This window comes from Apium graveolens, chromosome 7 (genome assembly GCF_009905375.1).
Source record: "Apium graveolens cultivar Ventura chromosome 7, ASM990537v1, whole genome shotgun sequence".
NCBI classification, from domain to species: domain Eukaryota; kingdom Viridiplantae; phylum Streptophyta; class Magnoliopsida; order Apiales; family Apiaceae; genus Apium; species Apium graveolens.
The window spans coordinates 233,570,653-233,642,741 of record NC_133653.1 but is presented as its reverse complement, the minus strand read 5'-3'; the positions used below and the strand labels follow the sequence as shown (position 1 = coordinate 233,642,741).

Below are 72,089 nucleotides of genomic sequence, written 5' to 3'. Positions count from 1 at the left end.
TGAACAAGAGGCAGTATAGTCTCGCGGAACTGCTGATAGAACTTCAGGCAGCTGAAGGATTATTTCGGCAGAGTGTTCAAGTGAATGTGGCTGAGAAAGGTTCTTCCTCTAAGCCGAAAGGTATTAAGAAGAAGAAAAAGGCTCAGACACAGAAAGCTGTGAAGGCAGTGGGAGTTCTGGGTGGTGTGAAAAAGCCTAAGGGAAAGTGCTTCAGATGCAAACAGTAAGGTCACTGGAAACAGGATTGTCCTCTTTCTAAGAAGACAAACAATACTGGTATGTCTCTTTCTCTAGTTACAGAAACATTTATAGCGGCTATATCTACGAGCACTTGGTGTGCAGATACAAGAGCCACTGATCATGTTTGTAATTCTATGCAGGGGTTCCAGCTATCCAGAATGCTTAGAGATGGTGAGATATACGTGTTCATGGGAGATGCTACGAAAGTAGCAGTAGTTGCAGTAGGAGTTATTCATTTATCTTTTGGTTCTGATAGGATTTTGGTTTTGAACAATTGTCTTTATGTACCTTCTTTTAGAAGGAATTTAATTTCGGTTTCTAAACTTGCTTTGGATGGTTATAATGTTTGTTTGGATCGTAATGTTTCTATTATGATGAATAAACGAATTATATGTTCTGGTACATTGTAAGACAATTTGTATATAATTAATCCTAGTCAACCTGCACTGCAACTGCAATTTAGGGAATTGAACAACACATCTTCTAACTCTACTAAAAGAAAGGAACCTTCTAGTTTGAGCCAAACATATCTTTGGCACTTGAGATTATGTCATATTAACTTGAGGAGGATTCAAAGACTGGTAGTAGACGGGCCTTTAAGCTCATTGGCAGTGGAGCCATTTCCAGTTTGTGAATCCTGCTTGGAAGGTAAAATGACTAATAGGCCTTTCAAGGCAAAGGGGAATAGAGCCAAACAAGTGTTAGAATTGGTTCACTCTGATTTATGTGGACCCATGAATATCCAAGCAAGAGGTGTTTATGAATATTTCGTAACTTTCATTGATGATTATTCTAGATATGGGTACGTTTATTTGTTGCGCCGTAAGTCTGAGTGCTTTGATAAGTTTAAAGAGTACAAAGCTAAAACGGAGAAGCGACTTAATAAAAGTATCAAGTCACTACGATCAGATCGTGGCGGCGAATACTTGCTTGGAGAATTTAGGGAATATTTATCAGAAAATGGGATAGAATCCCAGTTAACTGCACCAGGCACACCCCAGCAGAACGGTGTAGCAGAGAGAAGGAACCGGACTCTTTTAGAGAGTGTTAGATCGATGATGAGTTATTCGGATTTACCCAAGTCATTTTGGGGACATGCCTTAGAGACAGCAGCTTATCTTTTGAACTTAGTACCTTCTAAGTCGGTTCCTAAAACCCCCTTAGAATTATGGACCGGGGATAAACCGAGTCTAAGACATATTCGAATATGGGGTTGTCCAGCACATGTGCTGAACAAGAACGCGACTAAGTTAGAATCTCGTACAGAAGTAAAGTTGTTTGTAGGCTACCCCATGGGAACGAAAGGATATTTATTTTATAGTCCGAAGAATCGGGATGTCATTGTTAGCACCAATGCAAGATTCTTGGAGGAGGACTATATAATGAATCACAAACCCATGAGTAGTGTCGTTTTAGAGGAACTAGTGGGAGGGACAAATAATACCCATGAAGCTGTAGTACAAGTAGAACAACCACAACATAATCTACAACCTGTCACTAATACCGCACCAGTGCCTCGTCGTAGTGGGAGGGTTGTTCAACAGCCTGATAGATTCATGTTTTGGGAGAGTCTTCAGACTTGGTCCCTGGTGAACATGATGATGATCCCCGTACATACGAAGAGGCAGTACAAGACAAAGATGCAGATCTTTGGCAAAAGGCGATGGAATCTGAGATAGAATCAATGTATTCTAATCAGGTCTGGGAGCTCGTGAAACCACCCAAAGGTATAAAACCTATTGGATGTAAGTGGATCTACAAGAAAAAGAGGGGATTAGATAAAAAGGTGAAAGCCTGGAAAGCAAGACTTGTTGCGAAAGGGTATACTCAGAAAGAAGGTATCGATTATGAGGAAACCTTTTCACCGGTAGTCATGTTTAAGTCAATCCGTATTCTTTTATCTATAGCAGCTCATCTCGATTATATGATTTGGCAAATGGATGTCAAGACAGCTTTTCTTAATGGAAGTCTTGAAGAAACCATCTATATGCAGCAACCAAAAGGATTCATTAAGGAAGGCCAAGAGCATCTGGTATGTAAGCTTAATAGGTCTATTTATGGACTTAAACAAGCTTCTAGAGAATGGAGTATTCGTTTTGATCAGGCAGTCCAGTCATATGGATTTGATCAAAGTCCAAGCGAATCGTGCGTGTATAAGAGAAGTGAAGGTAATGCAGTGGTTTTTCTAGTACTATATGTAGATGATATTTTACTCATTGGAAATAATGTTGAGATGTTGTCATCAGTAAAGGCATGGTTGTTCAAACAATTTGACATGAAGGACTTAGGTGAAGCGGCATACATCCTTGGGATCAAAGTTATAAGGGATCGCAAGAAAAGGATGTTGGTTTTACCTCAAGAGCCCTAAATTGATGAAGTATTAGCTCGTTTTAACATGCAGAACTCCAAGAAAGGTTTTTTACCTTTTAAGCATGGAGTTGCTCTATCTAAGAAGCAGTGTCCTTCGACACCTAAGGATATAGAGAGCATGAAAGCAGTTCCTTATGCTTCAGCATGTTGAAGCTTAATGTATGCTATGTTATGTACGAGGCCTGACATCTGCTTTGCTGTAGGCATGGTTAGTAGATATCAGTCGAACCCAGGTCAGTAATATTGGAGTGCAGTAAAAACTATACTCAAGTACCTGAGAAGGACTAAGGAGTATATGTTAATTTACAAGGCCTCAGATCTATTTCCTTTGGGATATACTGATTCAGATTTCCAATCAGATAGGGATAAGAGGAAATCAACCTCGGGATATGTTTTTACTTTGGGAGGTGGAGCCGTTATATGGAGGAGTGTAAAGCAGAAATACATTGCAGACTCCACCATAGAGGCCGAGTATGTGGCGGCCTCTGAGGCTGCCAAGGAGGCTGTATGGTTCAGGAACTTCCTTTTGGACTTAGATGTGGTACCTAATTTGCCTAGGAGCTTGACGGTGTATTATGATAACACTGGTGCTGTGGCAAATTCAAAGGAACCGCGAGACCACAAAGCAGCAAAACATATTGAACGTAAGTATCATCTCATACGAGGAATTGTAAAGCGAGGGGATATAGTTGTGGCTCACATATCATCAGAAGACAACCGGGCAGATCCTTTCACAAAGAGCTTGCTAACCAAGGTTTTTGACAAGCATGTGGAAGCAATAGGAGTCAGATGGATGGACACATAGATTTTTATGTAATAGTGGATTAAATAAATACTGATGTACACATAGAATATTTTGAGTATAAGTGGGAGATTGTTAGTGTATACTAAAAATATTTATTTGAAGTATATACATTTATTTCTGGCCAGTTTATTTGAGAATCATTTGAATGTTTACATGTTGTCCAATATTATATATTGTGAACAATCTAGTATCAAATGGGATACAGAATATTAGATTGTTAAATACGGTTATATAATATAATAAGGTTCACAGCACAAGTGGTATTGGACAATCCACTGGTATGGCTGTAGTATTATTTAGATTAGTTTATATTGACTAATAAATAATACTAGTATATTTTGTGTATATTGAACTGGTTCAAATTTAGAATTGTTCCCTTAATACTGATTAAGAAGGAGAACTAAGATTCTATGTTATTATTAATGCTTAGGTTCTTAATCCGGAAATAGTAATTGACACGTGTATATTATTTACATGTTTTGATCTATATATGAAGTAATTCTTTTGAATTATGTCATTATATTTTGGGTGATGGAATTATATACATGGTGGATATTATTTATTGAAGGAATCCATGTCCTGATAATATTCGGGTTAATGATGTCCCCTTGAAAGCTCAAAAAGATTTAATTATGTGAAACCCTGAAGGTGGAATTTATTCTGGCATAATTAAATAAAGGTTGAGTGGATGATCAAGGATAAAAGATATTAATTAAATAAATTATCAGTAATTTATTTAATTAATGGACATGTGATATTTTAAACATGGGGAATTTAATAAGCAAATAATATTGGAACCGAATTAATTAAATTGCGGTATTAGGAAAGGTAGTGCAAATATTAATTCTTTAGTGGATTGAATTAATATTTAATTACATTGGGCTAGGCTCAAGATGTAATTAGAAGGCCCAACCTAATTATCCATGCTCCCTATTGTAGCCTATATATATTCTTATTCTCTTCTTGCTTGGAGATGTGTGAAAACATATTGTAGCCACCAAGGAGCAAGAAGGGGGGATAACTTGAGAAGACGGAGGCCACACTTCGCTCAAGGGAATTTGGGAATACAATAGAAGAGCGTGGAATCAATCGTTAACAAGGTGATTTTCTTTTCGTAATCTTTATCGTAAAACGTAGTAACACCCGAAGTTCGTGGTTCCCAACACCTTCTTCATGCATATCTCTTCTTACATTTGTCTCGATCTTCTCTTTCTTTAATCAGCCGCCTTCCTTATCTGAACATTTTCTTTAAGTCCTGATATTATCTTCTGATAAATATCTCATGAACCTTAAGTACTGATGACTTAAGTTCTGACTTCAGTATAAGTGCTGATTTCAGTTAAGTACTGATTTGTCATGTTTAAGTAAGATCTGAAAACTAAACATAAATCATATTAGTCATGACATTATCAAATATATCTAACAATCTCCCCCAACTTGTAAATTAGCATAATATACAAGTTTAAAAAATATTTAATGATGTCAAAAACATTAAGTACAAATGCTTGAGAATTTGACTAGATAACTACAACTTACAGTCCTTAAAGCTTTACCAACTTTAACTTCTGATAACAACTTCAGTTTGTATTCATATCAGAATTTGAGCAGTTGTAGATCTTTACTTGACTTCACTTTCTGATCTCTCTGATGTCAGGAGTTGTTCTGAGATAGTTCTTTAACAAACATCTCCCAGCATATCTGAGTTCATCAATCATCCTCATTTTAGCATCTTTAAGCTCTGCAGAATCTTCACCAGTTTGGAAGATAGCAGCCCTGAGATCATTAATTCTAGCTTTCCTTATGTCCTGATCCAGTCTGATCAAATATGCCTTGTCAGACTCCAGATTGAATTCTACAGCCTTATAACCCAGAAAGGTAGTTATAATCTTAGCAGAGTTAGGCTTCATCTCAACAATATCACCCTTGTGATCTCTGTACTTTGGAAGATATGTGCTGTCAGACTTTACAGAATAAAGCCTTTTCTGTCTCTGAATTTGAGTCTTCAAATAGTTTGTAGCACTTTCTGTTATTCTGTCATTCACTTGAAGTAAAAATAAAACATGTTCCAGTTCTTCAAAATACTTCAGTGGAATAGCATTTTCCCTTATGTGGTAAACCCTACCATCTGTCATGAAGTATAACAAGATGTGTTCTATCAAGTAGGTATGGTAAACCATCTTACAGATTCTAGTTGATTCAATCTTTCGAGAGTTGCTCCAACACCTGGTTCACTTAAGGAAGTTTGATCATTGGTTGTATTACGTACTCTTCTTTCATCAGCACTACCCAATCCAGATTTATCTCTTGCTTCCTTTCCAGTAACCACTCTTGCTTCAAAAGCACTTGCTGCAGTCTTCAAAGGTTGAGTCTGTTTGGCTTTGGTGAATCCTGGTAGGAGTAACTTTGAGGATTTAACATGAGCAATGTCAGAGGTTTCCTTTGATTTATCTTCTGATATCAAGTCAACTTGAGCTATGTCAGTGGTTACTTGCTTCTTTGTAATATCAGAACTAACTAAATCTTGACTCTGAACAACTTGAGCCATGTCAGAGGTTGTCTTAGAAATCTTTCTTGATATCAGAGTAAGATCAGCATCTTCAACAGAAATTTCTTCATCCACAGGAGGCACATGAACCTTTATAGGTTCACCAACTTTTTCTTTGCCCTTGGACCTTGGATCTATCTGCAATTGTGATTTGGCCTTGGTTGTCTCAATATTTGTCCTTTCTTTTATCACAATGCCTTTGGCCTTTGGAAGTTTCTTTTTAGCAACAGAAGCTTCAGATTTAGAGTTAATAAGAACTCTTTCATAAATAACTGTCTTGAAATTTCTTCATTAAGATCCAAAAGTTCATCAGAACTTATCCTTTTACTAGTATCAGAAGTAATTCTTTTTCCAGTATCAGAACTTGTTCTATGACTTGTAGCTTCAGCTCTTCTTGATGAGAGACCTCTACCTTGACTATGACCTCCACCCATTGCAGAGTTTCCCTGGTCATCTTTTTCATCATCCTTCCCCTTCAGTGTCTTAACAGTTTTGCATTTGGACTTAAGTACTTTCTCCCCCTTTTTCGCATCAGCGGGTAAAAGAAGAGAGATAAGCAATTCCACTGAGGATTGGATCTCATCAAGTTGAGATTGCTGAGAAGCTTGATTTTTCAAAATTTCATCAATCTGAGACTGTTGCTTCTCTTGGGTCTTCTCAATGTAAGCAACTATGTCAAAGGTAGGTTGGAAAAAAGTTTTCTTGTCAATTTTCTTAGTCATTTCTTGCTTGAGCAATTCTTCCTGAATTTTATGCACCTCTGCATGAGTTGTTGAATGTAGACCTTGAAGATGTCTAGTACTCAATGCAGTGACTCGAAGTTGTGTCTTGAAATCATCATTAATTAGTATCTCATCATCTTTTGCCAAGTGCTCAACAAGAATCGATTGAGAAGGAACAAAAGTAGATGTGTTCCACTTCTTAGTCCACTCCTGTCCTCTAGGAGTTTCACTCCAAGGTACTGGTGCTTCCCCTGTAACAAACTTCTTGACTATCTCACTTTTATGAACAGTTTGTTGAGGTGCATGTCCTGATGGACCAGCTGCAGTAGCATCTTCATTTATAGCAGCATCACCAGTAGTATCAGCATTTGCAGCATCAGAACTTACAGAGTCAGCATCTTCTGATAAAAGAACAGTATGAAAAGCAATTGAGGCTTCAACATCATCCTCTAAGTGTTGATCTGCTTCCGAGTTCTGATCAACAGCCATAGTCTGATGCTCAGCTATAATCTGATCATCAACATCTAGATGCAAAGAAGGTGTTGTAGACAATTCTGGAGTTTCATTAGCATCAGTAATTGGTGTTGTTGATGGATTAATTGGAGTTGTTGGAGCTTCTAAGTAGAGAACCTCAGGCACACCGAGGTTGTGAATATCAATTTCAGCACTTGTGCCTGGGTCTGCAGTAGAAACTGGTTCATGTACAGGAGACACAGGTGGTGTAGATGCTTTATCTATAGCAGTAGCTTCAGCAAATTCTGGCTCTTATGAGATCAGAGATTCCTGATCTTCTTCCTTAGCTGCTGCTTCCTCATCATCTGAAACTAGCCTGTGAGCTCTCTATTTCTTTCTTTTCTTTGAAGATGGAGATTCCTTGGGAGTTTCAGCATAAGATATTCTTCTAAGCCTTTTGAGAAGCTTAGATCCCCCAATTCCAGTATCCTTCTGAGAAGGGACCTTCTCAGCTTCTGTAACAACAGGTACTGATGCAGGAACCTGTTCCTCACTGTCTGACTCATCTCTCAGAACAATCCTCCTTCTCTTCTGTGGTGTCTGAGGTACAGTCTTTGTCCTCTTGGGCTTGGAAGAAGAAGGCTTCACAGTATGTGCTGATGATGAAGGTTGAGTTATCTGTGAAGGTTTGAGATGTGTTCTGATAGAGGGTTGAGTAGGTTGAGGTGTACGTGTGGTATGTTCTGATGGTTGTTGCGGTGTCTGGGATGTGCTGATGGGTTGAATATCAGGGTAAAAAGATCTCTAAGTGTGAGGATCAGCATTTACCAGGATCTGTTTTACAGACTGAGGTATCTGTAAGGGTCTAACCACCTTTTTCTTAAGGTCAGCATTTACCAAGTCATTAAACGCCCGTTTTGCAAGTTTAAAGGGTGGAAATAAAGAACTGGCTGGTTGAGGTTCATTAGCACAACAAAAAGTATATATAAGCTGACAGAATCTAGCAAAGTATACTACATTCCTATCCTCTGTCATCCTATCCCCTATAAAGCCTAGCACAGCACTTGCAAAATCAAAATGAGTTTGGTGAATAATAGCATACCCGATGTGCTGACTCATAATAGGAATGGCATCAAAGTTGGAACACTTATTGCCGAATGCTTTAGTGATGCAGTCGAAGAAAAAGCTCCATTCCTTTCTGATATGTGCTCTTTTCAACTGTCCAAACTTGGCCAAACTCTTCTCATACCCCAAATTGGCCATGAGCTGCTATAGAACGGGTTCCTCCGGTGTTGAGAAAATGCAGCCTTCTGGTAAGTGTAGAGCTTTACGAACTGCTCCAGGAGTTACCACATGCTCAACATCATTTACTTCGAAAATAATGCTTGGAGTACCAGTAGCACCACTATTATCAAAATGTCCAGTCCGCCAGAACGTCAGGACTTGTTGGCTGGAAATGACTTGAGGCTGGGTTAATGCATACCCAATCTCACTGTGTGCTAGAAGATCTTGGACAAAGTGCAAATCAGATGGAGCTTCATCATGGTTTAAGATTGCAGCATAGTTGTTGGATACAAACTTGGCTCCATCTATAATCAAATCCTTAGGTGCCATGAGAAAAAGTGAGAAATAAGATTGCCTGTAAGGTGTTTGATAAAATGTCTGTAAAAAAATGTCAGGAGATGAGAGAGAATAGAAGTAAAGAAAGAGAGATAAAGTGTGAAAGTAAATAAAAGATTTTACAATCGTCTCTCTCTTTTACTTATACACGGTAGAAAAAGTAACCGTTGGATACCTGTCAGACATGCAGCAGTAAAAAATAATTAATGGGCACGGGAAAACAGTAATCATTACTTATCACATGCAGTTTTTCAAGGAAAAAATGTTCCACTTACCAAGTGATCCCATTAATTAAGGTAGTTCAGTTTTAATTTAAAATTTAAACTGTTCCCACTTAAAAAAATTATTCTTACTGCGAGACCAATATTCTGTACAAATACACTAAGTGAGAGAATGACCAAAAAAATAAATCAAGTAAACAGGTACTGCCACGTCAGAATCAGAACTTGATTTGTATCAGATATAAAAACGGTCATCAGAATATGGGTAAATCAGGATTTAAAAATGCATCAGAATTTCAAACAACTCAGAGACAAAATCTTGCAAAAATATAAAATTTCATTAATATATTGAGAAAATACATTCATGAAATTTAAATTACAGCACAAAATTACAAGATTATCCTAAGCTACAAATCCTATTTCTTCTTCCTACTTTCAACAAAAAGAACAGCGAGACGAATGATTCGCTCCTGTTGTCGAAGAACTTCCAACCGTTCTTCTTTCAGTTGCTCAACATGGCGATGGTAATCCATATAGAAGAACAAGAGGTCTGTCAGAACCTCTTGGGGAACAGAGTCCCAAACCTCATCAGGAATGGCAGTAACATGCCATTCATGCTGCCATTCTGGACAGCTCATGGTGAGAGAGAAAGTATCATAGTTCAGAGCTAAGTTGTAATTAACCATGATTGTGATGAGTGAAAAAGAAATGAGTTTGAGAGTTTGAGTGTAAAAGAGAGATGTACTAGCTGGAATGAAGTGTTGGTTTATATAGGCAATAGAATGCCAGGAGACGCAAGGAAAATTTAATGCTTACAGGTAGAAATAATTCTACCTCGTCTCCCTAGACTGAAGAGAATAAAAACAGTCATTGGAAGTGTAAAACAGGGTTTAATGCGCACAAGAAACAAGTAAACATTACTGTGCATGGACGTGTACCACTAGCCCTAATTGTAGTGACTGTTAATATTTCACCCGAACATATTCTGATGTAAAATAGGACTGTTTCATATTTTAACCATAAATAAGTCAAGTAAAGAATCAGAAATTAATATCAGAACTTAGACTTATATCAGAACTTAACAGTCATCAGAACATGTTTCCTTAACTCGAAAAATGAATGCCTATTTCTGTAATTCTTCACACAAATTCTGATTTCGGTTCTTCAGAACTTAATCATCAGAACTTCCATCATAACTTGTCCTTAGAATTTATGCAATCTGACACATAAACTGTTCATCTAAAATAACATTGATCACCACAGTAATTTTCATCATTCATATGGAGTGTAAGTGTGTGCATTAAGCTAAATATCAGACAAAGAGTAAAGTCTGATTCACTTCAGTACATCATAGAAATAAGGCATAACTAAGAACTTTACTTAAAATCTGTCATTATTCTGAAGCCTACTATTGAATGAGTTCATGCATGAGTCCACCTCAACTGTTTTGTGCTTATTTTATGCATCTTTTGAAATTCCATTTTACAGTGGCTTCTCAGTGTAAGTGAGTCACGACTGCTTATCAGAATTTATGCTATTATCAGAGTATTTCTCCAGTAATCATAGAGTGTGAAAAGTCACCAAGAAAAATAATTATTTGCTTTTCTGATGCATATTACTTAATACCAGCAATGCACTTGGGTTGTCCCTTCCACATTTTTACTCTAGATCTCAAAGGAGTACCTGATTTTTATTCCTTGTTCTTTTCTTTTTTCTTTTGATAAGTGAGGTTTATCAGCACTTAGTACATTCAGCAGATTTACTAACATCAGAACTTAACAGATGAGAAGCATTATTCTAGTTTTTGACTTAGTAATAAGATAGACAAAGTAAACTTAACTAAGCTCAATATCAGAATTTGCTTGTGTCAATAGATATCCACATAAATAATTACTTCTAACATGGGATCTTTAGTATATTAAAGACTACTAGGTCAGCATCTAGCACAGTTATCCTCATAGGATTGAATAGTCACAGAAACAGTCATATCACTATCAGAGTTTAGAAATTCACATCAGATAACAATCAGTACTTAAGCAATTTTCAATTAAGCACAGAATACACAAAGATAGTAATATCTGTAAATACTGATCATAAAGTCTGATGCAGCAGAACAAAAGCTAAGCAGATTTAGAGAAAGAACATGAAACCATTCCAAGTTCATTTACCAATCTTGTAAAAGTAGCTTCACACAGTGGTTTTGTAAAGATATCTGCTAGTTGTTGATCTGTTGGAACAAAGTGCAATTCCACTGTACCTTCATCCACATGTTCCCTTATAAAGTAGTACCTAATGCTGATGTGCTTTGTTATTGAGTGTTGAACTGGATTACCTGTCATAGCAATAGCACTTTGATTATCACAGTAAATAGGGATTTTAAAATATGTTAACCCATAATCCAGTAACTGATTCTTCATCCAAAGAATCTGTGCACAACAGCTTCCTGCAGCAATGTACTCTGCTTTTGTAGTTGATGTGGAAATGGACTTTTGTTTCTTGCTAAACCAAGAAACCAATCTGCCTCCAAGAAAATGGCAGCTTCCACTTGTGCTTTTCTTGTCAATTTTGCAACCTGCAAAATCTGCATCTGAGTAACCTATTAGTTTAAAATTTGATTATCTGGGATACCACAATCCCAGATCAGCTGTTCCCTTAAGATACTTGAAGATTCTTTTCACAACTGTTAATTGAGGTTCTCTTGGATTTGCTTGAAATCTTGCACAAAGACAGGTAGCATACATGATATCAGGTCTACTAGCAGCTAGCAGTTAGATAGAGTAAAGAGCCTATCATACCTCTGTAATCAGTAATATCTACTGATTTACCAATATCCTTATCCAATTTTGTTGCAGTGGCCATGGGAGTGGATGCACTTGAACAATCTTGCATTCCAAATTTCTTCAGCAAGTTTCTGGTGTACTTAGTTTGACAAATAAAAGTGCCTTCTTTATTCTTCTTGACTTGAAGGCCTAGAAAATAGCTGAGTTCCCCCATCATACTCATTTGATATCTTGACTGCATCAGTTTGGCAAACTTTTTGCAAAGTCTGTCATTTGTAGAACCAAAGATGATATCATCAACATATATCTGAACCAGAAGTAAGTCATTTCCATGGTTGAGGTAGAACAGTGTTTTGTCTATAGTTCCTCTGTTAAATCCACTTTCCAGAAGAAACTGAGCTAAAGTCTCATACCATGCTCTTGGAGCTTGCTTAAGGCCATAAAGTGCTTTATCAAGCCTGTAGACATGATTTGGATATTTAGGATCTACAAAGCCTAGAGGTTGTTCAACATACACTTCATCTTCCAATTCTCCATTGAGAAAAGCACTTTTCACATCCATTTGAAAGATAGTAAACTTTTTGTGAGCAGCATAAGCCAAAAATATCCTTATAGCTTCCAATCTAGCAACTGGTGCAAATGTTTCATCATAATCAATTCCCTCATGTTGAGAATATCCTTTTGCAACCAACCTTGCTTTATTCCTTGTAATCATGCCATCACTATCAGTTTTATTTCTGAATACCCACTTTGTACCAACAACAGATCTGTTCTTTGGTCTTGGCACTAGGGTCCAGACTTTGTTTCTTTCAAATTCATTTAACTCTTCCTGCATTACTTGCACCCAATCAGCATCTTGAAGAGCTTTTTCCACTTTCTTTGGTTCAGTCTGAGAGAGAAAGGAATTATAAAGACATTCGTTTGAAGTAGCTGTTCTAGTTCTAACACCTGCATCAGGATTTCCAATAATTAAATCAGGTGTATGTGATTTAGTCCACTTCCTTGCAGATGGAAGGTTTTCTCTAGAACTGGATGCTCCCCCATGATCCATGCCATCTTCATCAACATCTTCTGATGCTCCCCCTGAAACTATGCTCTCTGAATTGGATCCTTCAGTATTTAAGTTTTCAGAGCTATCAGAACTTGGCTTATCAGAACTTGATGAATCAGAACTTGAAGAGCCAGTTGTATGTTCTGATGCTTCTTGAGATGTGGTTGTATCTTCAGTATGCTCCCCCTGCACAGGTGCATCCTCTTTTGACGTAGTCACCACAGTTTCAATGACATCAGAGTTTAATCCATCAGAGTTTGCAGTATCAGGACTTAGACTGTCAGGGTTTTCAGTATCAGAATTTAATTCTTCATTTTCGAATCTCAGTTGATCATGATCATTGAAATCTTCAAGTCCAGTAATCTTCTTATCATCAAAAGAGACATTGATAGATTCCATGACCACCCTTGTTCTCAAGTTGTAGACTCTGAAGGCTTTTGTGGAAAGTGGATATCCAACAAAGATTCCTTCATCAGCTTTTAGATCAAATTTGGATAGCTGTTCAGGGTGAGTCTTAAGAACAAAACACTTGCATCCAAATACATGAAAATACTTCAGATTTGGCTTCTTTTTCTTCACCATCTCATATGGTGTCTTTCCATGCTTGTTAATGAGTGTTGCATTCTGAGTAAAACAAGCAGTCTGCACAGGTTCAGCTCAAAAATAGGTTGGTAGCTTTGCTTCATCAAGCATAGTTCGTGCAGCTTCAATGAGAGTTCTATTCTTTCTTTCAACAACTCCATTTTGCTGTGGAGTTCCAGGAGCAGAAAATTCCTGCTTGATTCCATGGTCTTTGCAGAACTCTTCCATTGTAAAATTCTTGAACTCAGTGCCATTATCACTTCTTATTATTTTCACAGAGTCTTCAACCAATTTATCCAGTTGCTTGACATGATCAATCAAGATAGATGCAGTTTCACTTTTTGTGTGCAAGAAATACACCCATGTGTATCTGGTGAACTCATCCACTATGACCATAGCATATTTCTTCTTTGCAATAGACATGACATTTACTGGACCAAATAGATCAACATATAGTAGGTGATAAGGCTCAAGAATTGATGATTCAGTCTTGCTCTTGAATGAAGATTTCCTTTGTTTAGCCTTCTGACAAGAATCACAAAGGCCATCAGGAGCAAATACTGACTTTGGCAGTCCTCTCACAAGATCTTTCTTGACTAATTCATTTATATTGTTGAAATTTAAATGAGAGAGTTTCTTGTGCCAGTTCCAGCTTCCTTCAATTGATGCTCTACTCATCAGACAGATTGCAGAACCATCAGTACTTGTTGAAAGCTTGGCTTCATAAATGTTACCATGCCTGTATCCTTTCAGAACAACTTTGCCTGTAGATTTGCTTACAATTTCACAGTGTTCTTCAAAGAAATTCAAATGATAACCTCTGTCACAAATTTGACTAACACTCAGCAGATTGTGTTTAAGTCCTGAGACCAGAGCTACTTCTTTAATGATGACATTCCCAAGATTGATATTTCCATATCCCAATGTTTTCCAATGTTGCCATCTCCATAAGAAACACTTGGGCCAGCCTTCTCTACAAAATCTGATAGCAGGGCTTTATTTCCAGTCATATGTCCTGAACATCCACTGTCCAGAACTAGGATGTTTTTCCTGTTGCCCTGCAATCACAAAGACCACTAATGATTAGTTTTAAGGACCCAGACTTGCTTGGATCCTTTGGCCTTATTAAGTTTGTTAACATTTGCAGCGGATTTAGCATCAGAGTTTATGTTAACATTTTTCTTATCAGAAATTACACTATCAGACTTTGGATCAGAACTTACACTAGAAGGAACAATGCTAACTTTCTTTAAAGAATATTTTATTTGATAATAATTATAGTACAAACTATGATATTCCTTACAAGTATAAATGGAATGCCATAAACTACCACAATGAAAACAAGGATTTTGTGGCTTATATCTAACAGACTGACTCTTAACTCCTGACTTTGAAGGTAAGGAGTTTATGTTCTTATTATTCCTGCAAAAAGAAGCCAGATGGTTAGAACTTCCACAGTATGACACATTTTTCTAGGAGCATCAGGAACAGGCTTATAATCATTTCTTTTCTTCACACCTTCCTTTCCATTCCTATTTTCCTAGGTGATTTTACTTTGTTTGCATTCTTAACTTCTTTCAGCTTATGCTTAAGCTGTTTCTTTGTCATTAAGCCTACGTTTACTTCAGTTGTCTTTTCTTGTTTTAGTTTGTCAGAAGTTAATTCCTTTTTAACTTCTGATTTCTCAGTTTCAGACTTTACAGCTACAAACTTAACAGGTTTTAACTTTGGCTTTTGTTTAACAACTATAGGCTTAATATCTATAGTTCCTTTATCATTCTTATCATCTCCATAACCTAAGCCCTCTTTCCAGTTTCCACTACTTAACAAATTCTGAGTTGTTCTGCCAGAGTTAGTCTAAGTCCTGATAATCTCTCTTTCCTTTTCTAACTCAGTTTTTAGAGATTTATTCATTTTAAGTGTTTCATCCCTAACATAGAAAGCATCATCTCTATCATTCTGAGTTTGATGGAACATGACTAACTCTTTTTCTAAATAATCATTCCTCTTTTTACAAGCAAGATTTTCAGAAGTTAATCTTTCACATGTTAAAGTTTGATCTCTATAGCTAATGAACATGGTTTTAAGATATCTTCTCAACTCATTAATATCATCAGTATGAAAGGCATAAGTAGTTTGAGGTACCTTTAACTCAGCAGCTTCAGGACTGCTATCAACATTTTCCATATCAGTATTTGCCATCAAGGCATAGTTCTTCTCAATTTCAGAATCTCAAGTGCTTGTCCAGCTTTTCTTCTTTGTGATAAGAGCCTTGCCTTTGTCACTCTTCACTTTCTTGTAATCAGGAGATATGTAGCCTTTCTCACCACAGTTTTAGCATTTGACATTTGTGTAATCTCCTCTGTCAGACTTCCCTCTTTTGCCTTCAGATTTTCTGAAATTCTTCTTCTCAGAACTTGCACCTTTCCTGGAAAACTTCTTTCCCTTCCTGAACTTCCTGTATGCAATCCTTGTGATTCTTTTCACCATAAGAGCACACAGCTTCATCATTTCTTCGTCAGCATCCATCTCAGGCGAGCTTTCAGTTTCTGAGTCACCATCACTATCAGAACTTGATGACTCAGTATCAGACTTTGTGAAGAGCACTTTACCCTTGCCTTTCCTTGAGGTAGCTGCCTTGGGGGATTCTTCTTCAGCCTTAAGAGCAACTGTTCTTGACTTTCCTCCTTTCCTCTTGCTTCTTTGTTCCATCTCAAGTTCATGAGTCTTAAGCATCCCATAGATTTCATCAAGAGTTGTTTCTTCAAGACTATAGTTGTCTCTTATGATTGTGGCCTTCAAATCCCAGTTTTCAGGAAGAGCTAACAGGAATTTAAGGTTTGAATCTTCAAGATCATACTCCTTATCAACCAGTGACAAATCATTCAAGAGTTTGACAAATCTATCATATAAATCAGTCAATGACTCATTAGCCTTTGAGACAAAGTGTTCATACTCTTGAGTGAGTATTATCTTCATGTTCTTCTTAATCGAATCAGTTCCCTGACATCTTGTTTCCAAGGCATCCCATATCTCCTTTGCAGTTTTACAGTTTATTACCCTGTTTGACATTACATTATCAATGGCACTATGTAGTAAGTGTCGTACCTTAGCATCCTTAGCAATTGATGCGATATCTTCAGTAGTGTAATCACTCTTCTCTTTTGGTACAGACTTTGTTGCTTCACCTGCAACTGCAACAACGAGTTTTGTTGGATTGTGAGGTCCTTCCTTGATTCTATCAAGATATTCTGGATCTGTAGCTTCCAGAAACATAGTCATCCTCACCTTCCATATGGAATATTCAGATGGTTTCAATATGGAAACTCTAATAGCCTCATATCGACTATGAATTTGTGTCTTTGGAGGTTCTTCAGTTTTGGTGGGCTTAGTTGGAGTTTCTACTTTAGACATGATTGTTTTTTGATCTTAAACTGTTTGTGTGTTAACAGATAGGCTCTGATACCACTTGTTAGGTCACACACACTGTAGAAGGGGGTTGAATACAGTGTATAGCACAATCAAATCGAATTCTAATAACACAAGTAACAGAAAACATACTTTATTCAAAGCAATAAACTCTGTTACAATATGGAACTGTCCTCTCTCAGTGATGAACAAATATCACGAGAGCTGTTAGGGTTACAATGAATAATATTCTCGATAATGATAACACTTATAGTGTAAACCCTATTTCTGTGTTTATATACTACACAGTTACAAGATAATCTCTAATTGATATGGAATATAATTTTGCTTCCTAAAATATATCAATCAGATATCTTTTCTTCCAAGTATTCTATTCTTCATAGTATTCCTTTTTCATGCATATCTCTTCTTATGTTTGTCTCGATCTTCTCTTTCTTCAATCAGCCGTCTTCCTTATCTGAACATTTCCTTAAGTCCTGATATTATCTTCTGATAAATATCTCCTGAACCTTAAGTACTGATGACTTAAGTTCTGACTTCAGTATAAGTGCTGATTTCAGTTAAGTACTGATTTGTCCTGTTTAAGTAAGATCTGAAAACTAAACATAAATCATATGAGTCATGACATTATCAAATATATCTAACAGTATTCGTACAACAAAAGTTGGCATTTATCACTTTCGTGTTGTTCGATTAATATCATCACCATTACATGCTAAGGTTAATAACAAAACTATTGAATGAAGTAGTAATGAAGTTAGAATCTCATGTGTGTTTAATATTGTTAATTCAATTGTTTAATTCTCGTAGTTAATATTAGTTAACTAATCTTGATTGTTATTGTCTTGGCATTGAAGAATAATCATACATTGGTGAGTAAGTGTTAATTAAATATAATTAATCAGAGTCTCTGTGGGAACGAACTAGAAATCATTCTATATTACTTGCGAACGCGTATACTTGCATGAATTATTTAGCGCATGCTTTGTGCCTAACAAGTTTTTGGCACCGCTGCCGGGGACTCGGTATTAATTTATTTAGTTTATGTACTTGCCATCAGTGGTCATTAGGATTCATTGATTAAGACTTGTTACTTACTGCTTCCGGTTGTGTTTCAGGTACTTTAGCGAGCATTTATGCAAACACGTTCTCGTACTCGTAAGAGAAATCTGGATAAAGCTGAGGAAACAAATAAAGCTCTTGACTTTTTGGAGAAGATAGTTTTTGAAGATTCGGATAAAGAGAGTGAAAAGAAAGAACCTGAAATAATGGGTGATCGTCTAGCTAAAGCTGATCAAGCTCTTATGGACTTTTCTCGACCTAAAATTGATGACATTCAGTCAAGCATCATTCATCCGGATATTGAGGCCAATACTTTTGAAATCAAGTTGGGCACTATTCAGATGGTGCAGAATTCTGTTTCTTTCGAAGGGGCTGCCACTGAAGATCCCAACATGCATATCAGGAATTTTTTCGAGATCTGTAGTACTTTTAAATATAATGGTGTCACTGATGTGGCTATCAAGCTGAGACTTTTCCCATTCTCTCTGAGGGACAAAGCTAAGGACTGGTTACATTCTTTACCAGCTGGGTCCATCACTACTTGGAAAGATCTTGTGCAAAAGTTTCTGGTGAAGTTCTATCCAATGGCCAAAAATGCAGCTATGAGGAGTGCTCTTACTCAATTTGCGCAGCAACAGGGGGAATCTATGTGCGAAGCTTGGGAGCGCTACAAGGAGATATTGAGAAAGTGTCCACATTATGGTATGCCTGACTGGATGGTGATCACTGGTTTCTACAATGGTTTGGGGGTCCAATCTCGACCCATGCTCGATGCAGCTTCTAGAGGCGCCTTGTGGGCCAAAAGTTATACTAAGGCCTATAAGCTCATTGAAACTATGGCTGTAAATGAGTATCAAAACCCAACTCAAAGGATAATGCCTGGGAAAGTGGCAGGTATTCTGGAAGTCGATGCAGCTACAGCTATTGCAGCGCAGCTCAAGGCACTGTCTATGAAGGTCGATTCTTTAACCAACTATGGCGTAAATCAAATAGCTAGTGTATGTGAGCTTTGTGCAGGCTCGCATGCTACGGATCAATGTTCTCTTGTTAATGAATCTGTTCAGTATTTGAACAATTTTCAGAGACCGCAGCAGCCTGTGCCCGCTACTTATCATCCTAATAACAGATATCATCCCAATTTCAGCTGGAGCAATAATCAGAATGTTGTTCAGCAACCATATCAGCATGCTGCAAATAAACAGTTTAATCCACCTAGATTCCAACAACCTCAACAATTTGCTCAAAGGCAACCATATCCTCAACAAGGAGGTGCTCCTCCACCTTCTAGTGCGGATTTTGAGGAGTTAAAGCTATTGTGCAAAAGTCAGGCTGTTTCTATCAAGACCTTGGAAAATCAAATTGGACAAATAGCCAATGCCTTGCTCAATTGTAAAGCATAATGTAATGTAACATGTAATCGAGGATTTATAACTCAACATGAAAACAGAAACATATAAACATTATTAAATTGTGAAGCACAGGAACCCTTCAGATGAAGACAGGATAAACACAAAGAACCAAATGATGTGATTGATTCATTAAATCCTCATACGGATCATGGGAAAAAGTTCATTGTTATGTTCAAACAGCCATGAAGAATAAGACATCAGGGGCTTTAATTATCAGTTGCATGTATTGACTTCAAGTGTTACAGATCAAGGGTTCAGTGAAAGAAGCAATGGATAAATATCATTATGTATCAACTCAGAATCACAAGACAAATTAAATCAGGATCCTCTCAGTGCTAGTTGTTTGTGAACCAGATCAGTACACCAAACATCAGAATTCAAGGAAGTATTTTAATTCAATTAACAGAAGAAAAATGATTGATACATTGAAGAATGGTTTGACACAGAACCAAAATATTTTAAGTAAAGACAGCTCTCTACATGTCGCCACAGGAGATGTAACCACAGAAAAATGGCACTAAGGCACCCCTATCGCCACAGGAGATGTAACCACAGAGAAATGGCTCCAAGGCAACTCTGTCGCCATAGAGGTGTTGGAACAATTGCTCAGGGCAACTGTCGCCATAGAGGCTGTCGCCACAGAAGAGCAATTGTCACCATAGAGCCTGTCGCCGCCACAGAAGTTGTCACCACAGAGAATTACAAGACAACTTTGTCGCCGCAGAGCTGTCGCCACAGAGGATGCACAGAGGAAACTTGTCGCCACAGAGATGTCGCCACAAATGTGTTGTTCACTGATTTAATGTGTAGCAAAGTTAAATGATTTGTGTGGACAATAATTGGCCAGCTGTCCATTAATTTTGAAAGACTACAAAGCAGCAATTGAATGTAATTCAATTCAGTTGGTTATCTTCTTCAACAAACACAGAAAGCTTACGAGAGCTCCATTAAAGCTTCACATTTATTATCCTTGTAACAGAATGTTATGCTGCTGAATTTATTGTAGCTAATCAATACTTTGATTAGATTGTAGCAACCCCAAGGTTTATATTAATAAAACAATATATTTCTCGAATTGTTTGTGTTATTTTTGATTTCGTACTTTTAACGAAGAACTTGAAACGAATCGAAAAAGATTGTAGGTATCGTATTCAACCCCCCCCCCCCTTCTACGATACTTTGGGACTAACATCAATCGTCAACCCGGCACACTTCCCAGCGATACTGAAGTACCAGGAAGGAAGGAAGCTAAAGAGCAAGTCAAAGTTGTCACCTTAAGGTCTGGAAAAGTTTTTGATGCTGAAAAAGCAAAAGATGTAGAAGTTGAAGTTGTAGATGAAGAAGGAATGCAAAAGGAGAAAGAGATGGAATCAAGGAAGACTACTATTGAACACACTCTGCCTGAGGGTAATACAAGGGAGAAATAGCTCTATCCTCCACCACCTTTTCTTAAGCGATTGCAAAAATAAACACTGGAAAATCAATTTGGTAAGTTTCCGGAGGTGTTCAAGAAACTTCACATCAACATACCTTTCGCTGGGGCTCTTGAGCAAATGCCTAGTTATGTGAAATTCATGAAAGGTATTCTTTCAAGGAAGATGAAACTGGATGATCTTGATACCGTTGCTCTAACGGAAGAGTGCAGTGCCATGCTGCAACAAAAGTTACCTCCAAAGTTTAAGGATCCAGGTAGCTTCACCATTTCTTGCACCATTGACAAGTTTTCATTTGACAAGTGCCTTTGCGATTTGGGAGCAAACATCAATCTGATGCCGTTGTCTATCTTCAAAAAGCTGAATTTTCCTGATCCGAAACCCACCTACATGTCTCTACAATTGGATGATCGTTCGATTACATACCCACGAGGCATTGTGGAGGGCGTGCTAGTAAAGGTGGGCAAGCTCATCTTTCCTGCAGATTTTGTCATTCTGGATTTCGAGGAAGATAAGAAGATTCCCATAATCTTGGGAAGACCTTTCTTGGCTACAGGTCGTATCTTGATAGATGTGCAAAAAGGTGAACTCGCTATGAGGGTGCAAGATCAAGATGTGACATTCAATGTGTTCAATGCGATGAAATTCCCTACGGAAGATGAGGAGTGCTTCAAGGTGGATTTGGTCGATTCTGCAGTTACTTCAGAACTTGATCATGTGCTAAGGTCTGACGCATTAGAAAAAGCCTTATTGGGGGATTTTGACAGTGAAGATGATGAAGGCAATGAGCAGTTACAATATCTAAATGATTCTCCTTAGAAATGGAAGCTAGACATGCCATTTGAATCTCTTGAAAATACCGATCTAGAAACTGCTGAGGGAAAGCTCAAACCATCTATTGAGAAAGCACCTACTTTGGAGTTTAAACCATTGCCTGAACACTTGAGGTATGTTTTTTAGGTGATGCATCTACTTTGCCTGTTATTATTGCATCTAACCTTTCAGGTAGTGATGAGGACAAGCTCTTGAGGATTCTGAGAGAATTCAAATCGGCCATTAGATGGACTATAACAGATATAAAAGGGATCATCCCTTCGTACTACATGCATAAAATTCTGCTAGAGGAAGGTAGCAAGCCGACTGTTGAGCAACAGCGAAGCCTTAGTCCTAATATAAAAGAAGTGGTGAAGAAAGAAATTCTAAAATGGCTAGATGCAGGAATCATATATCCTATTTCTGAAAGTTCTTGGGTGAGCCCCGTGCAATGTGTACCTAAGAAATGAGATATTACTGTGGTAGCAAATGAGAAGAACGAGCTTATCCCCACTCGAACAATCACAGGATGGAGGGTATGCATGGACTACAAGAAGTTGAATAAAGCCACGAGGAAGGATCACTTTCCTCTTCCATTCATTGATCAGATGCTTGACAGGTTGGTTGGTCATGAGTATTATTATCTTCTGGAAGGCTATTCGGGCTACAATCAGATTTGCATTGCACCAGAAGATCAATAGAAGACTACTTTCACTTGTCCATTTGGCACGTTTGCTTTTCACAGAGTTTCTTTTGGCTTATGTGGTGCACCTGCCACTTTTCAAAGATGCATGATGGCTATATTCTCTGATATGATTGGGAATAATGTTGAAGTGTTCATGGATGACTTCTCCATCTTTGGACATTCGTATGATGAATGCTTGAATAATCTCTGTTTGGTGCTCAAAAGGTGTGTTGAGACCAATCTGGTGCTCAATTGGGAAAAATGTCACTTCATGGTGCAACAAGGCATCATTCTTGGGCATAAGGTCACTAGTAAAGGTCTTGAGGTGGATAAAGCCAAGGTGGGCGTCATTGAAAATCTTCCACCACCTATTTCTGTGAAAGGAATCCGTAGCTTTCTTGGTCATGCGGGTTTTTATTGGCGTTTCATCAAGGATTTTTCTAAGATATCTAAGCCATTGTGCAACTTGCTCGAGAAAGATGCGCCTTTCAAATTTGATGATGAATGCTTGGCAGTATTCGAGACTCTCAAGAAGAGTTTAATCACAGCACTAGTTATTACGGCACCTGATTGGAGAGAACCTTTTGAGATGATGTGTGATGCAAGTGATTATGTAGTGGGAGCAGTTCTTGGGCAGCAAAAGAATAATATCTTTCATGTGGTCTACTATGCTAGTAATACGCTAAATGGAGCCCAATTGAACTATACCACTACTGATAAAGAGCTCTTGGCTATAGTTTATGATTTCGAAAAATTTCGATCTTATCTACTTGGGACAAAGGTGATAGTGTCCACTGATCACGCTGTCATCCGTTATCTGGTCTCAAAGAAGGATTCAAAGCCTAGACTTATTCGTTGGATCTCTTACTGCAGGAATTCGAGTTAGAGATCAAGGATCGAAAAGGTACTGAAAATCAAGTAGCTGACCATCTCTCTAGATTGGAGAATCCCAATTCTACTTCACATGATAAGACATTGATCAAAGAATCTTTTCCGGATGAGCAGTTGTTCGTAATTCAAGAGGAAGAGCCATGGTTCGCAAACATTGTGAACTATCTTGTTAGCAATATAATTTCTCCTAATATAAATGCGGCTCAGAAGAAGAAGTTTTTGCATGAGGTGAAGTGGTACATGTGGAATGAACTATATTTGTTTAGACAGGGAGCTGACCAGATTATCAGGAGATGTATCCCATTCTGTGAGACGAAGGGGATATTAGGAGACTTTCATTCCATAGCTTATGGTGGACATTATGGTGGTGAAAAGACAGCAGCTCGTATTCTTCAAGCAGGTTTTTTCTGGCCTACATTGTCTAAGGATGCACATCAGTTCGTTTTAAGGTGTGATCGCTGCCAAAGAGTTGGGAATCTTTCCAGAAAGGATGAGATGCCTTTAAATGTGCTACTTGAAGTTGAGGTCTTCGATGTTTGGGGAATCGATTTTATGGGACCATTTATCTCGTCCTGCAATAATCAGTACATCTTGCTGGCAGTCGATTATGTCTCGAAATGGGTAGAAGTCAAAGCTCTACCGACTAATGATGCAAAGGTAGTGTTGAGTTTTTTTCATAAGCAGATATTCACAAGGTTTGGAACGCCATGAGTTATCATAAGTGATGAAGGATCGCATTTCTGCAATTGTAAGTTCACTTCTATGATACAATGCTACAATGTGAATCATCGCATTGCTACTGCCTATCATCCACAAACTAATGGTCAAGCTGAGTGTCTAATAGAGATATCAAGCGCATTTTAGAGAAAGTCGTTTGTCCGTCAAGGAAAGATTGGTTTTTGAAGCTCGATGAAGCTGTTTGGGCTTATAGAACATCATACAAGACTCCACTTGGGATGTTCCCATTTCAACTTGTCTATGGTAAGAAATGTCATTTACCTGCGGAGCTTGAGCATAAGGCTTATTGGGCATTGAAGAAGTTAAACCTTGATCTAGATGCAGCTGGGAAGAAGCGAATGCTTCAGTTAAATGAAATTGATGAATTTCGACTTCAAGCGTACGAAAATAACAAAATGTACAAGGAAAAGATAAAAAGGTGGCATGACAGGAAGCTATCACCTAAGTCATTTGTGCCGGGGCAACAAGTTCTTCTATTCAACTCTCGTCTCTGACTTTTTCCTGGAAAGTTGAAATCAAGGTGGTCTGGACCATTTATCGTCAAAACTGTGTTTCCACATGGAGCGATGGAGATTTTTGAGAACGATTCGGGCCAAGCATTCAAAGTAAATGGTCAGAGATTGAAGCACTATTATGGGGATACGGCAAACCGTGAAGTGGTTAGTGCCGTTTTATTGTCAACTTGATCGCATAACTCCACGTCAAGCTAATGACGTAAAAGAAGCGCTTCTTGGGAGGCAACCAAAGATATGAGACCATAGGACACCTTAGAATATAGTACTTTATCCAAAAACCCAAAAAAATCAGAAAAAAGTTATAGATTTTTTTTCCAGTAGCCTAGCATGCGCCCGCGTGCTAGGAGCGCGCGACCGCATGCCAGCAGGCGACTGCGTGCTGGTGCCACGCGACCGCGTGCGACCCTGACTTTTGAAAAATCGTTTTTCAACCTAAAAAAAAAACAAAACAAAAAATTCACAAAAAAAATATAACCCATTAACCCATGATTTCCCCCCATACCTTGCCACAATCCCCACTCCTAATCAAATTTTAACCCTAATTTTGCCCTATAAATACATACAACCTCTCCATACACATCACACACACTTTCAACTCTACAAAATCTCTCCTACACACCAAACACAAACTCTCTAACTCTTATTCTCAGTTCTCATGGCCCCAAAGAGATCACGAACTGTGGGTAGAAGCAACACCAATCCGACTGCTACTGATTCTTCGAGGCATACTGCTGTGAGGCCCCGATTGCTTGATAGGGCTGCTGAAGAAGAGTACGCCAAGCTTCTGACTAAGCCTATTATGAGGGAGAGGGATTTCTTGCCATCACGGAGGGATGGTGAGTTGTTGCCGATGATTTCTAGGAAGGGATAAATTACATTCTGCGAGTCACCTGAGGCGAATCTGATGAGTATCATTCGCGAGTTCTATGCGAACGCCAAGGCCGACAAGAATGGGTTTTCTGTTGTTTGTGGGTTTACTGATGACTATCAGCCCGAGGCGATTCGCCGTGTGATTGGACAGCGACAAAGGGAACCACATGAGGAGAACTGGAATTCAAAGGCCTTTGAGGACTTTGATTTGGACTTGATTATTGCTACTCTCTGTCAGCCGGGCACAGTGTGGAAGTTCAAAAGAGGATCCAACAATTATCATACTTTTCCTGCTGTCGCGATGAACAGGTATGCTCGTGCTTGGAATGTATTTATATGTGCTAATATTCTTCCTTCTTCGCATGCACATGAGGTTACAGTGGAGAGGGCAAGGTTGTTATGGGGGATTCTGAATGATGAATATGTGGACCTTGGTGAGTACATCTACCAAGAGATTTTGAAGTTTTTGAGGGGAAATCACAATACTCTCTCTTGTATGCCTCTATTGTCACAAAGCTTTGAAAGGAAATTGGAGTCCAGGGGCCTTCTTATGAGCAGCTGCAGATGCCAACCACTCCTATTGATTCATCGACTTTAAATATGATGCAGGAGTGGATAGGTGGAGAGCCCGAGTCACATGGTTTGGGGTATCACCTTCCAGGAGGAGTTCCAGCAGCTGGTACTACCATGGCTCGGACCACACAGGCTCAGGGAGAGGCAGGCTCTTCGAGAGCCCGGGGAGGAGATGGTTCGGGATTGGCTGATGTCCAGTACAAGAGGCTTTCGAGGAGGATGGATACGATGTATGAGTCGCAGAGTCAGTTTGCTTAAGGACTATATCATTGTCATGGTTTCATGGTTTTTGAGGTTAATCTATTGCTTATACTTAGAATGCATGTTAGGCTCTTAATGATAAAAGACATGAAAAGATAAAAATTAGAGATAAAAATTGGAATTCATTGCTAGTTGTGGCTAGGTGTCAAATGGCTAGTAGCCGGCTCGTATTGTATACGAGTAGTCTAGGGTTGAGCAAGATGGAGCAAAACGCACTTGCTCAGAAATTGAAAAAATATATGTGTGGAAAAAAAAGAAAAAAAAAGAGAAAAAAAAAAGAAAAGAGAAAAGAATAGGGTTTAATGTATAATTGATCGCGAGTGGGCTCTTTGGTATTCGAGTTATTAAGTTCTTAGGGGACTGTGTGCCTAGTGACCTAAGGCTTTTATAGTCTGAGATCCGATAACCTAACGCTCGCTAAATGGGTACCATTGCATAAGTCTTTTGTGGACCTCACTCATTGCATGATCAAATAAGCATTTGTTTTATGTGTTGAATAAAAGCATGAATTTGTAATAAACTCCAATAATCCTGTAGTGTTGTAAGTCATTTTGTGTCTAGAATATATTCTTCGTATAAGCTTGTGATTGTCTTGAGGATAATTAAATTATGGTGATTGATCTAGTTTCGAAGCATATATGTTAAGCATTCGCACACACCACATTTCTAGTTGTATGTTATCTTGCATGATTTGATTGACCTTAGTCGCCTAATTGCATTTGTTGATATGTCATGTGTTGGTTGGTTAAGTCATCGTGAGGGGATCGCTGCATTCATCTAGTTGCATTCATGCATGTTTTATTATGAGTTTGAGTCTGTGATGCTTGAGGACAAGCATCGATTCAAGTTTGGGGGTGTGATAAGTGGCATTTTATACCACTTAGAGCATCTCATAACAGCTTGAATTGGTGTCTTAGACTCAAGTATTTTGTGTATTTGACGCATTTTCTAGTGTTTTTACATTTCAGGGTATAACTTGCTTAGATAGGTGGTTTTCATCAAATAAAGCTTAAGGAAGTGTTTGGAATCAGTCTAGGGGTGATGAGCGAAGAAATCAGCAAAAATAGGAGCAAAATAAGGAATTTTCCAGAAAGATAGCACGCGACCGCGCGCCAGGACCTCATGCGTGCGGAATTTTAGAATCTGGATTTTATTAATTCAAGTATAATTGGGCTTCTGTTGGCGTGGTGACTCCTGGACGCTTATATAAACCTTATGGGAAGACGTTTTCTTCATCAAGAGCGAAGGCAAGAAGATTGAGAAGACCGTTTTAGCACGCAACAACGAAGAAGAGGAAGCATTCGTTTATCTTGTGATTCTTTTAATTCATTATAATAGTGGATGCTAGTTTTCTTTATGCTTTGAACCTTAATACTCTTGTGGCGTACTTCATTATTTATAGGTATTTTTATTAGCCTTATATCGTTGTGTTATTATCATGCTTTCATATGAACTCATGGTGATGATGAGTTCTATTATGGGCTAATCGTGATCACGTGATCCTAGCGGATTTACTATGGATTTCTTTGGTTAATTGTTTAATACCTTGGTATGTGGTGATTGTATGATATCTAGCATAGGTTGTTCTTATTCGCCTTATATGCATCGCGAACATATAAGATAGCCTGTTAATCTCTTGTGAAGCGACAGTGGATCTTGAGATTTAGAACCTGCCATGCTATCATAGGTTCATGTATTCAATGCATGATTAATGGGTAACTCTAACCATTTTACTTGCCCTGTGTAATCATCATGAATAACTTGTGCTTAAATCATTATGTTGTCAAATTCTGTAGACATATAGGGCCTCAACATAATTGATGCCTATTCAACTTCTATCTTAATTGTGGATGCTTGGTAGAATGGTATTCGTACAACGAAAGTTGGCGTTTATCAGTTTCGTGTTATTCGATTAATATCATCACCATTACATGCTAAGGTTAATAACAATAACTATTGAATGAAGTAGTAATGAAGTTAGGATCTCATGTGTGTTTAATATTATTAATTTAATTGTTTAATTCTCGTAGTTAATATTAGTTAACCAATCTTGATTGTTATTGTCTTGGCATTGAAGAATAATCATACATTGGTGAGTAAGTGTTAATTAAATATAATTAATCAGAGTCTCTGTGGGAACGAACTAGAAATCATTCTATATTACTTGCGAACGCGTATACTTGCGTGAATTATTTAGCGCATGCTTTGTGCCTAACATTGGCCATTACCTTTGTAATAATTTTCACCAGAACGTTACATAACGATATAGGCCTAAGGTCTCCTACCATAGTTATACACTTCTTCTTCGGAATAAGAATAATGTTTGTGTCATTAAGTCCATCTGGGATGCTGTGTCATTAAGCCCATCTGGGATGCTGCCATTTTGAAAGAAATTCACCACCAATTGCACCACATATTTACCAACTATGGACCAATGTTTTTGATAAAATTTCGGAGTCATACCATCCGGTCCAGGCGACTGATCAGGGTTCATCTGAAACAAAGCAGCCTTCATTTCTTCTTCCGAGACATCACACAATAATTCCTCATTCTGATAATCTGTAATCTTTCTATCAACACAGTCTATTACGTCCTGCCATTTTACTTGCGTTACTGTGAAGAAATGATTAATATGCTCGACAATATGTTCATCCAATCCATCATCCCAGTCCACCCACTTTCCTTCCCCATTCTTCAATTTAACTAACTGATTTGATCTCATTCTAACAGATGTTGAAGCATAAAAATACCTGATGTTCTTGTCCCCTGAATGTAACCACAACTGTTTGGACCTTTGCCTCCAGAATATTTCCTTTTTCTCCAATATTTGCGTCATATTTTTCTTCGCCTCCATGTATTTTTGAACTGAACTTGCATCTTTGAAATTCCCCAGACGTAGAATCTCCATTCTAAAGTTTTTGATTTGCTCATTAAACCTCTCTATAACTTCTTTTCCCCACTGCTCAAGATTTTCGCCACACACTTTAATTTTGTGCTGAATATCACTCCCTATACTCGAATCCCAGCTCTCTAAAACCAATTGTCTGCACATTGGTTCCGTCAACCATGCATTCTCGAAACAAAATTTTCACCTGCTACCAATCTTTTTAACAACATCTGGAACTAGTAAAATAGAATTATGGTCCAAAACCGATGCTTCCAGATTATACAGCTTAGCTAAAGAAAACTAATTCAACCAGTCACTAGTCGTTAAAGCACGATCCAATCGCACCTTTATCCATGCTTCCGTTCCTCGACCCATCTCCCAAGTAAATTGATGTCCCACCAATCCTAAATCAATAAGCCCCGTAATAAAAAGCACTTCTCTGAAACCTTCGACCAACCAGTTTGGATAGGGAGCTCTCCCATGTTTATCTTCCTGTGAAACCACATTGTTAAGATCTCTTATAGCACACCAAGGTAAGTTCGAATCCCTCGCCAAATTACGTAACAAATCCTAGGTTCTCCTTCTTTGGTTCCTATCCGGCTCACCATAAATTCCAGTCAAATGCCATTTTTCTTTCCCTGGCATACAAACCTCAACTCTATATGATTCTGCGACATACTACGGAGCATCACATGATCTTTATTTTTCCACAAAAATGCTAAACCGCCACCTTTACCAATCAAATCAACTGTAATTAAACCATCAAAACCCAAGTTTCTTCTAACTCTCTCCATCTTTCCTTTATTATCTATAGTTTCATATAAGAAAATAAAGGCAGGTCTTTCTTATTGAATAGTATTTTTCAGTAACCGAAAATTCGAGAGAAGACCTATACCTCGACAGTTCCAACTGAACACGCTCATAATCCTAGGCGGACCTGCTCTGTAGCACCCGCCATTACCCCATTTTTTGGTTCTATGATTCATTATTATATTTTTCACCATGGTTACGTCTTCAAGTCCTTTTTCACTACTGGGCCCTATATGTTCTATTTCATCCACTCTTCTTTGCTTTGGGTCCATTATTAAAAGCCCACAATCCATTATGGTGTCTCCCTCCTTATTTATATTTCAATTTTGATCTATTGTCTTAATTTTAGAAACCTCAACAACCGCATAATCATGTCCTATTTTCTCTCCCCTTGTATACTGTTGTTACTAAACATAACAATCTTATCTCCTAAAATTTTTGGATTTCCTTTATATTCAACACTAATCATGCTAACAACTTTCTCCGTTCTTACTCTCATTTCCGGCACTGCACATCCTCCCGAAATTTGAGACCTGTGCCTCAACCATTTCAACCCAATTGTATGGTTCTTTCTTCGTGGTTCTGCCTTCATCCATATGTCATATGGATTTTCAATATTCTCCAAAGGCGTATCAAAAATTTTCTCGCATATTTTTTTATTATGACCTATTAAACCGCATATAAAGCAAAACATCGGAACTCCTTCATATCTGAAATTCACCCAACACCAGTTTTCTTCTGACTTTTTAAGTTTCATCCTTCTCTTCAAAGGTTTATCCAACGGTATTGATACTCGGACTCTTAAATAATCACACCATACACCAATGAAGTTATTTGCATCAGATTCGACATAGCCACCTATGTAATTACCAATTCTTGTACCACTCTTTGCGACATGAACCCAGGCCCCATTCCGTGAAGTTGAACCCACAAGTCTAATCTATATATTAACGTGGATCATCCCATACTTTCAGCCTCTCAAACACCAATTGAAACCTACCAAACGTTCATGGACTACCATCAATGACAGGTTTTATATCCACCTCATGATAAAATTGGAAAACAAATCTGTTACTCTCCGATGCTTTCACATAAACCACATAAACCACCCGACCTGGCCTCCATAGAGAAGCTATCTTGTGTTGCATCGCTTGTAAGTCTATTGGTGAATCAGTCAAAAACTTTTTCACCAAGCACCATCTCATATCAATCTCCGAGAGAGAATCCTCCATGATACCTTCATAGTTTATCCCTCCCTCTTCTTCATCCTCCAACCTAATGGTAACAAAACTCTCCTCCATTTCACGAAAATTCTTATGATGTTCTTCCATGATAATTAAAGTAAAGACGGATCATTGACAGAAAACTAAGATACGCAGACAACGTTTATAACATTTTAACCATGACATAAGTCAAGACATATATCTGTGTTAATTAAGAGTTATGATTTTGTTTTTATTGTTTAACAATGCAGCATTCTAACCAACACTACTAGAAAAAGAAGAATAGACATCGCTTCAAAGACATCGGTTGCTTATTGCACCGATGTAAAAGGTGTTTTAGACATCAGTTTTGAGCAAGCGATGTCTTTTGTGTTTATAAACATCGGTGTTTTAGCCCAACCGATGTTAAAAGTCTGTTTTAAAAAATTTAATAAGCGCGCCTTCCCCATTTCCCCCCCTTAACCAAATAATTCATTCCCTCTTAAAGATTTCCCCCTTATTTTTTGCCTTAGAAAAATTCCCCCCTCTTTTCAACCAAATGTTCCCCTCTTTTTAGTTAAAAAAAAATTAAAAATCAAAATCAAAATCATAAAACATAAAACACAGATCATAACATTAAAACAAAAAGTCCCCTCTCTCTCGTCTCTCACTCTTCTGTGCTCTCATCCAAGAACACCCACCACTCTCTCAATATGCTATCTCTCTGTGTGGAATGTTGTCTCTCCCTTGTGTTGTCTTCTCTCTCTCTATGGGCTCTTATCTCTCTCTATCTCTCTGCTCTCATATCTCTCTGTGTTGTCTGTTTAAAGATAAGTCGAAGTTTAAGTCGGAGTTCAAGTTTAAGTCGGGGTTCAAGTCTGAGTTGGAGGTTAAAGCTTGAATTAAGTAAGTTTTAAACCCTAATTTAGAATTGGGGGTTTCAATTTGAAAACCTAATTTTTTAATTTTTAATTAGTCGAGTGATTGTTCTTATTGTGCATAATATATTGAGCATGTTAATATAAGTTGTGCAATTTTTCATGTTTTTAATCATTTTCAGTAGTGTTCTACATTGGGTAATTTTTCAATATTTTAATTGTTTTTAATATTCTTGAGCATTGTTATGAATTCGTTTCTTGTTATGGATTTCCAGGCTGTTAATTTATCTACAGATACACCTCGCTTGTGATTCCGATAGAAGGAGGTCCTTAATAGGAATATACTACCTCAATATGCTTCCTAGCCTCCCAACTAATGCCTTATTGAGTATATTTGTATGAGTTTACTATTGTGTTTCTTAGAGAGGTACAAGAGTGTCAGCTCTGATACCCCTAACACTCCTTCAGTTTCGGAGTGTTTATAAATAAATAAATGACTCTCGTGTTTTTAAACTTTTCCTAATTCATATAATTTTAGCTTGCTAATGCTTCATTATGTTTCTTTTTGTATTGACTATTAGATCCCAAAAGCACTTGGCTGCAAAAAGACTCCACTGGCTTATGATATAACAGCTGCTTGTAGCGGATTTATTTTAGGTCTTGTTTCAGGGTCTAGTCATATCCGAGGTAAACACAATTTTAATAGGCGTGTAAAACTTTAGTAATGGCCTAAAGTTTTCCTCATGTCCATTTTATAAAAGCATAATTTGGCAATGTATTGCAGGTTCTGGTTTTAAAAATGTTCTTGTGATTGGGGCTGAAGCGCTTTCCCGTTATACTGACTGGACTGATAGAGGGACTTGTATCCTCTTTGGAGATGCTGCTGGTGCTGTGTTGCTTCAGGTACTATGTTAATGTTATTTCTACGATCTATGTGATAGCTTCTTATCTGATTTCCAATAATGTCAGTTGATTGTGGCGTATAGTCAGAAGGGGAATCAGAAATTTTGGACCCTTGAAATACAATAATTCCAGAACTAAGTCTCACTCTTATTGAAGATTTGGGAGTGTAAATGAATATATTTTCTTGAGAAAGTATAAATTACATTATATCTTTCATAAATTTAGATTATAAATGTATGAATATAAGATTTACAACATACTTGGTATATTATGTTATTGAATTCTATCTGTGAAACGGGATTAAGAAGTGTGAGGGAAGTTTTCACCCTACAAGCTAGTTTTTAAGGTTGAGATAGACTAAACAACAATAACACTATAACAGTGGTATGAGAGACAGTATTCAACATTCTCCAGTAGGCCTAAGGGGGAGCACGATCACATCGCAAGGGGAGTGGCTGCTGAGCCCCAATGTGTGAGTCACACGGTATAGGCCGGACGTGTTAAAAGGGAGATTGTAGGGGAATGATGCTCATTTAATAGGTGTGAAGGAAGTTCTCACCCTTTAAGGAAGCTGCTGAGACTAAGCAGCACCAACAAGCGCATCCCCCACGGTCCTCCATTTAGATCCACCTGTGCGGAATAACAACATCTGTATCTAAAAGGACGACTCTTTTAAATCAAGTTAAATGATAATCCGAATAATTATTTGGTCAAGAACACTGGAATGTCATAATAGTTTTTTTTATGTTAGCCTGTCAGATTCATACATGTCATCTTTTGTATGCTGATCAATTACCAAACTCCAGCTTGCTTCAGATATAACTCTATAAGTAATGCTTTTGTTGATTATACAATATCGTGTAAATAATGCTTGCATTTATACTGATGTTAGAAGTACTTTGCAGGCTTGTGCTATTGAGGATGATTGTTTATTTGGTTTTGAATTGCACAGTGATGGTGATGGTCATAGGTTTGTCTCTTTACATTTAGAAGCATATAAACCTTTGCTGTAAGTACAAATTGCCAAAATTCTTTCCAACTGTTGATATGGTATTTGAAAATGGACAAAATTTATCTCTATCCCTAGAAAACTACTTGTTTCGAGTAAGAGTCTGCACCAATTTAATGACATTCATCTCTTTTTTCAGTTACTTCTATGCGATTTCACTAATCTGGTTATTTAAAATGTAGTGAGTGACTTACATGCTTTATGCTTATTCATGTTATGTTAAGCATGTCAAGATGCAGGGTGGATATTGTCTTGGAATATTTCAGAATAAGGATCAAAGCACTCTCTTAGGAGGTATATATGATATCTAGTGTAAAATATACATTGATTCTTACCCTGCCTTTCTTTGTGTTACATACACATTAATTCTCACCCTACCACTCTTTTTATTCCCGGTTTTGTTTTCAAGGATAAAAGATGAATTGTGTTCCACTATATCTTAAACTATTATTTGTCCTTTTAACTTTTTTTTTTGTATTTCAGCATTTATACAGGAATAGTTGTCCGCAATACTTTTGTGTCATATGACCGTGAACATGAAAAGATTGGTTTCTGGAAAACTAATTGCCTTCTCACTTATTTAAACGTAACTGTAAATTTGGCTCACTGTTAGCATTGCCTTCACACTTATGCAGAAATACCAGAATCAAATGTAACGAGTGATACCGCTAGCAGAAATATGAGGCAATATTTGGAGTTACCTTTACTTGATTTCATACAAATTACAAAGGCAACTGGTAATTTCTCCAACAAGCTTGGCAAAGGCGGTTTTGGTACTGTATACAAGGTGAGTATACATTATCCAGGGATGTAATAATCTGCAGTGTCGCACCAGAAACATCAAACATGACTACTCCTACTAACTTTACATAAACAAAATAAAAGCAATCTCAAATTCCTTTAATCAGAATAGTGTATATAACAGACATTGGTTTGCAGGTTATTTTGGAAGAAGGGAAGGATGTGGTTGTGAAGAGGCTCTCGAAGAACTCGAGACAGGGGGTTGAACATCAGTTCCAACTTAAGCGAGACTATGAACAGCTTGGTCAATTTTCAGGATGCTTCTCAAACAACAAAGCAGCTGAGAGATTTTCTTCTTGAAGCAAATCTTCTGTATAATTATAAAAAATTATGGATGAATGTTTACTAGTAGTTGATGTTTGGTTTAGATGAAACTGTGTAGTAGCTAATACTATGTTTGGATATATTGGTGTTGAAGTTTAGTGTTGGTTTTGATTATATAAACAAAGTTTTTTCACACCGTTTATTTCAATTAAAAATGATGTTAATTTAAAACTATAGAATTTTTTATAAAATACAAAACTGATGTAATACCGATTAAAACCGATGTTAAATACTACAACAAAAAAAAATCTTAAAATAGAAAACCGATGTTATTAAGCTTTATAGACATCGGTTTGTCACCAATAGATATCGGTTAAAAATAAAGAACCGATGTCAAAAGTTATGTTTACATCGGTTTATCTTAAAAACCGTTGTTACTGGTATTACTAACATCAGTTTAATGGGTAAATTGAAATATTTTGCTTATCTCACATATGTTTAAATTGATAAAAATATCATATTATGATAATATATGAAGATTAGATATGCATTAGAAATTTAACATCTTTAAAAACTGATGTTATACGTCTTATTTAACATCAGTTTAAAACCGATGTTAAATGGGGGTCTTTAACATCACCCACGAAGACATCGGATTTTTTTGTTCATAGACATCGGTGTTTAGCCGATGTCTATTCTACTTTTTCTAGTAGTCATGCAGGTAAATAATTTCGCGTGTTTATCTGCAAAAATACCCCCATATTCTCCGAAGCACGCAAGGTGCTGGACAGGTTGGTGAAAAAAAACGTTGAAAATATAATCTAATATAAAGGGATGATGCATGAAGTAGAGTACAGCAACCAAACTAAGCAGCTGAAATAAACTCAAACTCCATCTCAGCCTATTTACGACTGCTAGTACTGGCAAATGAGCGCTCTGAATATACTGTTAAGTGTTAAGGAACCGGTCATTCTAGAATTTCAAGATTGTAGAGAAAGGCCTTTCCAGGATCCTGTTAGGAACTATTACTCTAAAACTTCTCTTTTCACTCAAAAACCCATTTATAGTAAGTCCATTTATGAGTCGAATGGTGGAGAACGAGAATCTAAGTCATCCCGCCAGCCAGTTTAAGGAACCACTCACTCCAAAATTTCTCAGGGATATTATATTATTACTCTAATAACGAAAGATTTAACTATTAAAGCGTTCAACAAGTATAAGAATAGCTAGAATGGATCATTCTTGCAAAATAGATGATGTATCAGCAAAATTTGTCATTTCATTTCTGGAAATTATGAAATAGGATATTTTTTCTCTGTTGTTGAGGATGACAGGGTGACGTTAATCTTGCAGGACTTCTTCTGGTGCAATTTCATCATCTTCTTCTTGTGGAACATTAAGATTAATGTTCGATTTTTTTGCCAAGTACATAAAGATCGGTTTTGGATAGACTTCACTTCTTAATACACTTGGGAATAATAGAGCCTAAGTATGATGTATATTTAGTTGATAAATATTTGTTCGTTATTGTTGTAGTAGATAAAGATAAGTTTGTTTAGCTGATAAGAAATTTATCATTATCTCTGCGAATATGTAGGAAGTTAGTTAGATTATCATCTGTATATATTCAGAGAACATGTAACAGAACGGTGCATTCAATAAACATTACTATTCCATATTATGGTATCAGAGCCTTAGCTCTAATCAAGCTTTTAAACAATCCTGATTTTTTAACAACTCATTCTCTTTACACAACCAGCCTTTCATCATGTCGATAACCTCACATTCAGACGCCGACACTGTCCCAAACTCCAGTGCAATTATTCAGTTCAACCCTACAGCCCAGCTACCCATAAAACTCACTGGGAGCACTAACTTTACTACCTGGAAAGCTCAGCTTGAAATGCTCTTAATCGGTCATGATTTATTTGGTCATTTAGATGGCACCACCATTGCACCTCCTGCCATAATTACTCAAAACACAACAACATCTCCCAATCCAGCTTATAAAAATTGGCTCCGCCAGGACAAACTAATACAAACAGCTATTCTCGCCTCAGTTGATTCTACCCTGGCTCCCATGGTTGCAACAGCTATAAACTCTAAATTGGCTTGGGACTCACTTCACACCACTTTTGCGAATAAATCACACACCAGAATTTTCAGCTTAAGAGATCACCTTAGCCGTATTATGAAGGGCCAAAAGACGATTGCAGAATATCTCAGAGAAATTCGCTCCATTGCTGATGAATTATCAATGGCAGGATCTCCTATGTCGCAAGCGGAATTGACGGTTAAAATTTTAGCCGGACTGCCAAAGGAATACCACACTTTGGCTGCTGCTATAAGAGCTCGTGAAACCCCAATTTCTTATGAGGATTTGTTCGATAGATTGACTGATCAAGAGCTCGTTATCAAACATGATGAACAATTTAAAGAAACAACTACCATCACTGCAGCGGTAGCAAGTTCTCGTGAACATCCTCAACAACAACAACATACATTCTCTTCTGGTTTCAATCAACCTCGTCCCTTCAGTCCCTTCAGACGCCCTCAAGGACCGTGGCGCAATTCAACCAACCCAATCCAAAATATGCAGCCATGGCGCAACAACATGTATAATTATGGAGATTCTGGAAAAGGTAACAATCGTCTTCGATGTCAACTTTGTGATAAATCTGGGCATACTGCCAAAGTTTGCAGATCAAGATCCCACAATCATATTGAAGCCAAAGCGCATTATGTGAATGGGTTTCAGCAACAGACAATGCCGTGGATAGTAGACTCTGGAGCGTCACACCACATCACATCTGATTCAAATAATTTTACTGAGATTCAAAATTATTCTGGACCTGACACAATTGCAATGGGAGACGGTAATGCAATACCTATATCACAAACTGGTAAAGCCAAAATTTCCTCATCTCATTATCAGTTTAATTTACAAAATACTCTATGTGCTCCTAATATCAAGCGAAATTTAATATCAGTATCTCAGTTTTGCAAAGATAATCTAACATCGGTTGAGTTTTTTTCTTCTAAATTTCTTGTGAAGGACCTAGCCTCAGGTGCTAATCTAGTCTGCGGGCAGAGTAAAGGAGGACTCTATGAATGGCCTCTCACTGTCAAATCTCAACCTCCTCAAGCTCATCTTGTCTCCCAACAAAAATCCCTTCAGCTATGGCATCAACGCTTAGGACACCCGAATAATAAATACCTCAAGTCTGTTTTAAATAGTTTTTCCATTGCTGTTGATCCTACTGATAGATTTCAGTCGTGTAATTCATGTTTATGCAATAAAAGCCACCGGCTATCTTTTTCCACCACAACTCTACAAAGTACTTGTCCATTATAAATAATCTATAGTGATTTGTGGGGGCCTGCACCTATTTTATCAGTTGATAACAAATCCTACTATGTTTTATTTGTTGATCAGTTTACCAAATACTCATGGATATTCCTCCTAAAGCACAAAAATGAAGTTGTCACGGTGTTTAAAAATTTTCAAAGATTAGTGGAAAATTATTTTCAAAAGAAAATTCGCTCTTTATATACTGACGGTGGAGGTGAATATATGGGTTTATGTTCATATCTAGCTACCCAAGGCATTGAGCATTTAAAATCACCTCCTTATACACCTCAGCGCGTTGCACTTGCCGAAAGAAAACACAGACACATAACTGAAACAGCTCGTACATTGCTTCATCAAGCCTCAATGCCATCAAAATTCTGGTCATTCGCATGTCAATGTGCTGTTTACCTCATTAACTGTATGCCAATTAGGGTAAGAAATCAGACTTCCCCATTTCAGTCTCTCTTTCAACAATCACCAGATTATAACAATCTTCGTGTCTTCGGATGTTTATGTTATCCATGGCTTAAGCCGTATGCAACTTCGAAGTTGAGTCCTCGGTCAGTCCCATGTGTTTATCTCGGGTTCTCTACACAATATTACTCTCATCTTTGTTTTGATCCACACAGCTCGAAGGTATATATATCTCGTGACGTTCAATTCTGCGAGACACAATTTCCTTACAGCGGTATCTTCTCTAAACTTACTAGTCAGTTACCAAATATTAGTTGGGTACCCCAACCTACTGATAGCACCGCCACATCCGAATCTCCTCCTGTACCCGCTATCACACCCACACTTCTCCCCACTATTCCCATTGTTTCATCACCACAAAGCCAAGAAAGTACTCTGGTAAATACCACCCCTACAAACACACCCACACATTCCACCTGCCTATCCATTGATCCTAGCTCAATATCTCCGCAGATTGGTGTTACATGTCACAGGCCTGTCACCCGAGCTCAAAACAACATTCAAAAATCAAACAAGTTCTATGGTTTTCATGCTGCAACCACACCTGCTTACACACCGGTTACATATAAACAAGCACAAAAATATGATCATTGGCGGCAAGCAATGCAAGAGGAATATGATGCACTGATTCGCAATAACACTTGGTCACTTGTTCCTATGGATTCCTCTAAGAATGTGGTTGATTGCAAATGGTTATTTAAGATCAAATATAAATCAGATGGCTCGATTGAAAGATACAAAGCCCGCTTAGTTGCTAAAGGTTTTACTCAACGCCCAGGAATTGATTTTAAGGACACATTTAGTCCTGTCATTAAACCAGCTACTATCCGACTAGTGTTAACTATTGCAGTTCAAAAAGGTTGGCCCATTCATCAGTTAGACGTAAATAATGCCTTTTTACAAGGACATCTGGACGAAGAGGTGTACATGAGACAACCACCGGGCTTTGTTGATCCTCAACGATCATCTTATATTTGTAAACTCAACAAAGCAATTTATGGATTACGCCAAGCTTCACGTGCGTGGCATATTGAGCTAAAAAAATTTCTGCTGCATTTTGGGTTCCATAATTCGCATTCAGATACATCATTGTTCATTTTCACTAAAAGTGGTTTTACAGCTTATGTATTGGTGTATGTGGATGACATTATTGTCACGGGTTGTTGTTCTCGCATTGTTCACCAAATCATTCAAGCTCTAGCTTGTCGTTTCTCTATTAAGGATTTGGGACAATTGAGTTTTTTTCTTGGAGTTGAGGCTCTTCGTCATTCAACAGGTATGGTGCTTACTCAAACCAAATATATTCATGACATTTTGCAGGAGTACAAAATGTTGGAATGTAATGGTGCTTCTACCCCAATGAGCTCATCCACCTCTCTAACAATTTCTCCACATGAGTCTGTTGTTGACATAACTGGTTATCGTCGGCTGATTGGAAAGCTGCAATATCTATTGTTTACCAGGCCTGACCTTGCCTTTGCAGTGAATAAATTGTCACAATTCATGCACTCACCACAACGAGCTCACTGGCAGGCTACCAAACGCCTTTTAAGATATCTCAAAGCAACCAGTATGTGTGGTCTAAATATTAGCTCCAAACCTAGTTCTAAATTGCATGTTTATTCTGATGCTGATTGGGCCGGAGACATACTAGATAGAACCTCCACAACTGGGTATATTGCTTATTACGGAGGTACACCTGTTACTTGGTCTTCTCGCAAACAACGTACAGTGGCACGCTCATCTACTGAAGCAGAATATCGAGCTGTTGCCACTGCACTAGCTGAAGCGAATTGGCTTACTAATCTGCTTAAAGAATTGTGTCTACCACAATCTTCAGTTCCCCAAATTTACTGTGACAATGTAGGTGCAACTTACTTATGCAGGAATCCAGTATTTCACAGTCGAATGAAACACATTGCTATAGATTTTCACTTTGTTCGAGATCAAGTTCAGCGAGGAGCAGTTGATGTCTCTCACATTAGTTCCACAGAACAAGTTGCTGACTCTTTGACAAAACCGCTCTCTCAGTCTTCCTTTCACTCTCAGTTATGCAAGCTCGCCCTCGTGGACACGATGCCGATCTTGAGGGGGGATAATAGAGCCTAAGTATGATGTATATTTAGTTGATAAATATTTGTTCGTTATTGTTGTAGTAGATAAAGATAAGTTTGTTTAGCTGATAAGAAATTTATCATTATATCTGCGAATATGTAGGAAGTTAGTTAGATTATCATCTGTATATATTCAGAGAACATGTAACAGAACGGTGCATTCAATAAACATTACTATTCCATATTAGGGAAAACCGAAGATTGGTGTCTGGAACCATCTGAAGATGCTTTAGGGTCCAATACTCCAGTGTTGCAAAGATAGCTGGAGAATATTTGGCTTCAACATGTTCGATTCTTTCATCTTGTCTGACTTATTTATCAAAAGTATGATGACTAATTTTAATTTTAGATTTTATCATTTGGTCTCGAAATCTGGTCATGTTCTTCGGGGGTTTAAGATTTCTTGATCGCTATAATTTTCTAACATACTTGTTCTATTAAGTGCATGTTAAGTCATTAACCAAACTACAAAACTTTGGCAATTGACAAGAAATCGAAAGTATAATGCTGTGATCAACATCTGAGCACACTTTCCTGATATTTGGTGCCTATATTCCAAGGTAATGGCTGTTTATGGACCTTGGAAATTTTCATGGATTTTGTTAGTGTCATGTTTGGGATATTTCCACATAGGGCAATGAGATTGAGTCTTCAAACTGCAGCTTCACTCCACAACTGGAAGTACATCAAAGCTTTTATTAACTCTTAATGTGAACTTACATCACATACTTCCTATAATTTTATTAATGTGCTTTGCCAAACATTCATATTTCTACTTGCTATAAGAAAAGTAACTAAACAAAACAAACATCTCACAAACATTACATTAGAGGAGAACATAAACCATTCTACATGCAGCTTCACATCATTTCAACATTGCCAGCTCCCTTGGTCTTCTTTTCTGGATCTTCGAGATCATTGTAAGCTGAAAACCTGGAATTCTCATGAAGTCGATCACCTTGTCCCCAGATAGCATAGGCTTCCTCCCCATGAGCAGCTTCGTCTCCAATTTCCATATCTTCGTCGGACATCCTTAGAGGAACAATAAGCTGAATAACTAGACATACAATGCTTGTAATGATAACATTAACTACAACCACGAATAAAATGCCAAGAAGCTGGATCCCAATCTGCCTTATTCCATCATGTCCAAGTCCCCTTCGGAAGCCATAGAACAAACCTACATATTGTTTATAGTCTCCGTAGAACAAAAAGCACAAATGAGGATCTGCAAAGAGACCGGTGAGAATCCCTCCTAGACATCCAGCAATGGCATGTGTATGAAACACCGCCATGGTGTCATCAACTTTTTGTAGAAGCCCTGATCTTTTGTGCACAACCATCATTGTGAACCAAGGGATAGAGCCAGAGCATAGTCCCATAAGTATTGCAGCCCATCCTTGCACAACCCCTATATCATAAAATTTGTCATTAGTAATAACAACTAAGCGAACACAAGCTGACAAGAATTCAAAGAAAAGGTTGACAATTTTTTTGGTAAGCATTACCAGCTGCAGGAGTGATGGCAACTAAACCGGTGATCATGCCTTGAACAGCACCAATAACAGAAGCTTTCCCGAAAAATGATATATCAAGTATGAGCCAAGTTAACAAGCTTGTTGCAGCACAAACATGGGTGTTGAGGACAGCCAAAGAAGCATCAGTACTCACACTGTAAGGATCTCCGCCGTTGAATCCCGTCCAGCCCATCCACAACAGGCCTGCTCCTGCTAACATAAGGATGATGTTGTTTGGGGGAAATCTTTCCCTGTCTTTGGTTAGCCTTGGACCCACCTGCATTAGATTAATGGATCATTTTCTTAATATTTACCCCATCGTTTGAGGTAAAAAATTTGCTACATATTACAGGTATGCTATAATACAAACTTCTTACAAGTACAAATTCATCACAGCTACCTATAATATATATATATATAATCCATTTTTATAGATAATGTAAAGTGTGATTTGTACTACTGTGGCCGATGATGCGTACTAAAATCGTTTAAGGTGAAACGTGACCTTAAATTTGGCCTATAAGTTACTAGTGAGCATAGCAAATTAAACGGGCTAGTAAACAAGCTATGAGGGAGATACTGTACTAGTTTCATACCCAGTATGCAGCTGTGAAACCAGCAACTCCAGAAGACAAATGAATGACATAACCACCAGAATAGTCAATAATTCCCATAGTTGCCAACCAACCTTCAAGTGACCAAATCGAAAATGCTACAAAAGTGTATGAAAACGTTAACCATAACGGAACAAACAACATCCATGCATGAAAGTTCATACGTCCCAGCAAAGCTCCAGCTATCAAAATCAAAGTAATTGCAGCGAAAACAAACTGGAAAAACACCATAGTAGCATTAGGAAATGCCCCTGCAAATGCTTTTTCCAGTAGAAACTTTTGTTCTAAAGCAACATCAAGTTTTCCCCAAATTGGAATAAGCTTGTCACCAAAAGATAATCTATATCCCCAACACACCCAACAAACAAGAACAGCAGCAAATGCATATAATGCCATAAAAGCAGAATTTACAGCCCATTTCTTCTTGACAGCGCCTCCGTATAATATAATAAGGCCGGGCACACTCTGCAACCCAACTAGAGTTGCAGCAATAAGTTGCCATGCATTGTCACCTTTGCTCATCCATTCTGGACTAGCTTCATTCCAAGCCAAATTGCTAGGCAACGGCGTATAAGTAATATTAGACATTGTGTAAATGTGAAAGACGGAGAAAGAAAGATTCACAATGCCATTGACATACCGAAGAAGGAATCTATATATAACATCTTCACAATGTTGAGATGATTCTTATGTAGGCTAGCTGTCAACTGAACTAAGGGGATCTTTTGTATCGTAGTTTGAATAAACAGATATACTATTCTTCATTGTTCTTTATGTATCAAAACTACATTAGTTAAGATTTGGCGGGTATTACAATGACTGACAGATTGAAAGACAGTTCTGAAGTAGAAATCACAGAAAAACTAATATAAAATTTTTGCATTGTCTATATTGATTATTATAGAAATCAGCATCATATTGTTAATATATTCTCAACTTTCTTGACATGTTCTTAATGCATGTCCGAGCCTTCTATTATGAATTATATAAGAGCGTGTGTACCTGTGATTTGTACCTGTGATTTCTAAACTGTTGATACCGGTTAATTTTCTCATTGCTGTTTTGAATTCGGTAAATTGTGTATTCACTAACTGATATCCTACATATTGACACAGCAGCAGTAAGTTCTTGTTTTTATTGATCTTGTTTAATAACAATATATGGAGACCTAAACTAATAATAATCTGAAACCAACTAATTCAGATAACTGATACTAGTTCTTGTGATACTTGTAGCCTATAGAAATTTAAAATAAGGTCCGGCTCTAGACGCTGAATATGGTGATCGGGGAGAGAGAGAGAGAGAGAGAGAGAGAGAGAGAGACTACTATCCAAGGCTTATCTGCAATCAAACGAACGTTTATATAAATATAGTCTTCGGCTTAGTCATTCATTTAAAATTTTGATTAATTTTGTGAATAAAGTAACTATTTGTACAACTAAGCATGAAAGATGATCTCTATATATGCTTGTTCAATGAAACAATTCATAATTCTATAGTATCCCTGTAGGTTTCTAGAATTTTGTCACATAACATTATAGAACATATCAGAAAGCAGTCTACATATTCTGCATTCGGTATTAAACAGAGATATAGTCTACATTTTGCAGATAATACATGCACTCTAAACAATCTAGAGCCGGCTTCCTTGTTCATCTTTGTGTCGAGAGTTTCCCCTCTTTCGTTAGTGGAGGTTATCCGCTTACACGAATTCAGCTTTAGTTAGTACTCTTCTCTGGAGAATCACACACAAATTTAACCTCTGATCACTTTACACTGGGATTAGGCACCACCGCCTGGAAAAATCTGAAAATAACAAGAAACGGTTAAGTTCAGTTAAAATTAAATTAATAATTAAGCTGAAAAATAGGTGCAGTTGATTTTAATTGATTCTGGTTGCAAAATTATCTATTTTCAGTTCCATCTAGGCATCTTTTAATTTTTGAATTTTTAAGACAATCCATTTGATATTCTGTATGAGAAGTATTGAGATTTTAAAAACCGAGTAGGCAAAACCTGTTGTCTATCATTGAAGCTCACAGTCCTAAGCTTCAATTCGCCTCTGCGGGTTGTCATCTCATCCAAAATTTCTGCTGAAGATAAATTATCTTCATTGTCCGTGCTATCAGAACAATTATCTGATCCGTGCTCCTAATAGTCATAACACATAAAAAACCATTTATACTTCAACTTAAAAATACATAAGAAAACAAGCTATGTTTCTGTCAAGATACAGATAAGACACAAAATAACCCAAGGCAAGCTCTAAATATGGCCATATTCAGAAACTTTAAGCTTATCATGTTAGTTTTTGTCGAAGTTCTTTGTTGTATATACATGACCACAGATTTGATAAGCGTTAGATAACATTACAACATCGGTGTAACTATAAGATCCACAATAAAACTGATATTTGTTAAAGGCATTTTGACTGCATGCAAAATCTGACAGATATTGAGTAAAGAGTTCCGTAAAAGAGAGAAACAAGGTAGAGAAATACCCTTGTCATGGAAGTCATGCTGTGAATTGGAACACCAGTTGATTCCTCATACTCAGCTGAATCCAGTTCCTGAAGATACTCGGGGGGAAAGAACTTGGGTAAAATATGTTCTCTTATCCAGATAAGAGCAAAAAATGGAAGTGGGAACAATATCCCGGCTATGGGAATCCATGTCACCCCGAATATCATCAAGAAGTACACAAGTTGGAAGATTGTAAATGCGGAAATAATTTTGAATGGTACTGATTCTACAAAGGAAGCATGGGCTCCTTCCAGGACTCTGCAACAGATGATCAATTGACAATCAATAGCAGTTAGTTCAGATCTCAAAATCATCACAAATTGATATATCATTGAAAATTCATTTGGTAATGTTGCTAGGGTCCTTAATAAATTGAATAGAAACAATTTAATTTATTACCCTCCAGGACTTGGAATAAATTATTTTAATATATTTTGAGGACCTGGACTAGATATATAAGAAATATGATCTTAATTAACAGCTTAGCTCCCAAAAAAGGAGACTGAAACAAAAATGGAGATCAAGTAGTAGGGTATGGCTTACTTGAAACGCCGATTTGAAGGAATAAAGAGCAGCAAAATCCTTTCCCAAAACTGGTTACCAGGGAGGCTATCAATGGCCATGTAGGCAAAGTATCCCCAAAGAACTGAGGTAGGTATCATCTTGAGCACAGGTATAGCAAAGACACAGCATGCCACAAGCAAGGATTGCAATAGATTCGTGAGCCTTTGTTCATTAACTCGGACAGGCAAGTGCTCATCTATGTGCTTTGATGGATCAAATTTTCCATTAGCCTTATCTGCATCTTTAGAATTCAGAACAGCGTCTTTCAAATCCTTCAACTCCTTATCAACAGAAGTAGTCTGCAGCAGAAACATATTTTTCTTAACTAGCATTTAGTTTCAGTTGCATAACTTATAGATCAATGCATTGCGGATACCATAATCATTAATTACAAGTGTATGTTACGCACATTTGCTGAACTGTCCATCTCTATAAACACAGCATGCATCTTCCCATATATTTCTGAGTTGCTCGCCTGCATTTTCATGCATTCTTGTGCTCCCTTAACCATCTTCTTTCGCATTAACTGCATGCCGAAAACCATAAAATGCTTAGGATTATGTACACTGGCATGGCCTAGAATTAGAGTCACGGAATCAAATTAGAAATTATTACTTCAATTTTTTCTGGTGTCGATATCATTGGCTACCCCCCTAATTCTGTACACAATATGCAAAGGAAAAACTATGCCACATCATATTTCCTTACCTGCTTTTTGAGGACTGCAAGACTCTTGGTGTGCATTGGTGATTGAGGGAGAACTCCATTAGAGGGTGGAAGTCCAAGCAACCCACAAATTAAAGTCTGATCCCAAAGAAAAAGCATAAAGGCAAATTGAAAGCAAATGTAAATATTTTCAATGAATAAAATAAGGAATAATTGATTAAATGATGAAAATAAAACTGAGAATGTGTTTATGTATGCAGTGAATTTATAAGGTTTCAAAACAACAATACCATGATCCCAAGCACGAAAATGTCATAATGGTAAGCAGCCGGTTTCGTAAGGTTGAATTCCTTTTGTTGAGCCATTTGGGAAGCCACACTATGGTCAAAAAAGTAAAGACCTGCTACCATTATAGCTGGTATGATGGCAAGAAAGATGTATTCCACAGGAACTTTCCCCATATCCTGCAGTGGAAAGTGTAATAAACTTCAGCACAACACCCTTGAATACCTCATAATCAAGTATTATACACTGAAAGACAATTATGTAAATATTCATAAATCAATCACATGGTCCTAATTTAATGTTGGTAAAATTGTGTCTTATTTTGAATTGAAAAAAAAAACTATATTCACTTTTTTTCAGTCTCTTAAAATTTGTTAAACATAAATAAGCCAACTTGATATAGCATCACTTACAAGTTACAAGATTGTATACATGCTCTATTAAGAACATAATTACGAAGTTAGACCATTTTACATTCACATTATGCCTCTAATTATGAAGTCTTTGTTAAGATTACAGGAGAAATATATTCTCCTCATATATACCTTGATCACTGTCCAATGATATAATGATTCAGAATCCCAGGGAAGAGGACAAAAGAGCCTGCGCGGAACTCCAGAAGGAACTTTTGCAGGGATAGCATAAGACAATCCTGTCCATGCAATGGCCATAACTGGAACCCCATAATCAGCAACAAAATTTCGAAACAGACCTGAATAAAAGAAAGCAAAGAAAGAGGAACAAATTTAGTCTTTTTATCCTTTTTAAATTAATTTACCAAAAAATTATTCGCAGAAGATGTATTAATTGCGGCCGTCTGGTATACCAGCTCCATATCTCCAAGATCTAGCAGTTCTACTCTGGATGGAAGTAAACAGTAGACCAAGAGAGAAAATGATAGCAAGTAGACCATTTGTATATAGCCATGTGAACTGGTACTTCTCCTTGGACGAATCTTCACCATCGGGGACATCAAATTCACTAACCAGTCCCTGAGATTGACAGCTTCTGCTGAGCATAAGAATCTTTAAAGAAAATAAAAGAATGTCTAGACTATCCTATGCGCGAAGACATACTTTGATGGCCTCTTGAATAAAAAGAACAACAATCAACATTCCAAAGAGTTCATCAGCAATCCTGGTAAATCTACTGATGATATTGCCAGCATTGAATATTGCAAGAAGAAAAAGGAAAATGGCAGTCCAAACACAAACCCTGTCGGCATTTAGACTCGAAATTAAAACATGCATTTGCACTTTTGTGAATGAAATATTTGTAGAGTTTAGTATATGAGAAGAAGGCAGAACTCAACAAACATACCATCCAGCCCAGGCTATAAACAGGTCTCCGCCTAAGCTGTTGCTTCCTTTGGCAATTTTGTATAGGACTGCATACATATAAACTGTTGGTTCTGCGACGCCTAAGATCAGCAGTGGCTGTCCACCAATGATTGAGTGGATAATTCCGCAGATAGCAGTAGAGGCTAGTGTCTCCACCGTGCTTAAACGTCCATCTAAATTTGAGAAGACGATATATTATTTCCATTTATGTATTAATATTGGAAAGTACTAGTATTATTTGCAAAAAGAAAGAAATTAAAGCAAACTATCAATTTTTACCAGTTTCTCTATTCAGTTGCTCCCCAAAGGCAATGACGGGAAGAGCAGAAGCAAAGAAGATAAATGTTGTTGGTGCCAATAAGCTGAAAACAAAGATTAGTTTTTATCAAAATGAGTTTCACTAAAAAATCGAGGTAATAGGGATTTCTTTACATTCGTTCTGAAATACGGAAAGAGGCCATACCTTGCACCTGTACCAAGTGCACTAGTCCAGTCATGTCTATAACATGATCTTCTTCCCCGGAAATCATTAATCATCCCCTTACAAGGGGATTTCAGACTATTCATTGCGGAGGTTCTGAACTGAGGTACTAAATTCATAAGATACTAATTCAGTTAGCAAGGAATATTGATGGCATAAACAATTAAATTCGAACCAAGTACAGAGAACAGTAGATTTTTAACTCAAAATCAAATGAAGATGATCCACAGACAACTCAGAGTATAATTGCATCAGCTATAGAAGTCCACAAGACACAGACTTAAATATTCATCAAGGGCATGCATCTTCTGTAAATCATGTCTTAAGTGCACACATCTTATGTAACTTATGTCCCATGCATACAATAAAAGTGCCTAATATAATTGAAATGTAAGCATGGATAAAACTGGCATGCCATTGTTCAAAATTGCAATTGAAAAATAACATGCATCAATACATTCCAAATATAAGTTGAAGAATATGCAAATATGTCCACATGTTCGAAAAAATTAACATTGCCCTGCATTTCAAAACAGGGAGTCCTTAGGTCTTTCAATTTCTCATATTCCACACAAATCTAAGAAAATCACGCTACAAATTCATATAATCTTGCGTTAAATAATTAATATACAAGAAAAATTGAAAGAAAGCAAAAGGATTATTTATCTAAGTAAATGGTAAAATGTTAGGAATGCGGGCAAATTAAAACTTCCCATGAAGCAGGCATAGATCAATCTCGCTTAATGCATATCCAAAATCACACACGCAAATACTAATATCCTACAATAAAAGAGCAACATGCATTTTGAATACTAAACACAAAAAGGTAAAATGAAATTATATGGGACCAAGACTCATATCGTTCTCAAATAAAAGAATTGAGGACAATATATAATAAAAATGAAGTAAGATTGAATAAAGAAGCTTACAATGTGTGTGGCAGACGAGAGAGTAGTACCAGCCGGAACTACTTTATTTATCCGGCGAAAAAATTTAAATTTCTAAATTTTTTTAAATTTTTTCGCCGGAGGGCAGCGAAGCTGATGAGTTTTAATAAGGCTTCTCTCATCTGTTTCATTGTATATGCGCGCACATATATAAACATTGCTCATCTTCACATTCATTTCTTGGTAAATTATATTTAATAAATTTATTACTCTTAAAATTAATAAAAATTATCTGTTACACAACTATATATAGTAAATTTCATGTTTGCTACTTTTAGAACATTTTTACAGCCTTTCAAACTAACGAACATTTTATGGTCTGCAATAAAAAAAACTAAGCAAATATGATTTTATCAGCAAATGGAATTGAGAAATTTGATACTAAACTCTTTCAACAAAACCTTCATTATTATTATTATTATATATAAGTCAAGAACATAAGCAGTTAACATGAAGTAGAATCACACTGATTTACATATGCCATTCTGGAAAACTAGAGTAATATGTATGTAAATATATGAAGGTATATTAATCCTTCATAACCAAACATTACTATATATTGCATGAAACTTAAACAGCATGTTTCTCTTGCAACAAAACTACTCATGTTCATAGTATACAACAATAAACTTCGAAATACTTTGGCATTGTCAGCAATAACATCTTCACACATGACGTGGATAACGGATGCTCAACAGCTTCACATCATCAACCACAGGTCCACAAAGCGAAGACATATCGTCGCTTCTCATTGTGTAAAATGTGCTAAGGAACATGATCTGAGTTCTAGTTGTAGTGGCAACAAAACGTAGCACTGCGCGTTTGTATCCTCCTTTGCCTTTAGATTCATAAGGAACCTTTAAAGTGTCTTTACCAGCAAAGGCCTCGACTATCATGGAGCCTTCACAAGAGTTGCTTGCATCTCCAACAGCAAATGACAGATGATAGGTCTTTCCAGGAGTGGTCCTGGCAATTTGAGTAATAACACTTTCTTTTCCAGCCACGAGCTCGACAGCTCGTCTGCCTTGTGGCACTGAAAAATGAGCCGAGTCTATGTATTTGACAGCTTTAAGGGATGGAACCATCCAGGCGGGTAGTGGTGAATGGTCATCCTCAATGTTTGGAGGAATCAAAACACCCCATGTAGTGTTAGGAAATATATAGGGCCCTTCTTCAAAACCGCCATTTTTCAGAATGTTTTCTGTTTATTGAAAAATATATATTCATTAGAATCGGATGAGGGTCAGATCCAAATAGTTACTTTTTCGGCATCGCGTCCTAAAGTTGAAAGTGATTCTCTGAAGGAGACTGAATGGGACCCTATAATAAATCTTGCTTGCCCCATTACAAGTTGTGCCAGTAATGATACAGGTATTTGATACAGAGTCATATGACAATAATGTCACAGGACCACAAATAAAAATATAAAGATCTAGATGAATATATAGATAGGCCATATATGTTCTCTAAGAATTAAATCTGAGAAGTTTTAGTCAATAAACAACTATTTACAAGTACATGCATAACAAGTTATGACATCTGTACTAATTAATCAACATAAAGAACAGGTCTAATTTAGTTAATGTCCTAAACTTACACTTCTGTCCTTGTTAATTGTCATTTCTTCTCTAATCTAAACTAATAATAGAGTCCTAAAAGGTTAAGAATTTGCACGTGTACTCTACTGTGTCAAAAGCTATGACTGCGCAAAATCTTTTGGTTAAGTATTTTCCTAAATTATGAGATCATACACAAGTCAATAAAAGCAGTTAAAAGGCTAAGTGTCTGCTTGTTTGAGTTAAGAAATTTCTGTATAAGTTTATAAAAACGCTTTTGTAACTTCACGGGGATAAAAAGGCCTTTAGAGTTGACAAAAAAGTTAATCTGGAAACTGTTTGTGCAAACTCGAAGATCCTACTTAAGCTCATACAAATTAGACAAGGCCTTAAGATGTGCAAATGTATGTAGTATAATGGAACAGATATATAGAAAGGTAAAAAATTATCTTACTGCTAGTTGCTTTAGGAGGGTAAAGAGCCTTGATTGCAATGGAATCAATAAGTGGTCCACAAGCAGGATCCTCTTCAACACCAGGATTATGAATGACAATCTCTGAGTAATCATACTCAGCTTGATATGCCCAAGCATATGAGTCCCATCCATTGCTACTATACAATGTTTGCATCGGCAAAACGCCTGAATCAGGTGCCACTGACACATTCAATTTCTCTTCTTGAGCACAAGTTCTTGCTGCACTAAACGTAAGTGAATAGTACATTCCCTTTATCACACTCACTCTCTGTTTAATAGATGCCTCATTTCCCAGCCTTACAGCATATGCTCCTTCCGGCACAACTAGCAACATATCACCTTGTGTTTGTCCTGATTTTATGTACTCCACAAATCCCGATATTTCCCAATCAGGTATTGCATTGTGTTTTAGAACTTCAGTTCCATTCAAGTCAGATGCATTCGGTCCAAGCTCAAAGTTGCCATTGCTTAGTAGCCCTGTGGGACGAGTAATTTCAACTTCATCATACTAAATAACAGTGTTCTTTTAAAAGATAATGACAGAACAAAGATGTTACTTCCTTTTCTTTTGCTGCAAAGTTCCTGATTTGGTTTTGTTTTATTACAAAATAGCCTATAAACGAACTGGAAATTGAGAAATCAAAATTCCATAAATTAAAATCAACACGCTAAACGATTTCAATTTCAGCCTTAAAACGGCAAGTTTGAAATGTTCCTGATATTTAGTAACATTTGTCAAACTCATTCTTAAACATCAACACCACGAACATGTGCTTATAAACATATTAAAACATAATTGTATTATATAGTAATGTCTTTGTGTTTTGTGTAACATTCTAACAAAATTAAAATCATCAAGAAATATTTTGCACGCGATTACGAAAGAGTAAACAGCTTATACAAAGTGGACCATATGTATAAATAGGAATTAGCTCATGGACTGACAAAGGATTCATTATGAGCAGTTAAGCACCAATAAAACATAAGTACAATAGTACTAATTATGAAGAAACCATTCAAGAGTAATTTTGAAATTTGACAGGCTGTTGGTAGCCAAAATTCAAAATTACATGACAGAATTAGCTAACTGGTAGTAGTACCTACTAAGATTTCAGCCTGCATTGTTGTGTCATCATCCTATGGACTGATTCAACTAGTACCTGCTGCTTTTTACCAAGGCTCACGTGCTCCCCCCGGAGGATCAGGTAACCGTATGCAAGGCTCTTTTTCAAGGCCTAATTTACTCTTTTACCCACCACTAAATCTATGAACATGTACATTTTGAATGAAAGCTCAAGAATTTGAATTTGAAAACTGAACACTAGTTACTTAAACTTTTTTGAACATGAAATTGAGATAACTATCGAACACATATCTCAGTTTGTTCACTCTCTCTCTCTCTTACTGACAGGAAACACATGGAGTATTGTTTTTGGGAAAGTACACAAATTTAAAAACACGAAACGTATTTCTGAACATTTGAGTCTAAAAAAATTATCGCTAATTTTAAAATTTCAGTCAAGACTTAAAATTCTTTTGGTACTGTTTCTAACCAAACATCGAAAAACATCCTATTAAATTCCGAAGTTCAGCCGGGATCACAGCCTAGGTTATCCCCTTCATTCCGCCCTTGGGCATGTAAGCCTTCACTAAGGCTAAATTTTGTCAGAGTAAGGCTCCTAAATTTTGCTATACTACTTGTGTTTTTGCAGAAGCTCATGGTTAGCCAAATATGTTTAACAAAGAAAACATTGTTCAATGTACACATATAACATACATCTATAAAAATACATGGTATATGAACACTAAACTTTGAAAAATTATGTATTTGCAGAAACAGAAGCAAATAATAACTTACCATCTAAGACAGCCAGGGCTGGGTTGCAAATGGTGCAAAATAGGAGAAGCACGGTTATGCTCAGAGCTTGCATTCTTGAAGTTGTGCTCATTTTTAAGGAAGGCTGTGGGAAGAGGACTGGGGAAAAGACTTCAAAAAAGAACTACTTTGTTGCAGAATGAGTGTTGAATGTGAGCCTTTTTATGCATGACAACTTTTTCAATGCCATTAGATTGTTACATATTTGCAATATTGCCCCTTTCTTATGTTTGTCATATATCCATCTCCCTGCACCCTCGGAAATAGATTTCACTGGTTTCGTGCTCAATATTCAATTAGTTCGAAAATTTTCGAATACTCATTTTCAACAATTCAATTTCCCTGACCGGAATACTCAGCCTGACTCCACAAATTTTTTAAAACTGAAATATGAAGTGATTATTGTCATCTTTAAACCTTAATCAGTTCTGATTTTTTTTTTATATATAAATTTCTTAAAGAGAATTTGGAAGGGGGTAAATGACAAAAACTGTTTCAAAGTTGCTTCAGCCAAGGCCATGATCCTTTGTCTTTACGTTTCCTCCAATTTAGCATGAAAATTTGTACTATCATATATTTAGCTCTGGGCTAGCTTCACATTAGTAAAACTTAAAATCTTGATAGCCCTTGTTAGTTGTTATCCTCCAAAGTAGAAAATCATGAATTTGTTCTCTACAAACCAGTAGGATGTACATTTCTTTTACTGTCGACCAATTAGTTGCCGAACCATTTAGTAGGGGCTTTTTTCGTAAATAGGTGAAATTTTAAATATAAATTGTAAGAACGGATAAATTTCAAATATTTTAATCATATCCGTCTATAATAACCACTCATAAATGGTTTTTAGATGTTACATGATCATGTCCCCTACTAATATTGAACAAGAGCGTCTATTCACTCTTCAAAGTGAAGAGTGAAGAGTAGGGCATGATCTGCAATAATTTGACGCCGAGTTCGTTTGGCATCCACGTGATAATGAAACATAGACATTCAAGCGGAGATGTGTTATATTTGGATGAGATAAACATCAACCTAAAATGCTACATGTCTTCTGTTCACCAAAGTAGGGGCAGTGAAGACGACACTTTTACCTTATTTTACACTATTAATGAACCCTATTTTTATATACCCACAAATTAGCTGGAAAAATTCCCTGCACTTGTGTCGGTTTTGGTACAGTTGAACCCCTCCAAGTTAATACTCCCTTTCATTTGTTTATATTTGAATAGGACACTGAAAAAAATAATAAAGTTTAAAAAGTGAGTAAAGTAGTGAAATCTATTAATATTATATATATAATGGGTATAGTGAAAAAAACAGTGGATATAGTTATTTTTTATATTATTAAATTTTAATTATTTTTAAAATGTAAATAATTAGAAAGAACATCCCAAAAAGAAAAGTATGAAAAATAGGAGGGACATGGGGAGTAATATTCTTTTTAAATTGATACAAAAATCTCGGTTCCAAGTCAAAGATCAATATTAAAATTTAATTTAATATTTCTTATATTGTGAGAATTAATATTTTTTCAGAAATTTGTATTGTTATATACCAGTCCCGATTTTCGCCTAAAGTGGTATGTTTAATTAAATACATTTTTTATATACTTTATGTACATATATAATATCAATTTTTTATACAAATATATGATTGGATTTTTATCTAATAGCTTTTAAACTATTATGATCACAATAATTATTGTGTTTAATTGATGTTGGTGATCTTCGTATCTTGGAAGATGTTCATCCAAATAAATAATATTATTAAATATATAAGTAATTTTTAACATTATAATTGAAAGAAACTATACTGATTGTATATATTGTGTTGTATACATGTAATTTTTATTATTTTAAAGTAGAAAAGGTATAAATCTTAATCTCGTGATAATTTTTCCTTATACTAGGATATCAAGATATCATTTTAGAGGGTTATCTTTTCTCTCCTCGTTCAAACTCCATCAAGTGAGCCATGCAATAAATTTCTTAAAACTTTGCATAATATTATGTTGGGTGGCAATCGATGCAGGGCTCCCTTAGATAAAGGTCGTAGAGAACCATTATTTAAAAAATATAAAATACACAATTTATTTCATTTTTCATCATATAAAGTTACAAATTTTAATTACCAAATTAAAAACGAAGTTACAAAATTTTTTTATTTAAGATATTATTGAAATTTGATGAAATAGTTTAAAGTGGTTCTGTAGTAGAATCACAATCTAATCACACTTATCCAAAATTATTCCACAATATAATTAAATTTAAAATCAAAGATTTTTTCAAATTTCAATTGTTAAACATTTTATTATATTTAAATATAATTATTATTCTACATTAGCAATAAATTTGATGAAATTCTATAATAGAATCAAGGGTTCTCTACGGTTCTCTATATAAGAGGGTTCTCTCTTGAAGAAAGGCCATATTATGTTTACACCCATCATAAATTAAATGATTTCATAACAATATAATTTACTCTTCCCCGCCCCTCGTTAACTTTTATACAATTTTAAAAAGGTTTAATAATAAATCGCTAAATCATCACGGGTCTCCTTATCCAAATTTCATGTCATCTGAAACACAATGACCAATGGAGATTGAACCTCGTGGAACAACTCCAGTGTGAGAATGATTATTTGGACCAAATTCTAGAGAGAGAAATTAAATAAAATATGGAGCTTACAAATATGTATAAAAAGTGAGATCGTTGTACTTATTTTCTTAGATATTTATAGGGGTTTTGACATGTGAGGGACACATGTGTACGGGAAAACGTTTTAAGACTATTATTCCTGATGATATTGATCGGTGGCGGTGATAGAACACGTTAATGTGTCGATGGCCCTTGTCGAGGTGGGTTCGGCCTGGTAGAGTGCTGGAGTCGGCTAGACAACCCCAAACGAGGGAACCCTAGAAGAGTCGTTGACTAAAGCTTATAATTTTTTTTAAATGACGAGAATAACAAAGTGGAAATTTTAAATTGGCACGAAATGCGCCAAGGTCACTTTTTCCAAGCCTAATTTGGCTGCTAATTGGTTTGAGCTAGGTCTAATGGTCATAACCTATCATCTGCACCCTACTATCTTATACAACTCTTAGTTGGATGGGGAAGTAAGCTGGACGCCAGGATGAGCTGAAATGTTGGAATGGTTTAAAAGTTCACGAGGGTCAATGTTGATATTGTGCCCCTTTTAGAAGACGGTTATGACCATCTGCCAGATGTGTGTTTATCTGTCATTAATGGTTTTCTCGTCGGTCAACGATATACTTCCACGTGTCCCTGAGGTTTTTTTTAGTGTGTATATAATATTTTGTGCCTTTATACTTTTGTTTATATTGTCTTAAAGGAAAATAAGTACATGGGAAGAATGAGGGAAGAAGAAGATAGTATAGGGAGATTTTCGGTGGGTGATTAAAGTTTGTGACGAGTTATTTCATTATTCTTTCATTTTTTCTCAAGGTTTGTCCATTTTCTTCACTGTGTTTTGTTTTATAGCATTCTTAGTTGATTTTCCTTGTTCTTGCATGTGGTTTTACTTTTCGTATTTGTTCTTTTGTGTAGTCAAGCTCTTCGCCTATTTATTTAATAAGGTATTTCTGGTTCCTGGATTTTAGGTTAGTTTTGCAAGTTTTTTGGTGTTTATAGATGTGTTTACAAAGCAGTTAAGATATTGTAGAGGTAATGTGTTTACATAAATAATCAACAAGCACAGTATTTTTAAAACTCACTTAATTTGTATTAATTAAGTTGGTCTTGCTACAAATTATGTGTTCTTAAAGAAATAAGAACTCAACTTCTATTTTGAGAGAATACAAGAAAATTTAGAACTGTTTATTTTTTTGTGAACTAAGGACCCGTGCATGCTTTATAGACTAGCAGCATGCGTTTACAAGACTTGCACTAAAATGTACTAAACTACTTTTTAAAGCAACATTTTTCTATTTCCATTTTTAACTTAGAAAATATGTACAGAATCATGCAGGTCTGTGACCATCTTTTGTTTAGTTAATCTTAGCCCTTGATCTTGTATTCTCCCAGCTACTTTGTAGACTTTTCAATATATTGAATAGATTGTTTGTTGACTGATAATCTTGAATCTTGAGCTTGTCTACATTCTGTATTTGAGAAGTATGTCGAGATCTCCAGTTTGTTCTATAGAGAAGTGACATCTCGATAAATATAATGACTTATCGAGATCTCTGAATTCTCAATAGGTATACTTGACTTGTCAAAGTCTCTAGATCCTTGCATGTGAAATAACTTGTCGATATGTCTGAGATCTCTACATGTAGAAATGACTTGTCGATATCTCTGAGATCTCTATATACACATTTTGACTTACTGATATCTCTGAGATCTCTATATGAGAAATTGAGTTATCGACATCTCCAATTCTTCACATCTTCATTTGACTTGGCGATATCTCTGAGTTCTCTGCATGCAGAAATGACTTGTTGGTATCTCCAATTCTCAACATCTTCCTTTGACTTGTCGATATCTCTGAGACTTCTCTTTAAGTCATTCTGGACTTCTCGATAAGTCATTCTGGACTTCTCGAATGACTTCTTGATATAACTTGATCTGTGACTTGTCGATATCTTGACTTAGAACATTTTTCATAGAACAACTTTATTCAACTCCAAGCTTCTACACTTTTCTCTGAGGTATGATCATGGCTTGATCTTCTTTCAGAGTTTATTTCTGAGCTTGAATCTGTTCACAGAAAAATCTCCCAGTCTAATCTTCTAAACTTTTTACAGATTCAAGAAATATGGGCCTGTTTGGCAACATAATATAAGTGGCTTATTAACTTATAAGCTTGTAAGTACTTATCGAGGAGTGTTTATCGCCCTAACTTATAAGTCGAATTTTCAACTTATAAGCTGATAAGTTGAATGTTAGCAACGACGTATTTTTTCTCAACTTATTTTGATTTGTTTGCCTTTTCATTAACTTAAGTTTTAAAAAATAAATTTTAAAATGTTAATATAATCTAAAATTCACGAAATAAGATGATTATATTTAAAAAAATTATTTATTTTATTTATTTGAATAAAAAAATTTCTGACTTATAAGTAAAATTATCCAAACAATTATATAACTTATAAATATTTATCCACTTATCACTTATAAGTTACTTATTTATTTTAAGTCATAAGTTACTTATTTTAAGATTTCCCAAACGGGCGCATAATATAGAATACAAAATTGATTATCAAACAACTTAATATTAGGGCTGTCTATGTGACTTATTCTTGTTATTGTATAGATATGTCTTGCACAACAATCTCCCCTGATTTGTGAGAAGATTGCTTATCACAAATTCATGCCTGATAACAAGGCTAACCCCAAGCTAAAATCAAATACATAAAAAATAATAAATTGACAAATCCAAACTTTTATACTTGAGTAATTACATCAATTCAAAGATTACATACATTAGGTGAATTTTTCATATCCAGGTTCTTTCCTAATGAGGTCCTTGAGATTTATTAGCACTTGAAGTTCTTCAATTATTTTTGTCCCTCTTAATGCTTCCACCAGTTTGAGTCATTCATTCAATTTTTAACTGTTGAGGTAATTGACTCTGAACCTTGAAAATCTGCCAATTTGAATGTTTAGAAAATATCCATCTTTTGAGATTCTACTTAGCCCCCTTGCCTTCAGTTCATTTGATCTTTGTTCAAACCTCTCAATTTCCCTGGCATACTGTATTTCCCTTTCTTCCTTCTCAGCCTTTATTCTTTCATGTCTTTCATTCCTCTCTCTCAACCTTTCAGACATCACAGCCTTCCAAATCCTTGTACTTGTATCCTTGTCCTTCATCATGATAATCACCCTCTTCAATTCTGTGGTTGAAAATGTTTCCGTTACTTCCCTGTTAAGCAAAATAAAGGAGCCATCCAAATAGTAGATTCTGACTTCTGCTAAAGAGACAATCCAAACTTTGACTATTTCTTCAGATAATTGTTGGAAGTGGTCATCATCTGTTATGCTCATGTTTAGTGGTAGAAAATCATCTTGATTAAACCAGTTCCATATGACACCAACATCAGCTTGTATTTTCTTTGATTTTCTCCCAACAGTCTTGAAGTGAATTTTGACTGGAGGCTTAAATGAAGGTAGGTATGAGATTTTCTTTAAAGTTACATGGCTAGATCTGATTGGTATTTTGATTAAAGAGTTTGCAGTTTGTTTGACTAGGAATATAGGCTTTTCAGGTTGGATTGGTTGAGAGTTTGTTTGGCTTGGCTTGGAGGCTTGAATAGGTTGGATTTGTGAAACTTTTGGTTCCTGGACATTTTGTTTTTGTGTCTCCCCTTCACCACCTCTCTTACTCTTCTTTCCATCTTCTTTCCTCTCTTCATTCCCTTTTCTCTTCTCATACACCTTGCTGCTAGTTGCTCTTGAAGACTGACTTGAATTTTATCCAGAAGATTTTTGTTCATCCTTCTCCTGCTCATCATCATCCAAATCATCTTTGGTGTTGAATTGAGTTCTTGGCAACAGGTTATCATCATTCCTCAAATATCTCCCCAATATCTTTATCATTTCTTCATCTTCTACAGTTTTGATTCTTTTGTGCTTCAAGTCAGTTTCTAATGTCATTATCAACCTCAAGTTCTCCATGACACAGTACTTTGGAATCATGAAGAGTTTGCACTTTTTGGTTGTTGAACAGATGTAGGTCACTCCCTTGCTAGGTTGGAGATATGCTTCTGGAAAGGCAGCTATTTGAGCCTTCTTGAGTTCATTTAGCAAGAGAGTGTCCTCTGAAATCACCCTGATAACTTTGTTAATTAGGATGTCCAACTCAGATGTTCTTCTAGATATGAGATAGTTAAGAGACACCTGCATACATCTATCCACACCTGAGTCATTTGTATTTATGATAATCCTCATCTCCTGAAAGTTGTCATTATCACCCTTAGAAAGTTGATGTTTCTATCCAAAGCCTTTTTGTAGGTGAAAGAGTTGTTGGTTAGAGAAATTATGAAAGCCCTGAGTAATTCATCAAGTTCTTTGTCTAAATAGGGTCCCTCAGCTACTTTCTGTAGTCTTTCTTTCCCAACATCATCTTGATTTGTGTGAACTGTGGCTTGGTTGGATGATTTTAATAGTCTAGCTTATATCTCCTCCTTAGTCTTAGTAGAAGGCAAGATTAGAGAAGTAGGAATTTCATGCCTAACTGCCTCCCATAATAGCTCCCAAAGAAACATAATTTTGCATTTGTAGGTGTTTCTGGGAGTCTACTAGGGACTTGATATCTTACTGTTGACTCTGCACCAAAGCTGTCAATTGGGAGACTTAAGTTGTCAAAGAATCATTGGAGGAATATAGAAATGAGATTTGAGCTTGCAGGTTTTGGATTTGTAGGTTTGTTGATGTAGATACAGGTGGTTGTGATCTTGATTCTGCCAAAGGACCAACAAAATTTTGCACAACATTCTTGACCTCTTCTATGACCAAGGCTGAAGGTTCAAATGTTTCTTTGTAAAGTAGATCCATCTTGACCTTTGAGTCATTTTTTTGAGTAATTTGCTTCTGGATCACTTCATGCAGAGCTTTGAAATACTCTCTCACCTTAGCTACACTTTCTTCCACTGAAGTTAGAGAAAGGGCTTAAAGTATGTCTGAAAATTTGTTAAACTTTGTCTTGATGTCTTGAAATATTGGCATCAGCCCATCAATCCTTTCATTGATCAATTTCTTTACTTTAACTTCATGTTTGACCAGAGTGCTTTCCATAGCTCTTCCAATGTGATAAAAGGCCTTCAATTGTGCTTTTACACCTATATCATAGCATCATATACCTCTCGGGGAGTGAGGACCTTAGAATTGCTTCCCAAAATGGTTACATATTCTTCCCTAAATCTTGATAAGGCCTCCTCCATAGTAGTAGTAAAATCCTTTGAGAGCCATGCATCCATATTACCATTTGCTTCATCTTCAATTTTCTCATGTTGTTCTTCAACATTCTCCTTGTATGAAAGTAGTATGGCTTGATAGTATTGGTTTGGCATATCTGTTGTGAGGAGGTGTTGGGTGATATTGGCTAGGCCTACAAGTTACTCAACCAAAAGATCATCAATTGTAGTAGGTTGGGCTTGAGCATCCTGCAGCCATTGAGAGATGAGGTGAGAAGTTTGTGGTGTAATGTTTGAGGTAGAGGGTATGTCTTTTTGGTTTGAGGTTGAGGGTATAAAGGTAGTAGGTAATTGTAATATATAATAGATGATGTCAAAGATTACTGGAGCTAACAATGTCATTAGCATCTATGATCTGAGTAGAAGATTAATGAACAGTTATTTTCAGTAATCAGTTAATCTGGGAGTCAACCCTAAGTAAGTTGTATTGTTATCTAAATTTGTATTATGTACTTGTAACACTTAAAGTCTGTAAAATTCCAAAGGAGCAGACTGGAATCTTTTTCCTAAAACAGTATCAAGCCTAAGGATTCTATCTGGAAGTAGATCAAGAAGATCATGCCTCAGAAGAATTTTGAAGAAGCTTGGAGTTGAATAAATCTATTTGGGGAAAAATGTTCTAAGTCAAGATCTCTACAAGTCACATATTTAATGTTATAGAGAAGTCATTCGAGAACTCCAGAATGACTTATCGAGAAGTCATTCAAATTCCAGAGAGTACCGACGGATAAGCAATATCTACTCGACGGATGAGCTATATATCCACTCGATGGATGAACAACATCTACTCGACGGATGAGCAATATCTACTCGACGGATGAGCTATATATCTACTCAACGGATAAGCAATATCCACCGGGAATGGAGAAGTCAAGAAAGCTACTCGAGAACTCAAGAAGATATCGACAAGTCATTCCTTCACTAGAGAACTCAGAGTTATCGACAAGTCTATATTCATTCGAGAACTCAGAGATATCTACAAGTCAAAGTGAAGTTATGAAGACTATAGATCTCAACAAGATGAAGACCTCTACAATCCAAACTTATTATGGAGTGCTAGAGATCTCGATAAGCCTATGTACTTATCGAGATGTCAAGTGTTCTATTAATTCAAACTGGAGATCTCGAAGTATAGTCTCAAAGTACAGAATTGCAGATCAGTTCAATATCCATGATAAACAATCAACAAACAATCCAACAATTGGATTGACAAGTATACAAAAAGCAGCTTGAAGAGTGTGCAAGATCAATGACAAAGATTAACTGACAGAGGAAGATTAAAGTAAACACGGGATGCCAAAGATATGCTAAGCCAGAAATGGAAGATTTGCTTTTCTATAAATAGAAATGACAAGTGACAGTTTAGAGAAGTTAATAGCATATTTATTATCCATTGTGTAAACCAGCAGTTAACTGAGATATAAAGTTAACACTGGTCCTCTAGTTAGTTGTAACAATTTAGATTAGAGATCTTGTAAGACTCTCGAAAAGAAGCTAAGCTCTTTAACTTCAAAGAGCTTAGAAATTTGGTAGCAAAACATCTAAATTTTTAATATAAAAATTAAGTGATTTTTGAAGATCTATGTTCTTTATTTTATGCAAGTTTAATTTCTGCATGAACACTTTTCTATACAAAATTTAATTTACTTTGTTCAACCACTATCTTTCAAGAAAAGGCTAAAATCAGAAAAACACATTCACCCCCCCCCCCTCTGTGTGCGATTCATAACCTAACAGTATTCCTGTGACATAAATCACAGTTGAACTCATAGTTGAAAATGTGGTTATGACAGTGTGTTGTTCACCAATAATGGGAACCTCCATTTGAATTAGAGGAGATTTAACCAGGTTACTGTCATGTACCATTACCTCAAACCCTTGTTCTTCTTGCAAAGAACTGACACTTGAATGTGCTATACATGCCTCCCCAATAGTTGGACCATTAGAAATTTTACTCCTAGCTTCAATTGACAGAGCAATTTCAGCTAGGGTTTTGAGGGGAGTTATCCCTACTTGAGGAACCTCTAATTGAATTAGAGAGGATATAGATAGCCTCCCCTCATGAGTACTACCCTTAAACCTGTCAATTTGTGAATATTATTTAGTACATGAAGGTGCTTGAATAACATCCACATGATCTTCAGTTAAAACTGATGAGACCCCTATAGTTTTGATGGTGTCATCATGGTCTACCCCAGCTAGTAGCCTCTCACCATATAAATTTGGTTCATGGGTGGTGATCAAAGTTTCTTGAACTGTGTCACTTGATTTTGGCAACACTTCAGAAGTGGATTCAAATGTTTCATTGTATGAAGAAGAAATTTGACATATGAGAGTTGTGATATTAGCATTGAGTGTTGGCAGCTCCCCCTGAATAAATGAGGGAGCTTCAATTGATGTGCTCTCAGTGGCAGTGCCAACCATATTTGTAACAACCCAAATCCGGGGTCAAGATTTGGTGTCACTAAACAATCATTATATAAAATAAATAAATAAATAACCCCTTGAATCCGGATCGTTTACAGGTTATGGTATGAAACAGGAATCTAACCTTCTACAACTCACTTCAACTAGAATACAAGTGTAAATACCTTTAAACTAATGCTCTTGTCACATTCTTCTAACACCTTCAACCTCTCGCAGCAGAAATTTCTCTAACTTCTGTTGTTTATCAAAGCTATTCACTTTTATCCTTATCTGTTTCTAGAAGAAATAAGAATTGACAAAGCAAGAGTGAGCCAAAAATGCCCAGCAAGTATATATTTTGAGTTCCAAACATTAATACCAAAGAAAACTTCCGGACAAAATCTCTAAACAATTTTAAACAATTCGATTTTGAATGAGTGGAGCGAATAAACGTTGGCTTTCACCAGCCTTTAACTATAAATTTAAAATCGACAAGCGACTCCTGATTCATATCCTGAATCAGGGTTTTGTCCGGTTTTGGAATCATAAAATCATTCGAGAGAGAATGTCGTTAATGGTGATCAACAACAAATTAGACTGGACACTAGTTCACATCTATATTCTGCTGATCAGTCAGAATATAATGCAGATCTATATCTCAATATATAGATCCAGTCGGATATCCAGGAACTACGGCCCATCTCGAGGCACCAGTCATATCCCGGTCCTCAGGATTAAGACACACTTAATCCCCAAAATATCATCATTATCCAGCCCATGGAGTATTTTGATGTCAAATCATTTTGAATTCAAAACATCCCAATTCAGGGTTCGCAAATAACCCGAAAGAATGGGTATTTGCTCACGAGAGCAATCGAATTACAGGAACAATAATGAAAGGAACGTGCATAATCAGAGTAATTGCAGCGAAATGTAAAACAGTTAACTATTCTGAACTTAGAATAGGAACGAAGAAATAATTGCAGTATTTAAAAGAAAAATCAGGAATACTTGCATTATTTAAAAAGAAAAATCCAGAATACTTGCCTCAATAAGCTTTAATTGTTATTACTAGTTGAATTTGATTCGACTTGATCGCTCGGCTTTATCATCAAACTACTATTCCATTCTGGATTCGATCCCGACACTCAGATTCTTCGATTGGAACTTCATTGATCCCAACGTCTAATCATTAAATCAATCCTAATCCAACGTCACGTCTCGGGACTTCCGACTAAGACCTACAGGGTTGGAATACCCTAATTCAGATAACCGCTTAACATGCACCACAATCCTATTCTACCCATACGATTTCATAACCCAACTCGTATTTATATGTATTATCGAAATGCACATAGTAATTATGGTTCACATCTTCGAAACTCGGTTCGGTATTTATTTTCAGAAAATACGTATATTTGTCGTTTTGAAAAATAGGGTAATCGTTTATTCGCAAAATATCTTGTCATGTTACGCAAATCGGTTTCATAAAGTTCAATTATATCCTTGTTCGACGTCTCCGACAATTACAGGTTACGTTTCCGTATTTTCGGAATTAATTTTCCCGAAACTCGGGCAGCGTTTCCTCTATTTATCGGCCTGCCCGTCGAATCATTTCGATGTCAAATCACAACAACAGTCACAACACAATCCACAATCCAATAAACAATTCCCAACCACCGATCTGAATTCAATTATTATGCATTATTATTCGTATTTTATTTTTCATTTTGTTTCGAAATTTTAAATTTTTATTTATTTATAATTTAGGACTCAGAATTTATTCATCACGGTCCACCGTCGACTCGCCGAGGCTCATCGTCGACGGCGATAAAATTCGCGGGTTCCCGTTTATAACGGACGTCCAACACGAAATTCACCGATTCGTTGTATTATTTTTTTCTGCGGAAAATAATTATTTTATTATCATGAAATGAGTCAAATAATCCCTGCAGTAAATAAATAAAATATTAATAACAGTCCGATTAAACAGCCACACACGCGTAACACGCACGCGCCCCTAATATCACAATCAGAACCACAGAGCACCGGCGAAACAAGTCGGAAAATAACCAAACACAGAACCGACGATCAGGCAACAGAACACAACGGTGTTCATACACACAGAACACATACAACTCATACACACAACGCACACACGCACACAATCGCAGATAAATACACACACGAACACAAAGAAATATACACACGAACACAGAGAATACACGAGTAAACAACAGGAAAAGGAAGGGGAATAGGGCGGCGGTTCCGCCGGAAAATGAACCGGAGAGACAAGGCAGCGACCAGGAAAACACGGCGGAAACAGGAGAGAACAACAAGGGAGGAGAGAGGGAGAAAATCGAGGGAAAACAAAGGGGATATCGACCGAGAGAGAAAAGGGTTGAGAGATTGATCGGGAGAGACAAGAGAGAGAGATTGCAAAGAGGAGAGCAGGGAGAGATTGCATCGATGAGGGAGAAGAAATAGGGAGAAAACGGGTTAAACCCGATTAACACCCGCCCCATCCTTTTTCCTTTTTATTTCGATAATTCTGATTTCGTACACCGAACTTCAAAATTTAACGAACATTTTAACGGGTAAAATCATTCAAAGATTCTCGGAAATATATACAATTATTCAAAATATTTCTTAAATCTCCAAATATTTAAAATTAATAAAAATAACATTTTTAAGACATTTTCAAATCGTCGATCAAATCCGCATTTCACAATTTAACGAATAAATGTGTAGGTGAATAAAAGACAGAAAATTTTCAAAATGATTTTAAAATTCTCGAAATATTTAAAAGTTAATAAAATAAAATTTTCATGATTTTTGAAATATTTTGAAATTAAATACTAATTTTACGATTTAATAAAATCAGAAAATCATTTAAAGATAAATAATTAATGAAATATTGATTTCAAAATTTTATAAACTCCTATAAATAATAAATAAAATTATAAAACAATAAAAACAATTTTATAAACAATTTTAGCATTTTTAGGAATAAATAGTCAATAAAATTACTTTAAAATGAATTAAATGCATACAGCTCGATAATTAATTATAAAGTAATCTTCGCGTCCAACCAATTAAACACAATTAACAATATAGCAACTCAAGGCTGACAGAACCATCACATATCTTATTTATTGAATAATTCGATAATTACATTTATAGATCGGTTCCGAAAATAGGTTACTTAGCCGCTAAGTAACTGAAAAGACGATACGATTTTTAATACCAGAATTGGATAATTATCAAAACAGAGCTTCCTATAAAATACTTTATACGAAATTAAGGTAATAATGTCTCACCTTTTGAGAATATGGATTCTTATCGATAAATAAAATGATTTGCGTATCGAAAATTTCACACCGGGACTCGTACAGGTCAAACCGTACCCCGGATCGAAAAAGTTAAAACACGGAAAGTGTTCAGAATTATCAGATTAGGTTGGGAAGGAGTTTTTGGAAGAGTTTCGGGTTGTAAAAACGCAAAAACGATTGAAGTGGGACACTTTCTGATTCTAAAAAGTAATTTTATAATTATGTAAAAATAATCATTGTTAATTCTATAAATCCCTATAAAATCATATGATTATCCAAAAATTACCAGGAAAATACCAAAATTATCTATATTTAATTCTGGATAATTAAAAATTAAAATATCTACTTTTTTATCAGAAATAAACATTCAAATATTAATATCAATTATCAAATAATTTACCAAAATTCACATAAAAATCACATAACAATTATTTATTGATAAAAATAATTACATAATATTTCCCAGGCGTTACAATATTTCTTCTTTCACCAACCCGAGAGTGCTCAAGTTGGGGTGCAGATTGTGTCCATATTACACTAGGGAGAATGCTTTGTTCAATAGAGACACCCTGTTGATAGGATGCCTCTAGAGTCTGTATATTTCCCTCTTTTACAACTGCATCCTTTTGGAAGGATACAGAGGTAGCTTCATGAGTGGTCAGCTCAATTTTTCTTGTCTTTTTTGGATTCTTGACCAGGTGAGACTCTAGTTGTGTTTGATCCTCACCACTCTCATTTATGACATTTAAGAATGCCTACTTTCTCTTCTTTTTACTCACTCCAGCTTGTTGAGTGGATGAAGTGGTTGGTTTCCTAGATTCTAGTGGTAATAAAGAAAGGGTCTCAGTTGTGGAAGGCCCCTGTTAGTTTTCCTGTATCTGTACTTCCACAAGTACAAGAGCCAAAACTATATTAGAGACTACACTTGACCTCATATGAGGCATAGGGTAAGGATAGGTCCTAAATCTCTCTAACAAGAAGCTTGAGATTTAGTGCTACCTCCACCGTATTCTTTGCAGTAAGTAACCCAAATATAATTTTGGACACTTGCTTACAATTTTCTATTTTGTTTCTATCAATACCTTCAAGCATATGTATATCTGTAACTTTATGACTTAAAGTAGATATAATAAATCTAGAAAAGAAAATTTCCTTACCTCTTGTGGCCAAAGACATTGTGAGCCTTGTACTGAGTTCTTCTAGGATCAATAGCCCCGCATTAATATGCTTGTTATGAGCCATGGAGAACATCAGTTTCTGGACCATACTGGATATATTGTCATACCCGGTATTTCTGCAGGTGAAAGCTCTCACAATTACATCAAAGAGAAAAGATAATTATATTGGCTTATAGAGATCTCCAGTTAGGCATATAGAGAACTTGACATCTCGATAAGTATATTAGCTTATAGAGATCTCTCATTGCTCTATTGTTAATTTGACTTGTAGAGGTCCCTGAGTTCTTTATAAGAGAATTTTGCTTGTCGAGATCTCTCATCTACGTATCTTCACTTTTGGCTTATCGATATCTCTGACTTCTCTAGTGACTTGTTGACTTGTCGATAACTCAGATTTCTCTAGTCAAATTTGACTTGTCGATAACTCAAAGTTCTCTAGTGAATTTTGACTTGTCGATATCTCTGAGTTCTCTAATGAAATTTGACTTATCGATAACTCAGAGTTCTCTAGTGAATTTTGACTTGTCGATAACTCTGAGTTCTCTAGTGAAGAAATGACTTGTCGATATCTCCAATCTTTATATCTTCAATTTAGCTTGTCAATATCTTTGAGTTCTCTAGAAGCTTTCCTGAGTTCTCTATAAGTCATTCTGGAGTTCTAAAATGACTTCTCTATAACACTAAATCTGTGATTTGTAGAGATCTTGACTTAGAACATTTTTCTTAAAATAAATTTATTCAACTCCAAGCTTCTTCATAATTCTTCCGAGGCATGATCTTTTTGATCTTCTTCCAGATAGAATTTGTTAAGAAATGAATAACACACAGAGGGGGGGAGGGTGAATGTGTTTGACTGTTTTTAAGCTTTTCTTGAATCTTTTATGATTTAAAATAGTAAATTAAATCTTGTAGTGAAAGTGTGTTCATGCAGAAATTAAACTTACAAGAATAAAGAACACAGATCTTCAAAACTCACTTAATTTTATATTAAAATTAAGAATGTTTTGCTACAAAATTTCTAGGCTCTTTATTAATAAAGAGCTTAGCTTCTTCTTGAGAGTGTTACAAGATTTTCTATCTGAATTGTTGCAACTGATAAAAAAACCAGTGTTAACTTTATAACTCAGTTAACTACAAGTTACACAGTGTACAATAAGACATGCTATTAACCTTTACTAAACTGTCACTTGTAATTTCCATTTTAGGAAAAGTGAATCTTCTATTTCTGGCTTAACATATCTTTAGCATCTTGTGATTATCTTGATCTTCTTTTGTCAGTTAATCTTCACCATTGATCTTGCACATCCTTCAAGCTGCTTTTTGTAGACTTGTCAATCCAGCTGGTTGGATTGTTTGTTGATTGTATATCTTGGATGTTGAACTGGTCTGAATTTTGTACTTTGAGAATTTACCTCGAGATCTCCAGCATATAGAGATCTTGACATCTCGATAAATATATTGACTTATCAAGATCTCTAATACTCTATAGTGAATTTGACTTATAGAGGTCTCTGAGTTCTCGAATGAGACTTTGGCTTATCGAGATCTCTTAGCTTCTTGTATTCACTTTAACTTGTCGATAACTTAGAGATCTTTAGTGAATTTTGACTTATCGATATCTCTGAGTTCTCTAGTGGACTTTTACTTATCGATAACTCAGAGTTCTCTAATGAATGTAGACTTGTCGATAACTCTGAGTTCTCTAGTGAAGAAATGACTTGTCGATATCTCCAAACTTCGTGTCTTCAATTGACTTGTCGATATCTCTCTGAGTTCTCTAGTAGCTTTCCTGACTTCTCGATAAGTCATTTGGATTTATCGAATGACTTCTCTATAACACTAAATCTGTGACTTGCAGAGATCTTGACTTAGAGTACATTTTATCCAAACAGATTTATTCAACTCCAAGCTTCTTCAAAATTCTTCTGAGGCATGATCATCTTGATTTTCTTCTAGATAGAATCCTTAGGCTTGATACTGTTTAAGGAAAAAGACCCTAGTCTGCTCCTTTGACATTTTTACAGACTTTAAGTGTTACAAGTACAAAAAATGAATTAAGATAACAATACAACTTACTTAGGGTTGACAAATTATCTTAGTCTTTTCAAAGTACAGGCATGTCTTGCACAACAATCTCCCCCAATTTGTGAGAAGATTGCTTAACACAAATTCATGCATGTACAATATAAGATCTACAAAGTTCAATGGTTACAAGTATCAGGTAAAGACAATTTTTGTATCTACTTCTTCCCTAAGAACATCCTTCAGTGATCAAGAATTTCCAGTTCTTGTATAATAGGTGTTCCACTTAGAGCTTCTACAAGTTTTTGTCTTGCTACCTTGGGATAACCACTGTCTAGAAAATCTATTCTAAATCTTGAGAATCCATCAACTTTGATGTTTAGAAATTTCCCATCCTTAGAGATTCTGCTCATCCATTTTTCCTTGAGCTCTTCTGATCTTTTTATAATCATCTCAATTTCTTCATCATACTTTCTCCTTCTCTCTTCAGCTTCAACTTCATTCCTTTTTCTTGTTTCTTCCCTTTCAATCAACCATTCATCTATAACTGATCTTCATGCCCTTGTGGCAGTATCCTTGTCCTTTAACAAACTTATTATTCTCTTAATTTCTGTGGGAGAGAGAGAATCCATTATCACTGCCAAGAAAGGTGAAAGAACCATCTTCATAGAAAATTCTAACTTCCCTAAGAGATACAACCCAGACTCTGACTATTTTCTCAGCAAGTTGTTGAAAATGATCTTCATCTGAGATGCACTAATTTAAAGGTAGGAAGTCAGATTGCTTGAAACAGTTCCAGATGGCCCTTTCAGTGACTTCAACTTTTCAGAGGACTTAAATTTCTTAGTTTTTCTTCCAAAAGATTTAAAATTGACTTTTAGTGAAGGCTTGGTTAAAGGTAGGGTTGAGATTTTCTTGAGACTTGTTTGGCTTGTGGTGATTGGAATTTTTAGGAAAGAATTTGCAGTTTACTTGTAAAGAAATTTAGGCTTTGGAGTTTGGGAGGGTATGATGTTTGAGATGGTTGTTTTTGAAGTTTGAGATAAAGGTTGAGCTAACACTTTTTGGATTTTTAGGGCTTGTTATGTTTTTGGGCTATCATGATTCTTTTTGCTCCTCCTCTCATTTCTTCTCTTCTTCTCTTCATCTTTCTTATCCTCCTCCTTCCTTTTCTCTCCACCCTTGCTGCAGATGGCTTACTGGATTGACTTGGATTTGAGCCAGAAGGATTTTGATCATCTTTCTTCTGTTCATCATCATCCAAGTCATCCTTGTTGATTTGAGTTTTGAGCAAGTTGGCTTCTGCATTATTCAAGTATCTCCCCAATAGCTTTATCATCTGCATGTCATCAAAGTTCTTGTTCTTCTTGGTTTTTAAGCCAGTTTCTAGGATCATGATAAGCTTCTTGTTTCCCCTGACACACTGCTTAGGGATCTGAAAATGTTTGAAGTTTTTGGTGTTTTGATATATGTATGCTATACCCTTAATTGGTTGTAGATATGCTTCAGGAAAAGCAGCCACTTGAGCATTTCTCAATTCAGTTAATAGCAAGGTATCTTCATGAGTTATAACTTTGACTTTGTTGATGAAAATATCCAACTTAGATGCCCT

At 36.4% G+C, this 72,089-nt stretch overlaps 4 protein-coding genes and 1 non-coding gene across 6 annotated transcripts; 1 reads left to right on the top strand and 4 right to left on the bottom strand.

The window, feature by feature from the left end:
• Positions 1–18,479: 18,479 nt before the first annotated feature.
• On the bottom strand, positions 18,480–18,586 carry LOC141675901 (small nucleolar RNA R71). The gene has a single exon (XR_012556528.1). It is a non-coding gene; the product is annotated as a small nucleolar RNA R71 (small nucleolar RNA).
• Positions 18,587–32,090: 13,504 nt separating this feature from the next.
• Positions 32,091–34,858, top strand: LOC141674557 (uncharacterized). The gene is made up of 8 exons (XM_074481266.1): positions 32,091–32,152; positions 32,269–32,272; positions 32,427–32,532; positions 32,630–32,748; positions 33,654–33,757; positions 34,241–34,305; positions 34,393–34,544; positions 34,697–34,858. Exons 1-8 carry the CDS (start codon positions 32,091–32,093, stop codon positions 34,856–34,858), a joined length of 774 nt encoding a protein of 257 aa, XP_074337367.1.
• Positions 34,859–41,516: 6,658 nt separating this feature from the next.
• LOC141672959 (ammonium transporter 2 member 5-like) lies at positions 41,517–43,481 on the bottom strand. The gene is made up of 3 exons (XM_074479660.1): positions 42,876–43,481; positions 42,271–42,556; positions 41,517–42,173 (listed from the first exon to the last, which is right to left on the bottom strand). Exons 1-3 carry the CDS (start codon positions 43,479–43,481, stop codon positions 41,623–41,625), a joined length of 1,443 nt encoding a protein of 480 aa, XP_074335761.1. The 3' UTR covers positions 41,517–41,622.
• An 877-nt stretch (positions 43,482–44,358) lies between these two features.
• Positions 44,359–49,811, bottom strand: LOC141672168 (boron transporter 4-like). Of its 2 annotated transcripts, none has more exons than XM_074478676.1 (14): positions 49,681–49,811; positions 48,734–48,860; positions 48,550–48,632; positions 48,251–48,443; positions 48,007–48,145; positions 47,757–47,922; positions 47,476–47,642; positions 46,936–47,109; positions 46,688–46,783; positions 46,389–46,505; positions 45,959–46,278; positions 45,394–45,673; positions 44,910–45,044; positions 44,359–44,699 (listed from the first exon to the last, which is right to left on the bottom strand). In XM_074478676.1, the coding sequence occupies exons 2-14, from the start codon at positions 48,835–48,837 to the stop codon at positions 44,676–44,678; spliced, it is 1,998 nt and encodes a 665-aa protein (XP_074334777.1). In that variant the 5' UTR covers positions 48,838–48,860; positions 49,681–49,811; the 3' UTR covers positions 44,359–44,675. The 2 variants fall into 2 exon arrangements, with proteins under 2 accessions (XP_074334777.1, XP_074334778.1); XM_074478677.1 differs by having other exon boundaries at positions 48,734–48,852; positions 49,681–49,785.
• A 276-nt stretch (positions 49,812–50,087) lies between these two features.
• On the bottom strand, positions 50,088–53,748 carry LOC141671151 (BIIDXI-like protein At5g11420). The gene is made up of 3 exons (XM_074477282.1): positions 53,588–53,748; positions 51,709–52,206; positions 50,088–50,899 (listed from the first exon to the last, which is right to left on the bottom strand). Exons 1-3 carry the CDS (start codon positions 53,676–53,678, stop codon positions 50,364–50,366), a joined length of 1,125 nt encoding a protein of 374 aa, XP_074333383.1. The 5' UTR covers positions 53,679–53,748; the 3' UTR covers positions 50,088–50,363.
• Between the last annotated feature and the right edge of the window lie 18,341 nt (positions 53,749–72,089).

Coding starts and splice junctions, on each gene's coding strand:
- LOC141672168 (XM_074478676.1), bottom strand. CDS start 48,837: ATGAATAGTCTGAAATCCCCTTGTAAGGGGATGATTAATGATTTCCGG. Junction 48,633..48,733: donor GCACTTGGTACAGGTGCAAG/GTATGGCCTCTT, acceptor CTTTGTTTTCAG/CTTATTGGCACCAACAACAT. Junction 47,110..47,475: donor ATCATTGGACAGTGATCAAG/GTATATATGAGG, acceptor TTTCCACTGCAG/GATATGGGGAAAGTTCCTGT.
- LOC141674557 (XM_074481266.1), top strand. CDS start 32,091: ATGAATTCGTTTCTTGTTATGGATTTCCAGGCTGTTAATTTATCTACA. Junction 33,758..34,240: donor GAAGCATATAAACCTTTGCT/GTAAGTACAAAT, acceptor TTTGTATTTCAG/CATTTATACAGGAATAGTTG. Junction 34,545..34,696: donor GTTTTGGTACTGTATACAAG/GTGAGTATACAT, acceptor ATTGGTTTGCAG/GTTATTTTGGAAGAAGGGAA.
- LOC141672959 (XM_074479660.1), bottom strand. CDS start 43,481: ATGTCTAATATTACTTATACGCCGTTGCCTAGCAATTTGGCTTGGAAT. Junction 42,557..42,875: donor GTTTCACAGCTGCATACTGG/GTATGAAACTAG, acceptor AATCTAATGCAG/GTGGGTCCAAGGCTAACCAA. Junction 42,174..42,270: donor TGCCATCACTCCTGCAGCTG/GTAATGCTTACC, acceptor TTTATGATATAG/GGGTTGTGCAAGGATGGGCT.
- LOC141671151 (XM_074477282.1), bottom strand. CDS start 53,678: ATGAGCACAACTTCAAGAATGCAAGCTCTGAGCATAACCGTGCTTCTC. Junction 52,207..53,587: donor AGCCCTGGCTGTCTTAGATG/GTAAGTTATTAT, acceptor CTCGTCCCACAG/GGCTACTAAGCAATGGCAAC. Junction 50,900..51,708: donor CCCTCCTAAAGCAACTAGCA/GTAAGATAATTT, acceptor TTCAATAAACAG/AAAACATTCTGAAAAATGGC.